A 72,089-nucleotide genomic window follows, 5' to 3' on the forward strand; every position below is an offset into this window, starting at 1 on the left:
CAGATAGGTAGAGAATCAAAGGGACTCAACTACTTAATCTGGGCCCTTGGCAGAAACAAGTGTAGATTTAGATAGGAAGACTTTCAAAAGAAAAATTGTAAATCTGGGTCTGCAAGTCTAGGTGCACCCAAATCAAAAGAAGAAAAAATGTTAGGTGAGTAGGCTGGGTAGGTAGCTGTGAGGTTGCAGAATGATGATTTATGATCAATTCTGTGTTACAAAGTGTTTTAGCTTTTCAGATCACAGTTATCAGGCAGTTTTCATTTGGAGGAGCTCAAGCTGGACATCACTAACTCCCCCTTCCTCTTATTCCCCAAGTCACTTACTAATTTCCCCAAAGAGGTCAAGATTTGCTTGATTCCTCTTAGTCTCATCATTTTCCATGTCATTTGTCTTGGTGAAGATCTGCTTCACTCAAGGATTCTTTGTTTCTCATCTATGAGTCACTTTTCCCCCAAAAATTAGCCTAAGATTTACATACTTAGCGCTTTCTGGTCATCTCCATATTAACTACTGACTGTATTATCTAAATCCCTAATCTGTATCCCCTTCCCTTACTAAAACTATGTATATAAATCCCAAAAAACTAGTAAATATTTCCCTCCCTGGCACTATAACCATATTTCTTCTAAAGTCCGGGGAAAAATAGTTCCTCTGGGGCTGTTTTTAGCCCATCTGTGTCCTAACAGGAATTAATCTGACACCTGGTCAGACTAATAACCTTTTTCCCCTAGTCTTAACCCTCAAAAACCCATATTTCGCCCTTATCCCTAAGTCCCAAGTGTAAATATATTAACCCGCTCGTTGTACATAAACCAAAACCCGTTTTCCTAAGTCTAAACCCCCATCAGCGCGCATTAAAATGGGAATATTCCCATGGATCCCCGCCCTTATACCTCTGCCGCTTCACATTCCCCACCAACCGTTAGATCTGGCCCACCCGAGATCTACGGTGGGCGGGCCTTCCCATCTCCCAAATAGCCCAAAGGTTAGCGTCCGGGAGATGGGCGGTATTGCCGCCGTACTCCCGCCACGCGTCACCTTCTGGGCTGTGGTGGAGCCCCCTCTGACAAAACCACCCATGCCTAAAGCCGGTGGGCCCAGAAACCACTTACCGCCCCCCTGTGACGTAAGCCCCACGACATCTGCCACGTCATCTGCCTGCGTGGCCTCCTACCACCGTACCGCTGAGTCACCCTACCACCTCACCGACACCGTGTCCTGCCACATCATCAGACCTGCCGTACTGCCACGTCACCTCCGTACATGCTGACGTCATCATGGTGAGGTCATCCGCCGTACGAGGTCCGTCATGCTGACGTCATCAGCAATTTTGGCACGAAGGGCGAAAATCGTGCTCCAGAGCCCCGGAATCAGTTTCTGAGGCAGTTTTTGATGCGCTGGATAAAATAGTCCAAAGTAGAAAGCCCCGCATCGCGCAGCACCCAGCAAGCCCGAAAGGCGCAGAACGACCCGTTTTTCTTCGCGAAGCATTCAGAAAGAAGAAAAAGACAGTCCTGAAGGAGACCAAGGGCCGAACAGCGGCCATTAAATTTGATTTAACACACAGCACATCAGAGCAGCAGCCCAGTTTATTGCCAAAGAGTATCAGAGGAAGAAAAAGACGTCAAAGAGTACCAGTCAAGATTTTTAGGGGCTCGAAGCAGCTAAACATTGATGAGCCCCCCAGCAAAGTCAAATCAATAAGTGTAAGCCCATCCCTGCCTTCAAATCACAGCTAAAACATTTAAGGCGGCCGAACAACAATGGAACAGACACCCATGCACAGTTATTGCAGAGGCAACTGCACCAAGCCACCAAGGACAAGCACATTCACTTCATTTTGATACGGCAACCCTCAGCACAGCCAAAGATATTTTCATGGATTTATTTCAGATAGGATTAGGTCAAATTAATCATTCTTTAGGACCTGTTTAGGTCAAGATGTAATAAAAACAGTTATAGAGATTTTTTCCCTATATATACTGCCCTCTATGTTGTTTCAAGGGTTGGTTGATTGACAATTTTCACTAGAGACTCGCACTATATACTTGAGTTTGTTTCTGTAATCAAAGATGGCTGAAAGTTCGGAGAAGAAACTGTCTGATGGGTTATTAATGGTTTCTGGAGACTAAATGATGGAATTCTTGTGCTGCGATATGAACCAATAAGTGCATCTTACCTCTGTTTTCATTTGTCACCATCTAAATAGCAGAAAGAAAGATTAGTTTAGAATTTGTTTGATTACACTCTAGGCTCAATTTCTGTTGTTTCTTTATGTTTTCATCTGAAAGAAATGGTAATGAATATGAATTCCTTCTGGCTCATATTTACCCCAATTCATCTGTGTTGACAGTCATCTAGGGATTCTTTACTGCCCCTAGGTAGAGTTCACTCACCTCCCTGTTAAGCTGAAAGAGAGATTCTTAACTGCCTCTCTTCCCTTAGCATTCTGTCCATCCTTTTTAACCTAAACATTTGCTTCATGCGCAACTATCTTGCTCTATTTTCCTCTCTAGTGACCAAGAAAACGCACTAGCAGTCTGATTACTCGACTCCATGCCCAATGGTTTGAAATTAACCAGACTATGTTTTGCCTCTCTATTTGAAGACATCAATCTTCCCACCAAAATCAAAACAAAAATCCCTTGAACCTAAATACCTAGCCTAAAACCATCTTCTAAACAATGCTAAATCAGAAAGAGAGAGCCCTCTCTGACTGCAGGTGGGCTAGAACCTGCAGTCCAAAGTTGGTTTATGGTTACCTCGACCGTATTCTTTTCCGGAGCTTAAGGACAACCTGAGTGATAACATAATGGCGACTCCACTGGGGACTTCCCTCAGATAATTTCACAAAGAAGGTAAGAAAGCTCCGCCGAGACCATAAATCAATCTTTCCAATTGCGGTTTATTTCTTAAAAATACAGATGAAGCCTGAATGTCAGCCAGGAAGCCTTTGAAACTGTTCTTTGCTTTGCATTAACAGGAGTAAATAAATGCCGCTTCAGTCAATCTTCATGCTAGTTTTAAGTTACAAATAGCTGTCCCCAAATTTTGATCAGTTCTTTGCTATTTCTAAAAACATTCCCAAAAAAAAAAAAATACCAAAAACAAATTCGGAAGCTGGCTCCCAAAAGAAAAACTCGACATACAAGGTCAAACCCAGATCCAGACCCTCCAGCTATTTTTGAAAACCCGAACTTAATCCCAAAGATCCTTAGGAAGCAAGAGAGACAGGAAATTTTTGCTGATTTGAGTCCTGAAACAGCTTACCCTAGCTCTGTTCCAACTCCTGTCAAGGTTTTATTCCGGTCTACCCCTGCTTCCCCTTGTTCATCATCCACATCTCTTAGCACTCCTTCCACACCTCCATTCACTACAAATACCACAACTACTGCTACTGCTGTTCCTGCTATCCCTGTTATCCCTGTTATCCCAGTTGTCCCCGTTGTTCCATTTATCCCTGCCAATATGGCTAATAGATATGCATCCCTGCAACTGCCTGCTAATCCTGGGGCTTTACCTCAAGATTACCAATCGAAAATCACATATTTTGATTCCACTGGTCCTTTCATAGCCATTCAGCATACCAAAAATATGCAAGATTATTTTGAAAACTACGAAATAGATGATGATAGCATGAGAATGAGAATTTTTGTTCAGAGTCTAACAGGTGATGTAAGAACTTGGTTCAGATCACTTGCTGCGAATTCCATAACCACTCCAGATGAGCTTTACCAATCCTTTACCAACAGATGGGAAAAAAAGAAAGACCCCTTGCACATACTGGCTGAATATGATACAATTAAAAGAGGTCCTCAAGAGACTGTTTTGGAGTACTGTGCAAGATTCAATAATGTATATAACACAATACCACAGAACCTAAGGCCTCCACCTGATCTTGCCTTGTACAAATTTCCTTATGGTTTTGACCCGAATATGGCATACCAGTTAAAAGAAAGAGCTCCTCAAACCCTTGCAGACGTGCAAAATGTTGCTGTGACCGTAGAAGAAAATTTAATTGCCAAAAGAAACAGAGCCAGAATGGAAAGAAGAACCACCTTTAAGGAAGAACCCTCAGCCTTCGACCAGAAGCTTGATGCTATCATCAATGGCCTGCAAAGAATGGGAGAAAGAGTAGAAAACGTTGAAAGAAAATCATCATGGGAAGGACAACAGTCCAATCCCATAAGGAACCCAAATTTTAGGAAAACACAGAACACAAATGCTACTAAGTTTAGCCCAGACCATGACATAAGACCCCCTTTTCAAGACAACTATGTTGAAGGATCCACTTCTAGTCAACCCATAGAGGACACTCACATGAATCTAATGGATCTAAAAGGTGAGCATCAAACCTTCCTAACTCAAGAAGACCAAAACGAACATGATTGCAGTCAATTTCAGACTAAGTCTGGTGAATCGTTTGATTTTAAACAAGGTTATGATACTGCTGTGTATGAAGTACACAAACAATATAAGCTGAGAACTAGGACCATTGACATTTCTGAACCTAGCAAAACAAAGGAAGGCAAACAGCCCAACAAGATTAAAAACAAAGCTGTTGTAACAGAACCAGCTGATACAACTGTCCCAAATCCGCATCAAGTGACTGTAGAAGACATAACAGAAACGCAGCCTCATGTCGAGCAGCCTCTGCCACCTTCTTCCTCAAAAGAAAATTCGAACAGCATTCCAAAAAGCCCTCCTGAAACTATACAACCGCAAGCAAAAAATTCCCATAACACTGAAAAACAAGAGCAAATCGCTGATAATTCAAATGAAAAAGAAAAAACCGCCATTATCAACAACAAGAATCAATTGGAAAAGCCATTTAATTTAGAGGCAGAGATTGGAAAATTGAAGATATCTGTCCCTCTATCAGAACTTGCCAAACACGATTTATATAGGCAACAAATTCAAAGGTCACTTCAAATTCCAGAAAACAAAGATGATGTAAATGTTTTGGATGATTCCCCTGAATTGTTGTTTGGTCCAGAAGTTAACGGAAAATCAACACATGGACCTGTTCCACCATTCTATGTCAGTTTGCATATACATGACCAGATTTTGCACAATGCTATGTTTGACTCAGGGGCCTCACACAATCTGATGCCCAAAGCAGTTATGGAAAAGCTCAACCTTGACGTTACAAGACCTTACAAAGATTTATACTCATTTGACTCAAGTCAAGTGAAATGCTTAGGCCTTATCAAAGACTTGTGTGTCTCCTTAGTCCAATATCCTAACAAGACCATCCTCATGGATGTGGTGGTGGCTGACATCCCACCAAAGTACGGTATGCTCCTATCAAGATCATGGGGAGCAAAGCTCCAAGGATCCCTTCAATTAGACCTCTCCTATGCCACCATCTCAGTCTTTGGGCAACCAAAGAGACTATACAGAGAAACACTGATGAAATATGTGGTGAGTAGTGAGAGCAAGCCTGAACATTTTCCCATTTATTCAATACATTTTGATATGGATTCCTTCATTTTGTTTAATGATGAAACAAATGTTCCAACTGATGATGAGCCTTTGGCTCTAGAAAAACAAGCACACATCAATGAAGAATCGGTTACACGCACCCATGAGACTGTCACAACAGTTAATTCAACCAGCATGCTAGAAAAACTTCCCCAAACAGAAATTTCAAATCTGCCCAATCCTAACTTAGCTGAAACTCTTAGCACTGTCCACAAGCAAGAAATCACATGGTATTTAGAATTTGATGGCTCTGTTAACAAGTTAGGAGCAGGGGCAGGTGTCTGGATTCACAATACACATAACAATCATGCGGAAGGACATGCCTACAGACTGAACTTTAAATGCACCAACAACATGGCAGAGTATGAGGCTCTGCTTTTAGGCCTCAAACTGCTCAAAGCTCTAGGAGCTATGAAAGTGTCTATCCTAGGTGACTTTGATTTAATCATACAACAGATGAAAGGTAATTTTGTTACCAATGACAATAGAATGAGGGCCTATAGGACTGCTACCACTAATGTACTCAACACATTCACTGAATCAAAGCTTGACAAGATTTCAAGAAATCATAATATTCATGCGCACAGCCTAGCCACTTTTGCTAGTACGTGCAAGCTTCCTTTTGACCCAAACCATCACTTCACAGCTGAAATAAAACATAGGCCGACTGTTCCTAATAACGTTAAAGATTGGCAAGTGTTCGAAAATGATGCCCAGATTAATAGTTTCCTCACTCTTGAGCATGAGTTTTCATGTATCAACATTGACATGGAAGCTGTGACAGATTCAGAACAGCAAACAAACGAAAATCAGCAAACTATAACAACTGTAACAGCAAAACAAATCCTAAACCCAACTGTTTTTGACAAAGAAAACATAGAACAACTGAAGCAAATACATTTGGATGAAATAGACAAAACAGAGGCCGAGATCATTGACTTGAAAGACAACTTTTTGCCTACTGGTCTAACCCCATTGGAAGATATGTTTGATGCTAATGATGTTCCCAAAAAACTGAAATTGCAACCTATAAACACTGATATAGAAGAGCACAACATTGGGATAGCAGAAAATGCAAAAATGATCAAACTGTCCAAAAATTTGCCACCTGATCAAAAGCCCAAATACATTGATTTATTCAAAGACTTCCAAGATGTATTTGCTTGGAGCTATGAGGATTTGAAATCCTATGACACCTCGGTGATCCAACACACCATTCCTTTAGAACCAAACCAGAAACCTTTTAAACAGAAATTGAGAAGAATAAATCCTATGCTTCTTCTATTGATTGAAAAAGAAGTGAAGAGGATGTATGAAGTAGGCATAATAGCACCCATTAGATTTTCTGAATGGGTGTCCAATCTTGTTCCTACGAGAAAAAAGACAGGTGAAATCAGACTTTGTGTCGATCTGAGGAATTTAAATCAAGTTTCACTAAAAGACCACTACCCATTGCCCAAAATGGACCACATCCTACAAAGAGTAGTGGGGTCATCTAGAATCTCCTTGCTAGATGGCTTTTCAGGTTTCAACCAAATACTTGGTCACCCGGACGACCAAGACAAAACAGCCTTTACCACACCGTGGGGAACATTTAAGTATGTAAAGATGCCATTTGGACTTAAAAACGCTGGTGCCACCTTTCAAAGAGCAATGGATATTGCATTCGCCAAAGAAATACATGATTTCCTAGTTGTTTACCTAGATGACTTAACCCCATTTTCCAAATCTGATGAAGAGCAGCTCAAGCATCGTAGGCAAATTTTCATGACATGTAGGAAATATGGCATTTCCTTGAATCCCAAGAAATCCCTATTTCGCCTTGAAGAAGGCAAATTACTTGGCCACATCATATCAAAGGATGGAATTAGAATTGATCCTGAAAGAATCCAAGCCATCCTCCAAATCCCATACCCAAGAAACATAAAAGAGCTGCAAGCATTCCTTGGGAAAATCAACTTTTTGAGGAGGTTTATCCCAAATCTGGCTGAATTAATAAGACTGTTAAGCAATATGCTAAAGAAGGATGCCAAGGTAAAATGGTCTCTTGAAACCAAGCAAGCATTTGAAAGTATCAAAACTGCATTAACCCAAACCCCTGTTCTAACCAGCCCACAGTTTGACAAAGATTTTATCATATTTTCATTTGCATCTGATCACACAATTTTTGCTGTCCTTTTGCAAAAGGATGAGCAGGGAGTTGAAAAGCCAATTGTGTTTTTCAGCCGAGCCTTAAGAGACGCCCCTTCGAAGTACCCAATCATGGAAAAGCAGGCCTATGCACTTGTTAAGGCCATCAAGGATTTTAGAGTGTATATACTATATTCACATGTGATTGCCTATGTTCCACACGCTGCTGTAAAAGACATATTGACCCAAGAAGGATTAGAAGGCAAAAGAGGCAAGTGGATTGCAAACATCCTTGAGTATGACATAGAAATAAAACCAACCAAGCTGATAAAGGGACAAGGTTTAGCTAAACTGATGTCTGAAACAAACTTTCAAGCCTTAGACATTAACCAGCTGGACAATGAACAAGAGCTGGCGACTCCACAGATCAGTGAAATATTTCTGCAATGCCCCTGGTACACTGATATTTGCTTTGTACTGATAAACCTATGTGCTCCCCCAGGATTGTCCAGAACCAAGAAAAGATTTTTAAAAATGAAGGCTTTGAAATTTTGTGTTATAGATGGTGCATTATTTTGGAGAAACCATGAAGGTATATTGCTGAATTGTTTAACCATGAATGAAACTAACAATGTCATGAAAGAATTCCATGCAGGTGATTGTGGAGGACATCTATATTGGAAGTCCACTGCTGATAAAATTCTAAGGGCTGGTTTCTATTGGCCCACTCTTTTTGCAGATGTAAAAAAGTTTTCCATGTCATGTCACAAGTGCCAAATCATTGAGGGCAAGAGAAAGCTGTTACCCCTGCCCCTGAAACCCATCTCGACCGAAAAACCTTTTCAACAATGGGGTCTTGACTTCATTGGGGAAATCCACCCCTCTTCCTCAGGCCAACACAAGTGGATACTAACAGCCACCGATTATTTCACTAAGTGGGTTGAAGCCATTCCCTGTAGGCAAGCCAATGACACCATCATTATCCAATTCCTTGAGTGCAATATCCTTTCTAGATTTGGCTGCCCCGAGAAAATCATCACTGACAACGCCGCTGCCTTTAAGTCCAAAAAGATGATCAGTTTCTGCCATAAGTTTCATATCACCCTGGGCCACTCTACAGCCTATTACCCTCAAGGTAATGGCTTGGCCGAATCGTCTAACAAAAGCCTCATCAACATCATAAAGAAGGTGCTAGAAGAGAACAAGAAGAACTGGCACAAAAAGCTGATAAACGCCCTATGGGCAGACAGACTTTCAAGCAAAAGATCCATTGGGATGAGCCCTTATGAGCTGGTATATGGCATGGAGGCCAGATTTCCTTCATCCTTGGGCATTTCTACTATCAAACTGTTACAGGAGATTCAGGCTGAACCAAATGACATTCAAAGAAGAATCAATCAGACAATTCATCTTCAGCAAACCAGAGAACAAGTTTATGACAGAGCTCAAATTTTGCAAGAAAAGCTCAAAAAGATGTTTGATAAGAGAGCTAAGGCTCAGGATTTCAGTATTGGTGACAAAGTTCTAAGGTGGAACTCAAGAAGAGAAGACAAGGGCAAACATGCCAAATTTGATTTTTTATGGAAAGGGCCATTGGTTATTTCTGCTGTTCAGGGAAATAACACTTGTTTTCTCAGATCTATAGAGGACATCACTGCTGAAGAAGGCCCTGTTAATGGTCGTATGCTAAAACATTACCATGACCCCTTTTAAGGGACACAATACAGCTTTGTATATATCTTTGTACAGTCTTATTTGTATATATCAGCACTCTGTTTTTATTTTTGTATAAGCAGGCCGATTGTTTAAGGAGCAACAGTAAATTTTGTGAAGACATAGCCGATGCAAGTAGTCCAGTTTTAAAAGCTCTGTCTCTACACCAACTTCAACAAAACAGCAAGAGGAGAACTGTCACATTACAAGCAATTCATGGTAGAAAAGAACTGTTTGCAGTCAAAGGTATCAAAACAGAGCAGTATTTTCAGTTCATATCAGCATACTTGCTCAAAGCAAAAATAAGGCAAACCCATCAGTTTTGATCCATGTTCTGAGACTGTTTTAAAAGGCATGTTCCAGCAGCATTGTACATAATTATCAAGCACACAGAAGAAAGCAGGTGATGCTATACAGTTCACAGTAGCTCAGTTGTTGAGAGAGCTATTCCAATTTCAAAGTTTTTGCATTTTCAGCAGCTAGTGCAAAGAAGTGCTTCCAGTCTACAGCAACCATAGAAGATCAAGGCAGTCTGACCTGCTGTTCTTGGCTTTTCACAAGGAAAAGCCATCCCCAAGTGGAGCCACTATTAGCCTCCTGTTGCATCAGGTGTTCATTTTTCATGATTGACATTTTTACATGCCAAATATGTCATACTTTGCAGGCTGCAGTGTTCCATATTTCCACAAGATGCCATGAAGTGTGCTAGTCCAAATGCAACTGCTGTATTCCATTTTGATGAGTTGTTCCAGTATTGAAGAGTTTTCATTCAAGGGAGGTCCAAACAGTCTAATCTTGGTCTCCCTAGGTTTCAATTTCCTATTCTAGAATATAGAGAATGATATCTGTCCAAAAAGTTTAATCTTGGCAGATTTGTAGATAGGTAGAGAATCAAAGGGACTCAACTGCTTAATCTGGGCCCTTGGCAGAAACAAGTGTAGATTTAGATAGGAAGACTTTCAAAAGAAAAATTGTAAATCTGGGTCTGCAAGTCTAGGTGCACCCAAATCAAAAGAAGAAAAAATGTTAGGTGAGTAGGCTGGGTAGGTAGCTGTGAGGTTGCAGAATGATGATTTATGATTAATTTTGTGTTACAAAGTGTTTTAGCTTTTCAGATCACAGTTATCAGGCAGTTTTCATTTGGAGGAGCTCAAGCTGAACATCACTAACTCCCCCTTCCTCTTATTCCCCAAGTCACTTACTAATTTCCCCAAAGAGGTCAAGATCTGCTTGATTCCTCTTAGTCTCATCATTTTCCATGTCATTTGTCTTGGTGAAGATCTGCTTCACTCAAGGATTCTTTGTTTCTCATCTATGAGTCACTTTTCCCCCAAAAATTAGCCTAAGATTTAAATACTTAACGCTTTCTGGTCATCTCCATATTAACTACTGACTGTATTATCTAAATACCTAATCTATATCCCCTTCCCTTACTAAAACTATGTATATAAATCCCAAAAAACTAGTAAATATTTCTCTCCCTGGCACTATAGCCATATTTCTTCTAAAGTCCGGGGAAAAATAGTTCCTCTGGGGCTGTTTTTAGCCCGTCCGTGTCCTAACAGGAATTAATCTGACACCTGGTCAGACTAATAACCTTTTTCCCCTAGTCTTAACCCTCAAAAAACCCATATTTCGCCCTTATCCCTAAGTCCCAAGTGTAAATATATTAACCCGCTCGTTGTACATAAACCAAAACCCGTTTTCCTAAGTCTAAACCCCCACCAGCGCGCATTAAAATGGGAATATTCCCATGGATCCCCGCCCTTATACCTCCGCCGCTTCACATTCCCCGCCAACTGTTAGATCTGGCCCGCCCGAGATCTACGGTGGGCGGGCCTTCCCATCTCCCAAATAGCCCGAAGGTTAGCGTCTGGGAGATGGGCAGTATTGCCACCGTACTCCCGCCACACGTCACCTTCTGGGCTGTGGCGGAGCCCCCTCTGACAAAACCACCCATGCCTAAAGGCGGTGCGCCCAGAAACCACTTACCGCCCCCCCTGTGACGTAAGCCCCACGACATCTGCCGCGTCATCTACCTGCGTGGCCTCCTGCCACCGTACTGTTGAGTCACCCTGCCACCTCACCGCCACCGTGTCCTGCCACATCATCAGACCTGTCGTACTACCACGTCACCTCCGTACATGCTGACATCATCCTGCCATGTCATCCGCCATACGAGGTTCGTCATGCTGACGTCATGCCAACGTCATCAGCAATTTTGGCGCGAAGGGCGAAAATCGTGCTCTGGAGCCCTGGAATCAGTTTCTGAGGCAGTTTTTGATGCGCTGGATAAAATAGTCCAAAGTGGAAAGCCCTGCATCGCGCAGCACCCAGCAAGCCCGAAAGGCGCAGAACGACCTGTTTTTCTTCGCGAAGCATTCAGAAAGAAGCAAAAGAGAGTCCTGAAGGAGACCGAGGGCCGAACAACGACCATTAAATTTGATTTAACACAGAGCACATCAGAGCAGCAGCCCAGTTTATTGCCAAAGAGTATCAGAGGAAGAAAAAGACGTCAAAGAGTACCAGTCAAGATTTTTAGGGGCTCGAAGCAGCTAAACATTGATGAGCCCCCCCAGCAAAGTCAAATCAATAAGTGTAAGCCCATCCCTGCCTTCAAATCACAGCTAAAACATTTAAGGCGACTGAACAACAATGGAACAGACACCCATGCACAGTTATTGCAGAGGCAACTGCACCAAGCCACCGAGGACAAGCACATTCACTTCATTTTGATACGGCAGCCCTCAGCGCAGCCAAAGATATTTTCATGCATTTATTTCAGATAGGATTAGGTCAAATTAATCATTTTTTAGGACCTGTTTAGGTCAAGATGTAATAAAAACAGTTATAGAGAGTTTTTCCCTATATATACCGCCCTCTATGTTGTTTCAAGGGTTGGTTGATTGACAATTTTCACTAGAGACTCGCACTGTATACTTGAGTTTGTTTCTGTAATCAAAGATTGCTGAAAGTTCGGAGAACAGACTGTCTGATGGGTTGTTAATGGTTTCTGGAGACTGAATGATGGAATTCTTGTGCTGCGATATGAACCAATAAGTGCATCTTACCTCTGTTTTCATTTGTCACCATCTAAATAGTAGAAAGAAAGATTAGTTTATAATTTGTTTGATTACACTCTAGGCTCAATTTCTGCTGTTTCTTTATGTTTTCATCTGAATGAAATGGTAATGAATATGAATTCCTTCTGGCTCATATTTACCCCAATTCATCTGTGTTGACAGTCATCTAGGGATTCTTTACTGCCCCTAGGTAGAGTTCACTCGCCTCCCTGTTAAGCTGAAAGAGAGATTCTTAACTGCCTCTCTTCCCTTAGCATTCTGTCCATCCTTTTTAACCTAAACATTTGCTTCATGCGCAGCTATCTTGCTCTATTTTCCTCTCTAGTGACCAAGAAAACGCACCAACAGTCTGATTACTCGACTCCATGCCCAATGGTTTGAAATTAACCAGACTCTGTTTTGCCTCTCTATTTGAAGACATCAATCTTCCCACCAAAATCAAAACAAAAAACCCCTTGAACCTAAATACCTAGCCTAAAACCATCTTCTAAACAACGCTAAATCAGAAAGAGAGAGCCCTCTCTGACTGCAGGTGGGCTAGAACCTGCAGTCCAAAGTTGGTCTGTGGTTACCTCGGCCGTATCCTTTTCCGGAGCTTAAGGACAACCTGAGTGATAACAATCATCACTTGTCCTTCAGGTTGTTTCTTATGCTTTAGATATCCTTGAAGTTGAGTTAATACTGAAGCATTCCACATGAATGTTGAAATTGAGTGGCAGATGGAAATGTTTCTTGCATATCTGCAAATTGATATCTATTTGCATATTATCATTATTGTCATAAATAAAACTCCATGTTTATTGGTAAACATGCAATGTCTTTTGACATGCTATAGTTTAAATAAATATTATTTCAATTTGTATGGAAGGTAGTTCTTACTTTTCTCCCATTGTCATATGCAGGTTGAGAGTGGAGATGAAGAACTCTGCAGTGTCTATGTTCCCATGAATCATCTATATATTGGTGACATTTTCCTTGTTAACTGTAAATATATTATTCAACCAAACTTATCTATTTGTGAAAGCATAGGTTGGTAGTCATGCATTTTTCTTTCATTACTGTTATCATTTATGTTGTATATGTTTCCATGATATATTTCATTCTTTTTTGTTGATTCAACGAGGTTCTGCATCACTAGGGTTTGGGCTCGTCTCTGTAATGGCGCTTACAGGATCATCTCTGGCTCCTCATTTCAATCGCCTTCCGCCCAGTAACAGCAATCGACTATCAGTCTCGGTTCTGCAATGACCCACCCCCAGGGGGGGGCTTCAATGCCTTCCCCCACCTCAGAAAGGAATTCTCCGACGGTGAATACGACCAGGCCTGTGGATCCAGAACAGGACGACACGGTCAAATGGGTCCCCATGGGGCAGGAAACGACAAAAGAAACCACAGTGCAGTCTGACAAAAACACTGAAGAACAAGAGGGAAAGTCCAAGCAACAGGAATCGCCAAAGGTAACCTCAGCGACATGCAAACCCATAGCAACTGAACGGCCAAAAATCAATCTTCCCAGCCATAGAATCAATGGTCAGATCCAACACATGAAGGACCATGCGCTCATTGGAAAGTTTATTGGATTTTGGCCAACTGAAAAAGCACTGCAAGGATGGATATCTGCCAAATGGAAACCCAAAGGACATGTTTCCTTGCAGCTAGGACCAAAAGGGTTCTTCACGGCGATTTTTTTCTGCATCGAAGATCAGAACAGGATCATGGATGAAGGTCCCTATTTCTTTAACTCTGCTGGTCTGTACTTAAGGGCATGGAGGGAAAGATTCAACCCTGACCAGGAGGATCTCAGTTGGGCGCCAGTATGGATCAGGATGTACTCGCTCCCAGCCGAATACTGGGATGAAGAATCACTCAGAGACATCGGGCAGGGGCTGGGAGAGTTCATCAAAATAGCTGAAGAAACGAAGTTGCGCAGATACACCTCCTACGCCCGCATTTGCGTCTTTATGCGCCTGGAAAAAGCCCTTCCAGATTTGGTAAGCCTCTTCCATGATGACTATGAATGGATTCAACCCTTAGATTTTGAACATGTTCCCTTTCGATGTCGTAAATGTCATGCCCTTGGGCATCTGTTCAGGGACTACCCTCTTAATACTAAACCTCAAGCCTCTGAACCCTCAGGCAAGATGGACCATGAGGGCTTTACAAAAGTTGCAAGCCGTAAAAGATCGCACAAAAAACCCACCTCTGGGAAAAAACCCCAGCAGGAAGCTGCCTCCTCCCCCTCCACGAGTAATAGCTTCGAGGTTCTTGCCAAAGCTGCGGAAGACCCACCCCAGAAATCCACGCCAACCCCACAGCTGATCATCCCCACCCCTCTGGCCCCTCTCTCTGCCTCCTCTCCCTCACCCCTGCCTCAAAAAGTCCTCATAGGAACTCCTAAGGTTTCTCTCATGAATTCTGATGGGAAACCCAATGAAATGGATGTTGATGCTCTCCCCAGCCAATCTTTACACTTAGCTCTCACCTCAGCGGAAAGCAGTCATTTGCAACTCATGGAGGTAGAGCCGGAAAGCATAGATCTGGGCGGATTAGACATTTTTGAACTGGAGCAAGTATGCAGAAAGAAGGAATATGACAAGATTCAAGTGCATCAGCTCAGCACCTTGGAAGTTATCATATCCAGGGCCTATCAGTAGCAACAACTGGGAATATAGCCGGGCAGTCATTGGGATGGCAGCTTCCTTCCCAAAGACTCCAAAAAGCACGGAAGAAAGACAGATCTCCAGAGAACCATTGCCATAGGGAAAATCCTGGTTGATTCAGGCAGATATGTGAAGTTGACCAAGTATTACAAGCCCACAGCTAATAGTGAATCATGAAGCTAACCTCATGGAATCTAAGAGGGCTCAATAGCCCCGGGAAACTCAGAATGATAAAAAATATGATAAAGCAAGAGCAACCTCAGATTTTCTTTCTACAGGAAACAAAATGTAATAGTAACACTTTGGGAATCATCCTCTCAAAAGCATGGCCCGGTTGTCAATCGGTTGCAGTAGATGCTTCGAGTGCATCCGGAGGCTTGGCAATTGCCTGGAATATGCAAGCTATAACTCTTTCAGACTTCCATGCCTCTCATCACATTATACAGGCCACGTTTCATATAGTAGGTACCAATATCCATGGGCATCTCACTAATGTTTACTTTCCACAGGAAGCAGCCAACAAAATCGCTCTTCTAGACACCATAGAAGCACTCAGCCTCAACAGGGTTCATCCTCTATGGATCATTGGAGGAGACTTCAATATGATTACCAAATTAGAGGAAAAGAGGGGAGGTCGAGCCAAGCTAGAACAGGAAAATGACCACTTCAAAGACTTTATCCAAAACAACTTGCTAATAGATATGCAATCGTCCAATGGAATCCACACTTGGAGCAATCGCAGGGCTGGGAGGCAACAAATTGCTTCAAAACTCGATAGATTCCTCATCACGGACAACGTAGTGCATCTCAGCGGTGACCTCTCTGCATCTATTCTCCCTTATTCGGGCTCAGACCATTAGCCAATTTCTCTCTAGTGGCAACGGCCAGGCAACTCAACCAGACGTCCTTTCCGATTTGAGGCTTTTTGGCTTTCCCATCCCGCCTTCAACGATCTCATCAGCACCTCCTGGAACAACTTCCATGCACCTGAAGGATCTAAAATGTTCCAGTTCCAACAGAAACTCAAATTCTTAAAAGCCCAAATCAAACGCTGGAATCAAGAGACTTTCGGCAACATTTTTAAGGCTCAACAAGATCTACAAAAAGAAATGAGAGATCTCCAGCAACAGATAATCAAGGAGGGACACAAGGATGGCACATTGGAACTGGAACGACACCTTCACAATCAACTGGAGGAGAGGAAAAAGCAAGAAGAAATTCTTTGGAAGCAGAAATCTAGGATCTGATGGCTGAAAGATGGCGAAAGGAACACTAAATTCTTCCACAGAACTACAATTCAAAGAAGAATGCACAATACCATCTCTTTCATACAAAAGCAAGGAGGAGAAAGAGTGGAAAACCATGATGAAATTGAACAGGAATTCATCAGTCACTTCCAGGAGGTCCTTCAGGAACCCCAAATTGACAGACGGCCTGCTATTGAAAAGATTACTCAAAATGTGCCTAAAATCATCACAGAAGAACACAACCGGCTCCTTCTGCGACCTGTAACGCCTCAGGAGGTGGATCTGACCATGAAATAGCTCAAGGAGGGCAAAGCCCCTGGTCCAGACGGCTTCACCACCACTTTCTTCCACTCCTTCTGGGATCTCATAAAGGAGGAAGTGTGGCAAGTGGTGGAGGAATCGTGCACTCTTCATTGGATGCTGCCCTCTCTCAATTCAACTTTTATCGCCCTCATCCCCAAAGAAGAGAGCACCATCACTCCGGACAAATTTCGCCCAATTGCTCTTTGCAACGTCATATACAAGGTTATATCTAAAGTCATTGCCAACAGACTGAAGCCGCTTCTGCCCTTGCTCATATCGCCCGAACAATCCAGATACGTTGAAGGACGACAGATCTTGGACGGCATTATCCTCTCTCATGAGATCATACACTCCCTCAAGAACACCAAATAGGCAGGTATGATTCTCAAGATTGACCTTTCCAAAGCTTTTGACAAGTTAAGTTGGACTTATATTCAAAAAATGCTAAATGCCTTTGGTTTTTCTCCAATGTGGGTTCGTTGGATTCAAAGCTTAATTTCTTCCACCTTCTTCTCAATCCTCATAAATGGCATTCCATCTCGACCTTTCAGTCCCTCCAGAGGCATCAGGCAAGGAGATCCCCTCTCCCCATTCCTTTTTGTTCTAATGGCGGAAGGTTTGGGTCGCCACATCAAGCAAGCCCTCCTCTCCCAGCATCTCAAAGGATTATCCATTCACAATTCCCTAGCCATCACTCATCAACAATTTGTTGATGACAACATGCTATTCGGGTATCCCTCTGTTCAGGAAGCCTCCATTTTTAAATCCATCTTGAATGACTTTTCTGAGGCATCAGGAACAAGCATAAATAAGGCAAAATCACAGATTTTCTTTTTTCATACCCCTCCTGTGACCCAACATGCCATTTCTCGCATTCTAGGCTTTCCCATAGCCTCCCTGCCCTCCAAATACCTGGGCGCCCCCCTTATAGACTCTGCAATCAAGCACGCCTCCTGGCGAATGCTCCTGGAGAAGCTGGAATCACGTCTCTCTTTATGGACGCACAGAACACTGAACATAGCTAGCAGATTAGTGTTAATCAAAGCTGTGCTCCAGGCAATGCCTCTTTATCTCTTCTCAATCCTGGCAGTGCCTAAATGGGTCCTTAAAAAAATCAGAACTCTTTAGCGGGATTTTCTCTGGGGTGCATCTGGCACAAATCGTAAATGGGCCCTAGTCAAATGGACTACAACATGCAAGCCAAAAGAAAAAGGAGGCATAGGTCTGCGGGATCCCAAACACAGTAATGAAATCATGGGTGCAAAAATATGGTGGCAATGGCTCTCGGCGCCCAACAAGCCTTGGGCAGCAATCTGGACGGCCAAATATGCCAATCACAGACCAGCGGAGGAGCTCATTCGATTTACTCCTATGGAAAAAGGATTGCTAATTTGGAATGCGGCTAGACAACACTTCCTGCTGATCCAACAACACAGTTTTTGGGAAATCAGAAATGGCAGCTCTGCCCGATTCTGGACGGATGCCTGGAATCAGCTCCCTAAGCTCAAGAACATCCTCAGCCCACCACTGAGTCAAGAATGGGAGGAACAGCAAAAGGAAACCGTTCAGCAACAGTGGATTCCGGAGACAGAACAAGGATACAGACAATGGAAGCAGGTCGACAGGCTGATCAGCAATGCTGATAACCAGACTAAGGAAGTCTTGGAGAGTGAGCTTCAAAAAAGGCGAATCAGATACTCCGAGGGCAGCGACATCCTAAGATGGGGATACACCCCTAAAGGCTCCTTCACTACCAAAGAGGCTTATAAGATCGTATGCAAAGAGTCGACGCCTTTGGATCCTATCTGGGGAAGAATATGGGCTACGAGTAATTGGCCCAAAGTTTCCTTATTTCTCTGGCTAGTTGGGCACCGAAAAATCCTTACCTAGGATAATTTAAGAAAGAGAAACTTTCATGGGCCCTCCATATGTCCTAATTGTCATTCTCAGGAGGAATCGCTTCAACATCTCCTGGACTCTTGTTCTCTGGCCAACCAACTGTGGGAAAAGGCCAGCTTCTGTTGCCAAAGAAAATGCCGAGTATCTGAGGATATAATCAACTCCATTTTCCTTTGGCACCAGAGCCCTTACAAAAGTGCAGTTCTCAACCAATTATGGAGCATAATACCCGGCCTGCTCCTATGGACAATATGGAAAGAGAGGAACAAGCGTATCTTCAAAGACCAAAGCACGCCAACAGAAATCATTTGGGGCAATTTCTGTCTCAATCTAAAAGAGACCTTGGCGCTGAAGTCTTGGCTACTGGATGACTTTCCCACACTGGCAAATGAGATAGCTATTTGGGAGAACTGGAACATTCAACTCCCTCAACCCCTCCCCGCAGGCAGACCTCCAGTAAGCATAAACTGCAGTAAGCACGCTTGGTCCCCCCCTCCAAGGCATAGTTTCAAGCTCAACTTTGATGGAGCTTCCAAGGGCAATCCAGGCAAAGCTGGCTTTGGCGGCATTTTCAGAGATCATAAGGGCTCGCCTCTCCTAATCTACTTTGGCAACATTGGATGGGATACGAATAACTCGGCTGAGTTGGAGGGTCTCTGGCAAGGAATTCTCCTTTCCCAGCAATATGGTTTCCATCCTCTGGAGATAGAAGGTGACTCCCTAATCCTTATCAACTTGGCCAACCAACTGCTCAATGGAGCTCATGCGCACAAAATTGCCAACAGTTGGAGACTTGAAGCCAGACTGGATGACATTGAAAAATCGCTCAGCACCAACCGAGCAATCATATTCAATCATGTCAAACGGGAAGGCAACAAGGTAGCTGATCTTCTGGCCAACCTGGGAGTGGAAACTGGACATTCTCTTCTCACTGGCGCTCTAGACATAATACAGAATCATGATCAAGAACAGGAATGCAAAACTCTGGTCCAAAAGGAGGCAGCTCCCCTGGATGCGGGTGTCCAAACAGAGGTTTAATGTGATGGGACAGAGGTGGGGTGAGAAGGGCCGCCACCTGCCCGCCCTGTACAACAACATTAATATCCAGTTGACGGATGATCATCGGCATGTGGGCATCGCTGCGTTTAAGGGATTTACTGCAAGCAATTTGGGAATGTCTTTCACCTCCGCACGCTCTGATATGCTCTGGATCTCGGCTCTCTTGAATGCCATAGTAATGGCGGGAGCAATTCGAGGCAGGGGAGAGGGTAATAAATCTAGCCTCCGCCATGGGATCGTTCTGGAGCCTCTTATGTTATGTTGGTCGGGTTATGGCCTGGTGAATGTTGGCTCAAGCGGCCTGATAGGTGCGACGAAGCTGGGTTCCTGCTCTGGTAGACCTGCGGAGCTGCCTCAGTCAGTTCCCTGGATTCTCTCTAAGGCTTTGGACTCCCGTCTGGTTGTTCGCTTGATCGGCCTGTGTTCTGTTTCTGTGGTTGCTCGGTCTTGTTCCCACCAAGTCGTTGCTGCTTTCATTATGCCCCGTCTTCGCCATCGGATGAGATGCCGCAGAGGCACCCCTCGGCGGGCGTCCTCTAGCCCGTCCTCCACTTCTCCCTCTAGCGACTTCATTTCTGGCCATTACCCTCGCACTCGCAGTGGGAGAGGGCGCTTGCTTCAGCCCAGCCATTACCTTGAGCCCAGTCCTCTAGACTCCTCGTCCTCTCCCTCTTTCGGCTCTGCGACTTTTACTTTCAATTGCACCCTGAATCGCCCCAGGATTACTGCTCATGTTTCGGTGCTCTTTCTTGAGGAAGCCCAGGAGGTGGGAGAGTCCAGCTCTCATCAGGAGGGCCCTGGCTCAGTCTCTGCGCCGAATCCATGCTCTCCGCGAGCTCCGGAGGTTCCTGCGAGCAATGCTATTGACATGGTGATGGAGCCAGCGGCCCCGGGTCCGTCTGTGGAGGATGTTGCTCGTGCTCAGGATCCGCCTGGGGAGGACGCTGCTCATGCTCAGGATCCGTCTGTGGAGGACGTTGCTCATGCTCAAGATCCGTCTGATGTTGGCTGGTGCAGAATCGTGGAGGAGCCTCCAGATGCTTAGCTCATTCTCAGCAGCTCTGTCTCAGGTTATGCGGCCCATTATAGAGGGCTTTTTGTTGTTACTGTTGTTCATTTTTGTTTATGCTGATAAGCCAGGGTTCAAAATGCAAGTTTTTTGGAATGTCTGTAAACTCAGTAAGGTCAAGAAGGTTAACACTGGTTCCCCTGCGTGGGATTACATAAAAGGGTCTCGTCCAAATTCTCAGTCTTGGACAATTTTCTGTTTCAATCTGCCTCTCCTTCTGGGCAGTTGCCTTAGACTTCGGTCATGATGTAATTGTACACCTTTAATGTGAATAGAGTAGTTTTATTTAGGAAAAAAAAAGATATATTTCGTTATTTTTGGGATTTTGTTTCATAGATCTAGGGATGATACTTTACCCTCTTCTTTTCACTTTCCAAAACATGTTCTTGCCATTCTATTTTACACTATAGCTTGCAATAAAATTAGCTATCCATCCTTACTTCCTTGGAGGCGTGTGTTGTGAATTTATATCCCAACTTCATTGGAGACCTACATTGTGACTTCATAACAATGTAAACTTTGAAACGGGAACTGATACTGTTACCCATTTGGTAGAAATAGCAAAAGAGTGACCCGATTTTGAAAAGGGGGATGCAGAACACACATATTTTTTTTAGAGCATAGTTTTTGGCACTTTAAATTTTTTATGTACATTACGTTTTAGAATGTTAGTAATATGCATGCTGATTTTAAAAAGTGGTGATTCTGCATCAGGCCCTTTTTTTAAAAGACCTATTTTTTGACTTTAAATTTTCTAATGTATGAAATGTAAATAATTATTTTCTAAATTTAACAAATTTTGACACTTCAAATTTTTTATGTCAAATTTTTTATAAAAAAAAAAAAAAAAAAAAAAAAAAAAAACAAATATAAAAATATATAAAAAAAAGACCAAAAAAAACATAAAATGTATGTATATATATATATATATATATATATCCGTGTGTGTGTGTGTAAACCATAGAAAAAAAAGTTGGAAAAAAAAAACAAAAAGAAAAAAAAAAAAAAAAAAAACTATAAAATTAAGTAACTAAAAATAGAAAAAAATTAAAAAAGCATTAACAAAAAACTACAAAAAAAAAAAAAAATTATAAACAAAAAAAAAACTAGATTAAAAAAAAAGTAAAAAAGCAATAAAAATCTAAAAAACTATTAAAATCAAGATTAAAAACATTAAGAAAAAACCTAAAAAAACAAAATATACTCAAAAAAAAAAAAAAAAAATATATATATATATATATATATATATATATATATATATATTAATATATATATATATATATATATATAAACCTAAAAACATTTTAAATTTTAAATATATATATATGATTAAAAAAAACCATTTAAAAAAAAAACATATATTTTCAATTTTTAAAAAATAAAAGACATTTAAAAGTTTAAAAAACATTGTTGAATTGAGGCTTCTGTGATCCATATCAAGTATAAGAGAGTTTCTTCGGTGTAAATCACAAGAAATTTCATTTGTCGACGCGTTTCGAACCAACAAGTGTGGTTCATCGTCAGGACAAGTTGAATGAGCAGATCAGGCTTAGTATGATTAAATAGATAGAGCAGAAACGCCGGTGGCGTTTGCGTTTCTGCTCTATCTATTTAATCATTCTAAGCCTGATCATTCTAAGCCTGATCTGCTCATACCAGCATTTCTGCTCTATCTATTTAATCATTCTAAGCGTGATCTGCTCATACCAGCGTTTCTGCTCTATCTATTTAATCATTCTAAGCCTGATCTGCTCATACCAGCGTTTCTGCTCTATCTATTTAATCATTCTAAGCCTGATCTGCTCATTCAACTTGTCCTGACGATGAACCACACTTGTTGGTTCGAAACGTGTCGACAAATGAAATTTATTGTGATTTACGTCGAATAAACTCTCTTATATTTAAAAAACATATATTTATGTTTAAAACTTTAAAAAATATATTTGCACGCAGCTCCGCCATCCAGGGCAACGCCCCCACGGGCGGCCGGGTGGTGGCTATCCGATTCTTGGAATCGGATAGCCACCCCCATAGGCGGTCAGGTGGTGGCTATCCGACCTCCGCCCGACTGTCCGTGGGGGTGGCTATCCGATTCGAGGAATCGGATAGCCACCGCCCAAACACCCCTACGGGCAGCCAAGCGATGGCCATCTAATTCTGAGAATCAGATAGCCACCACCCGGCCACCCCCACGGGTGGTTGAACGGTGGCTATCCGATTTCGAGAATCGGATAGCCACCCCTCTGGGCAACCGGGCAATGGCTATTTGATTCCGATAATTGGATAGCCACCCCCACGGGCATCCGAGCGATAGTTATTTGATTCCGAGAATCGGATAGCCACCCCCATGGGCGGTTGGGCGATGGCTATTCAATTCCGAGAATCGGATAACCACCCCCACCAACAGTCAGGTGGTGTCTATCCGATTCTCGGAATCGGATAACCACCTCCTGACCGCCCTTGAGGTGGATATCCGATACTTAAAATTGGATAGCGACTGCTCGGCCGCCCCCCATGGGTGGCCAAGCGGTGGCTATCCGATTTTGAGAATCAGATAACCGCCACCCGGCCACCCCCACAGGCGACTAAGTGGTGGCTGTCCGATTCCGAGAATCGGATAGCCACCGCCCAACCACCCGTGGGGGTGGCCAGGAAGTGGCTATTTGATTCTCGGAATCAAATAGCCACTGCCCGGTCGCTCGTGGGGGCGGTGGCCGATAAAATTATTTTTTTAAATAAAAAATAAATTTTGTTTTTTTTAAATACAATAAACATATTTAACAAAATTTATTTTTTATTTAAAAAAAAAAAACAATTTTATTGGCCACCGCCCCTACGAGCAGTTGGGCGGTGGCTATACGATTCTCAGAATTGGATAGCCACCACTCAGCCGCCTGTGGGGGTGGCCGGGTGGTGGTTATCTGATTCTCAGAATCGGATAGCCACCACTCGGCCACCCGTGGGTGGTGGCTATCCGATTCTGAGAATCAAATAACCACCACCCGGCCACCCCCACAGGCGGCTGAGTGGTGGCTATCCAATTCCGAGAATCGGATAGCCACCGCCCAACCGCCCGTGGGGGTGGCTGGGAAGTGGCTATTCGATTCTCGGAATCAAATAGCCACCGCCCGGCCGCTCGTGGGGGCAGTGGCCGATAAAATTGTTTTTTTTTAAATAAAAAATAAATTTTGTTTCTTTAAATACAATAAACATATTTAACAAAATTTATTTTTTATTTAAAAAAACAATTTTATCGGCCATCGCCCCCATGAGCGGTTGGGCGGTGGCTATTTGATTCCAAGAATCGAATAGCCACTTCCCGACCATCCCCACGAGCAGTTGGGTAGTGGCTATCCGACTCTCAGAATCGGATAGCCACCACTCAACCACCTGTGGGGGTGGCCGGGTGGTGGTTATCTGATTCTTAGAATCGGATAGCCACTGCTCGACCGCCTGTGGGTGGTGGCTATCCGATTCTGAGAATCAGATAACCACCACCCGGCCACCCCCACAAGCAGCTGAGTGGTGGCTATCCGATTCCGAGAATCGGATAGCCACCGCCCAACCACCCGTGGGGGTGGCCGGAAAGTGGCTATTCGATTCTCGGAATCAAATAGCCATCGCCCAGCTGCTCGTGGGGCCGATGACCGATAAAATCATTTTTTTAAATAAAAAATAAATTTTGTTTTTTTAAATACAATAAACATATTTAACAAAATTTATTTTTTATTTAAAAAAACGATTTTATCAGCTACCGCCCCCACGAGCGGCTGGGTGGTGGCTATTTGATTCTGAGAATTGAATAGCCACTTTCCGGCCACCCCCACAGGCAGCTGAGTGGTGAATCGGATAGCCACCGCCCAACCGCCAGGGGGTGGACGGGAAGTGGCTATTCGATTCTTGGAATCAAATAGCCACTGCTCGGCCGCTCGTGGGGGCAGTGGCCGATAAAATTGTTTTCTTTTAAATAAAAAATAAATTTTGTTTTCTTAAAATACAATAAACATATTTAACAAAATTTATTTTTTATTTTTAAAAAACAATTTTATCAGCCACCACCTCCACGAGTGACCGGGCATTGGCTATTTGATTCTCGGAATCAAATAGCCACTTCCCGGCCAACTTCACGGGTGTTTGGGCGGTGGCTATCCGATTCTCGGAATCGGATAGCCACCACTTAGCCGCCTGTGGGGGTGGCCGGGTGGTGATTATCTGATTCTCAGAATCGGATAGCCACCGGTCGGCCACCCATGGGTGATGGCTATCCGATTCTGAGAATCAGATAACCACCCCCACAAGCAACTGATTGGTGGCTATCCAATTCCGAGAATCGGATAGCCACCACCCAACCGCCCGTGGGGGTGGCCGGGAAGTGGCTATTCAATTCTTAGAATCAAATAGCCACTTCCCGACCGCTCGTAGGGGCGGTGCCCGATAAAATTGTTTTTCTTAAATAAAAAATAATTTTTTTTTTTAAAATATAATAAACATATTTAACAAAATTTATTTTTTATTTAAAAAAAAACAATTTTATCGGCCACCGCCCCCATGAGCGGTCGGGCGGTGGCTATTTGATTCCGAGAATCGAATAGCCACTTCCCGGCCACCCCCACGGGCGGTTGGGCGGTGGCTATCCAATTCTCGGAATCGGATAGCCACCACTTAGCCGCCTGTGGGGGTGGCCGGGTGGTGGTTATCTGATTCTCAGAATTGGATAGCCACTACTTGGTCGCCCGGTGGGGGTGGCCGAGAAGTGGCTATTCGATTTTCGGAATAAAATAGCTACCGCCCGACCACAAGAAATCGGATAGCCACCGCTCGGTCGCCCCATGGGGGTGGCCGGGAAGTGGTTATTCGATTCTCGGAATGAAATAGCTACCGCCCGACCGCTTGCGGGGCGGTGGCCGATAAAATTGTTTTTTTTTAAATAAAAAATAAATTTTGTTAAATATGTTTATTGTATATATATATATATATAAATTTTAAATGTTTTTTTTTTAATTTTATATATATTTTAAATATTTTAAATGTTATTTAAAAAAAATATCAAAAATATATTTAGCTTTTTTAATTTTAATGTTTTTTTTGTTTTTATTTATTTTTAAATCCAAATTTTAAATTTTAAATTTTTTAACATAAAATTTGAAATGTTTTTTTTTAAATCAATTTTTTTTTTTTTAAATCTTAAATGTTTTTTTATTTTATTTTTAATTTGAAAATATGTTTTTTTTTTTAATTTTAATTGTTTTTCGGTTTTTTTATTTTATTTTGAATTTCAGCATATTTTTGGTTTTTAGGGTTTTTTGAAAATGTTTTTAATCTTAATTTTTGTAGTTTCTTATTATTTATTTCTTTAAATTTTTTTAATTTTTTAATTCTTATATTTTATAGGTTAATTTTTTTATTTTTTTTTACATTTTTATGATTGATTCTTTTTTTTAATTTTATGTTTTGTTTTTAATAGATATTTACATTTACATTTTGTTTTTTTTTTTAACTTTTTTTTGTGTTTTCTTCATTGTTTTTATCTTTAATTTTATGTTTTCATTATTTTTTTCGAAATTTTAATGTTTTCAGAGTCATAACAAAATCTTTTACACCATTATTTCAAAATGTTGAAAATTTACCAAAAAAAAAATAAAATGTTATTCCAGTATCACACTTTTCGTTTTGAGGATGTTTTTTGAACAATTTTTGCACATAAAAATTCGGTTTTACTGGAATTTTTTTAAAATGTTGGAAATTGACCCTAAAAAAAAATTCCATCGTTCCATCATTAGCACTTTTCATTTTCAGGTTTTTTTTTGCACAATTTTTGCACAAAAAATTCATTCTCACTGCCATTTTTAAAACATGTTCAAAATTGACCCTAAGAAAAAAACCATCATTCTAGTATACACACTTTTTGTTTTTAGCACTGTTTGTCATGTTTTTTCGGGGTTTTTTGGGCAGAGTTCTCGTTTTGAGTTTATAGTTCCCGTTTCAAAGTTTACATTGTTTCATATATTGTACATCTATAGTAGTGGAAAGTAATCATAGGAAGAAGGAGAAGTTTATTAATGTGGAATGGACTCTCAACATAGGGATACTGCATTGTAGTAGTAAGACCTGCAATTCTTATGAGCATCACATAGGTAACAACCACAAACCAAAGAGGGCCCACAAGGCATGACACCAAAAGCACTTAGTGATGTTAATGGCAGAGTGAAGGAGGATGCTATAACATTGGGGACCTGCACTCCAAAGGAATGGAATTACATCTAAGCATCTTAACGAAAGATTGTGCAAATCTAGATGTATGATTTAGATCTCATGCACTGGTCCTACTTGCACTTGTGGCGGGGAGGAGGCTAATTTGATTTAGCAAAATCTTTGCAACGTCACAATTGCATTTTCCTTGAGAAAGGATTGTGCAAAGCTAGATGTAGGATCTAGATCTGATGCAATTGCCCTAGCTGCTTATGTGAAGGGAGATAGCTATTTCAATTTAGCAATAGATCTATAGCACCAAAATTCATTTTCGTTTAGAAAAGATTGTGGGGAACTAGATGTAGGATCTAGATCTAATGCACTTGCTCTACTTGTTTATTTGGTATTTGCAGGAGAGAAGGCTACTTGATTTTGCAACGGCTCTGCACGATCACAAGTGCATCAAATATCAGTTTTTGGAAAAAGAACATAAAAATTAAAGAGTTAAAATTATACACCCAATACACGGATGCAAGCGAGTCTGCTTCTAGCTAAAGCCCAAAATTGGGAAGCAAGTATGGGAGGAAAAAATCATAAACCCAATACAGAGAATGGAGAAACATATAACAAAAACACACCTCAACATGAAAAATACCAGTATTAGAGCTAATGACATAAACCCAATACAGAGAACAGAAAACCCAATACAGAAAATAGAAAACACTTATGCAGAAAGCATGCCTAAAGACCAGTATTGGAGAGCTAAAATCATAGACCCAAATGACAAAATATACCTAAAGGCTTGTAGTGAAGCTAAAACCATAAACCCAACACAGAATGGCAGAGAAATCACAACAAAAACACCAGGAAGGCATCTAGGAAGGCCAAGGGGAAGTCTTGGCAAGGAACCCAAGAAGGCTTAAATAGAAAAAGTTTATGCAAATTTCCACGGTATCATACAGGGGAGGGAGTTTCCTAGTCTAATCTCAAGTAGAAAAAACGTGTGGAATTGTCCAACTAATAGCTAGGAAGCAGCAGAGACTGTTAATAATAATCATAAAGTGGACCTTAAAACTATGAAAAGGAAAAGTAGGTAGAAAGTGGTGCACAAGGAGCCGGTGTAGTTTAGCCATTAAACTCTTTGCAAGCTTATTATTATGATTTTATTTGGGTTATATACCCATTATAAACTTTATTCACAGGATTAATCTGCTTATTTATAAACTTTCTTCATAGGATTAATCTGCTTATTTATTTATAGGAAGCTAGGCAAGAGGAAACTCGTGTGTTTTGTGTATATGGAATACCTGGCATTGGAAAGACGGCGTTGCTAAAACAGGTCTACAATTTCTGGAAGCCTTTCCAAAGTTGGATTGAAGATGTGATTTGGCTCACAGCCTCTCAAACCTATCAAATTTCAGACTTACACAGTCAGATTGCTGAGACAATCAATTTAGACCTCTCGGGTTTTTCTAGTCATAATACCCGGAAGATGATATTCTCTCAAACACTGAAGCATAGAAAATTTATTTTGATATTAGACGATGTGTGGACTCCACTAGATCTGCTGGAAGAGTTAGGTGTCGAGAAAGGTTGTCGTCGTAGCATAGTTTTATTCTCTACATGCAACAGAGATTTGGCATTAATGGAGGCGTACAGGACACTGGAATTGGAGCCCTTGTCTATGGAAGAAGGTCAGGAACTGTTTGAGAGAGTAGCTTTCAAAGGCAGCGATGTTCCGGAGGAGTTAAAGGAGTGTGCCCAAAATATTGCAGACAAGTGCGAAGGTTTTCCCTTAGCCATAACTGTATTGGCTAAATCAACGATTGGGAAAACAATTGTAGATGAGTGGAATAATTATGTATCTTTGATAAAAAGTGAGGATCCTTTTTTTCAAGATATTCATCCCCATGTTCATAAAGATCTGTATCTGCCACTAAAATGGAGAAATTGATGTGGATATCTTGATGAGAATGTGGATTGTTGAAGGGCTTGTCAAGAGCAGATAGGCTACCTATTCAATGGACATGGTCGCCGCGCGCAGCTACTCAAGGCATCTTATAGATCGTGGCTTGTTCGTTGATAAGAAGCTCATTGGAAATGTTAAAAAACTAGAGAATGTGTGGAAACCGAAGCACATAAGAGTGCCACATGTTATTCGTGATCTGGCATTGTATATTGGGGAGAATGAAATTTGTTTTTTATTTAGGGTAGGCCAACAAGTTAAAGAATTTACAGATGCACAAAGTCAGGATTGCAAGAGAATATTTCTACGTCGGAATCAAATTGAAGATTTGCCAAATGATTTCGCAGGCTCAAAAGTTGTAAGTTTAAACTTGTCCAAAAATCCATTATCTGGTCATGTTCCACAAAGCTTTTTCCACGGCCTCACATATCTGCAGGTTCTTGATCTCTCCAACACCGGTATGGTGTTAGTGCCAACATCTCTTAGTCAACTCACATGTCTGGAGTTTCTCTCATTGAGTCGTACTCACATTTGCAATTTCCCTCCAGCCATATGCAATCTTCCACAGCTTCAATTTTTAGATCTTTCCTTCTGCTATATAAGATCCCTGCTTCCTGCCATATGCAATCTTTCAAGGCTTCAAGATCTTAACCTACTGGGCTTAGAAAACTTGGTGATTCCACTGCAGATATCTCAGCTCACTTCACTGAAAAAGCTACAGTTGCATTCAGAAAGTTCAGAGCCTTTAAAGGATCTCACACGTCTAACAGAGCTCGCTCTAACTATAATGCCAAGGACCGAAGAGAATGAAATAGGTATGAATTTAGGAACCTTGTTGGAAATTAGGCACTTATCCTTGGAGTATAATGCACATCTTCCGCAAGAGCTGAGCATGCATCTTCCCCGCAGTATGCAAAATATGCAGAAACTGCAAACTCTTAGGTTGATCAGCTACAAGGGAGTAAACTTACCAAACTGGACTTGTGAGTTTCAGCGACTACAGAGAATATAATTGTTTGGGTGTGATCAAATGATAGAACTTCCTTTGTTGGAGACATTGCCAAAGTTAAAGTTTCTCAAACTAAAAGCGTGCACACAGGTGAGGGACCTCACAGAAAGGCCAAATGGATTTCCAATGCTAGAGAGGGTGGATTTGGTATCCATGTCCTACTTACAAAGTATGGTGGGGTCATTTACTACCCTTCATGTCCTTAAGATTAAGGATTGCCCAATGTTGAGGAGGTTAGGTATGGACATGCAGAGCTTAGGCAATTTGACGATATTAATGGGGGAACGTGATTGGTGGGAACAAACAATTTGGGACGATTATGGAATAACAAGAGCACACCTGGAACAAATATTTGGAGCTTTTTGAAACTCTAATATTGTGATGTTTTATTTGTCTTTAGAGTTTTGCTAATATTGTGATGTTTTATTTGTATTTACATCTTTGTGAACTGGTAATATTATTATTGTGTTTTATTTGTATTTAGACCTCTATCACCACTTAATATTATGGTGATGTTTTATTTGTATTTAGAGCTTTGTGAACTGGTAATATTATTGTAATGTTTTATTTGTATTTAGAACTTTGTGAATGGGTAGTATTACTATGATGTTTTATTTCTATCCAAATCTTTCTGAATTGGTAATATTTTTGAGATGATTTATTTGTATCTAAAGCTAAGTTATGAACTGATAATATTCTTGTGATGTTTTATTACTGGACTATGCAAATTTTGGCATTTGTCACTTTGGGGATGCCCAGCCATGCATACACTGAGAATCAAACCTGGGTTAGTTGGGGTAGACTCACATCAAGCTTCTGCTAGACCACAACCCAACCTACATAAACTGAAGCACACTTACTAGAGGTCATGCCCATTGTTACTGAAATTGATGTTGCATGAAGATGGAAGCTAAACTTATATGGGAAGTGGTGGACATATCCAGTTTAGCTGGAATTTTATTTAGAGATTATAGATCCAAATCAGCTCATGTCTTTCTTTGTTCTGAGCTTTTAGTTGAGTGAATTTTCCACGCAACCTCCTCCTGCCATAACATCATAATGCACTTGTTAGTTAGGCTTCATCCTTTTGCTTCATTTCTTTTGTATTGTGCTATCTTTCTACTTGTACAATGTATGAATTACATTAAAGAATAACCTCCCTTACAATGAACAAGGATTTTTTGGGGCTCCATTTTAGACATTAATAGAATTTATATGCTCTTGATTTTGTAGGTCAAACATGTTGTCGTTTCACTACTAGAGAGGTTTGGTGAGCCTGAATGCACTATAAGATGCTCTGAATTTTGCATTATGAATATAAATTAGAATAGTTATTTGTACATTTTATTTTTACATTTGAAGTTTATATAATCTCTCACAGAAAAACTAAGTTTACAAAGCATGCATTTATGGTTTTATATATTCTCTGATATCTGGCAGAATTGCTTTCTATTTTTCAAATATATATTAAAAGCTTTCTAACTTGTTTTCTTGTATGGCCATTAGTAGAAACCCTCCTATCTTGACATCAACTCTTGCAAGTACCCCTTTAATTACAAATGCTAGGCCTTGAAACTTTCCTGGGTGTTAAGAAGATTACCATCAAGCCTCAGACTGATAGGTGGGTGTTCCCTGACACCAACAATGGCATCATTGTTCTTGTAGAGGGATGTCTGATGAACTTGGGTTGTGCAACTGGCCACCCAAGTTTTGTCATGTCTTGCTCCTTTACAAACCAGGTAAATATTTCTAATGCCCTGCAACCATTGCTTGTACATACTAGATTGCTCAGGCATACCAATCCCTTGATTATATTGTTGTGTATGATCCATTGCTATTTTCCAGAAATCCCCATTCCCTGTACCTAGCCCCGTTACATTAAAACTCATGCAACATATGGTGGAGTGGGTCATGCATGTCATAGCAGTGTCCAATTTCACCAATTAATGTCATAGCCATGCTCTCTGTGCTTTTTCATAAACATTCTATTGTTTTTTAATAGATGTTTTTAGGTGGGCGTGGTGGGGATGTTGAGATCTCGTCTAGAGTTTTTGAAATGGGATCTTTCTTATATGTTGTGATTTGGATTTGGATTCTTGCCTCATTTATTTGTCGCTTGCTATTTTTTAATAGATGTTTTTAGGTAGATGCGTGATTTTTGAGATCTGGTCAGGGTGCTTTGAAGTAGGATCTTGTCTAGGTGTTGTGGTTTGGATTTGAAATTTGTTCTCATTTCTTTTGAACTCACACTTTTCTGGTGGGTTTGTTGTTGTTTAGATCTTGTCAGGGTGTTTGAGATGTGGAATCTTGATTAGTTGTTGTGTTTTTGGTTCTAGCAATGAGTTTTGTGGTTGTTTTAAAGCAGTTAGGATCTCATCATCAAACTGTTATACAAATTTATAGTATAATATGGTAAATTTCAGACCACTATTTATCAGTTTCGACAATATTATCTTATATATGTTTAGAGCATTAGGAAGTATCTTAATCTTAATGCTAATCTTAATCATGCGATACCAGCTTCTTGATGTTGGATCTGATATGGCCTTGGGGGCATTTTGGTCTCATTCATGATGTTATGAGTTGCACTGCTCTTGTTAGTTGCCTTGATTCTTCAATGTCATTGAGATCACATCATGATGCTTTTGGTATAGTTAGCTTGCATTGCATTACATTTTAGGATTCACTAGTTTCCACTACATTAAAAAAAAAATCAATTTTCAGGGTGCTGAATCAATGTGAGTTCATGGTGGGTGTAGAAGCATCTTCATATTTAAAATCAAGGACCTTTACATATATTCAATTATCTGGTTATGATGGGTTAATATTAGCTAAGGTTTTGAAAGCTGATTGGACTTGTATTGAAGTTTTGAATTATTGTGAATTATAGATCCAGGGCCAGATTTCTCAGATCTTTTTTTCTTCAAAAATTTTCTATTTGAGATGCAGTTTGTGTTGATTCTGATTCTCTTTCTTCTTTTGCAGTTTGAAAACTTGTATGGATTTAGGCACTCTCTCCCAGACGATCTTATGAGAGCCACATATGTCATGATTGCTGGTAAGGTTGTTGTTGTTTGTGGGTTTGGAGATGTTGGCAAGGGTTGTGTTGCAGCCTTGAAAGTCATTGGAGCTAGGGTCATTGTTACAGAGATTGATCCTATCTGTGCCCTACAAGCACTTATGGAAGGCCTTCCTGTTCTCACCCTTGAGGATGTAGTTAGCACTACTGATATCTTTGTGACAACCACTGGCAACAAGGACATCATCATGGTAGATCACATGAGGAAAATGAAGAACAATGCCATTGTTTGTAACATCGGTCACTTTGACAACGAGATTGATATGAAAGGCCTTGAAACTTTCCCTAGTGTTAAGAAGATTACCATCAAGCCTCAAACTGATAGGTGGGTGTTCCCTGACACCAATAGTGGCATCATTGTTCTTGCAGAGGGACATTTGATGAACTTGGGTTGTGCAACTGGCCACCCAAGTTTTGTCATGTCTTGCTCCTTTACAAACCAGGTAAATATTTCTAATGCCCTACAACCATTTCTTGTACATACTAGATTTCTCAGGCATACCAATCCCTTGATTATATTGTTGCGTATGATCCATTGCTACATAGGTGTATGTTCCATAAATGGTGCATAATCTCTACTTTTTGTTGTAGGTCATTGCTCAGTTAGAGCTCTGGAACGAGAAGAAATCAGGGAAGTATGAGAAGAAGGTCTATGTGCTGCCTAAGCATCTAGATGAGAAGGTGGCTGCTCTGCACTTGCCCAAGTTGGGTGCCAAGCTAACAAAGCTTTCTCCTAATCAAGTAGAGTATATCAATGTGCCTGTTGAGGGACCTTACAAGCCTGCTCACTACCGATACTGAAAAGATCTGACATTTGGGATGGCTTGTTGGACGAGTAGCAAATGTCCTCGTTGTTTGCAAATAAAAGAAATTGTAGCATTTATTTTTGGCAGCTCCATTGTTTTAAGGGACCTTACAAGCCCCTCCTGACTACATACTGAAGAGATGACATTTTGGGTGAGACCTGCTCGGTGAGTATCAAGTAGCAATGCTCCTTGACATTTAAAGATCTAACCTCTCTTTGTCGACATCTCCATTGTCTGGGTAGAATTATAATAAAATTTTGCTATCGCTTGTATGCGTGGCTGCTGAATTTCTTGCAGCATCACATCAAGCATCTGTTTTTAAGGAAGCATGGGCTTGCAACACCCAAAAACCAAAAACCCATGCACCTTTCTCGGGACCTACTTGTATGCTAAGTCTTATAGTTATGTTTTTAATAAATAATTTTACATACTCTTGTTGTTTTTTTGCGCAGTTATAATCGTACTCCTTGTCTTAGAAGTTACCCTGATATTGAGCTCATATTAGCCATGGATTTGCTTCTCCATGATTCATATCATACTATTGATTTCTCTATCATCTACCTTATGGTCATAATTTTGTGTATTAAATCAATTGCTATACATGTAGTTTTTAGTATTGCCATAACTCCTCATGTAATTCTTTAAAGTGTGCTAGTTTAATGGAAGAGCATCTGCCTTACAAGCAAGAGGTTTGTGGTTCGATTCCACCGTGCGATAAAATGAATTAATCAACAATTTTGTACTTTATTCTTAAGTAAATGTTTTTCATATCGATTTATTTCAATGGTGAGATATTTCTTGATTCATTGTTTTATATTGTCTCTAGAGAGACAAAAGTGATCTTTAAATAAAAATTTTGTTGTGTCTAGAGAGACAATAGCTAGTATTAAGACATGTTGTCTCTAATCCGAGTGTTGTCTCTAGAGAGACAAAAATGAAATTTTCTCAATAGAGAAAATAATGCTTGTGTTATATATTGTCTTTATAGAGACAATAATCTTTAAGACTCCCAGTTAAAGACAATACCCAAGTTTTTTTTTTTGTATCAAGTTAAGACAATATACCCAAAAAATGTCTCAAATATTGTCTTAAAACCCCCCATTATGTAGTAGTGGTTTATTAATCCCTTGGTTTTATAATATTGATCCTAGAGTTTCTAATATCAATCATAGGGTTTATATTCCTATGTTTTAATATTACACCTATGGTTTAATGTTTATCTTAGAGTTTAATGTTTATTTTATGGTTTATATCGCTTTTTTTTATAACATTAATTCCCTATGTTTAATATTATTCCTATGTCTTTATAATCCACTGGATTTATCAATCCCTTGCATTTACGATATCTATGCCTTAGGCTTATTAATTTAAGGGTTCATATTCCTACGGTATAGTATTATTCACAAGGTTTATAATATTAATTGTAGGGTTTAATTTAAATCTCTTGAATTTATAATGCATTGGGTTATATTATTCTGTCAATATGAAAATCAACCATGGTCAATGATGGTCAATCATGTTTATTTTAGGGCTTATAATATTTATCTTAGGGTTTATATACATTGTGTTTATAATATTATATCCTTGGGTTTAATATTATTCCCTTTGGGTTTATAATCCCTTGGGTTTTTAGTGTTAATCCATTGTGTTTATTAGTCCCTTTGGTTTATAATATCAATCCCTTGGGTTTATTAATCTAAGGGTTCATATTCCTATGGTGTAATATTATTCATAGGGTTTATAATATTAATCCTAAGATTTAATATAAATCCTTTTGGTTTATAATCATGGTCAACCATGATCAACGAGGGTCCAATGTCACATTGTGACACAGATTGTCTCAATATGAAAATCAACCATCTTCAACCATTGTCAACCATTTTCAACCATGGTCATTCATGGTCAACCATGGTCCAACATCACATTGTAACAAAGATTGTCTCAATATGAAAATCGACCATGCTCAACCATTTTCAATCATGGTCAACCATGGTTAAATGTAACACACGGCTTATATTCCTAGGGTTTATAATGTTTGTTTTAGAGTTTATAATATTTATCTCAGGGTTTATATACCTTGGGTTTACAATATTAATCCTTTGGGTTTTGAGTTTTAGTATTAATACCTTTTTTATTAGTGCCTTGGGTTTCTAATATTAATCCCTTGGATTTATTAATCTAAGGGTTCATATTCCTCGGGTATAATATTATTGATAGCGTTTATAATAGTAATCCTATGGTCTAATATAAATCCCTTTGGTTTATAATCCATTGGGCTTATAATATAAATTCCTTGGGTTTATAAAATAAATCATAGGGTTTATGTTCATAGCTTATAATATTAACCTTAGGGTTTACAATATTAAACCCTTGAGTTTATTAATTTTAGAGTTTATATTTTTATGGTTTAATATTCTTCTTAGGGTTTGATGTTATTCCCTTGGGTTTATAATCCCTTGGTTGTTAATATTAATCCCTTGGGTTTATTAATCTATTGATTTTGTAACATTAATTGTAAGGTTCATGATATGAATCTTCACGGTTAATGTTTATTTTAAGGTTTATAATATTTATCATAGTGTCTATATCCATTGGCCTTATAATATTAATCCCTTGGGTTTAATATTATTCCCTTGGGCTTTTAGTATTAACCCCTTGGTTTTATAATATTAATCATACAATTTATAAAAGGTTTATAATATTAATCATATGTTTTATATTCCTAGGGTCTAATGTTATTCCCTTGGGTTTATAATATTAATCCTAAGGTTTATATATTAATCATACAGTTTATATTCCTAGGGTCTAATGTTATTCCCTTAGGTTTATAATCCCTTTGGTTTTTAATATTAATCCAATGAGTTTATTGATCCCTTGGGTTTATGATATTAATCTTAGGGTTTAATATTCAACCTATGGTTTATAATATTAATCCCTTAAGTTTATAATCCTTTGGGTTTATAGTATTAATCATTTGGGTTTATTAATATTAGGGTTTATGTTCCTAGGATTTAATATTAATCCTAAGGTTTAATGTTTTCCCATGGGTTTAAAATCCCTTAGGTATTAATCTCTTGTGTTTATAATATTAATCCTAAAGTTTATAATATTAATCTTAGGGTTTATATTCCTAGGGTTTAATATTAATCCTAGGGTCTAATGTTATTCCCTTGAGTTTATAATCCATCAGGTTTTTAATATTAATCTAATGGGTTTATTAATCCCTTGGTTTTATAATATTGATCCTAGTGTTTCTAATATTAATCATAGGGTTTATATTCCTAGGTTTTAATCTTATGCCTATGGTTTAATGTTTATCTTAGGGTTTAATGTTTATTTTATGGTTTATTTTATTGTTTATATCGCTTTTGTTTATCATATTAATTCCTTGTATTTAATACTATTCCTATGGGTTTATAATCCCTTAGGTTTATGAGTCCCTTGCATTTATGATATCAATCCCTTAGGCTTATTAATTTAAGGGTTCATATTCCTAGGGTATAATATTATTCACAAAGGTTATAATATTAACCTAAGGTTTAATTTAAATCTCTTGGATTTATAATCTATTGGGTTTATACTATTCTGTAAATATGAAAATCAACCATGGTCAATGATGGTCAACCGTGTTTATTTTAGGGTTTATAATATTTATCTTAGGGTTTATATACATTGCGTTTATAATATTAGATCCTTGGGTTTAATATTATTCCCTTTGGGTTTATAATCCCTTGGGTTTTTAGTGTTAATTCATTGTGTTTATTAGTCCCTTTGGTTTATAATATCAATCCCTTGGGTTTATTAATCTAAGGGTTCATATTCCTATGGTGTAATATTATTCATAAGGTTCATAATATTAATCCTAGGATTTAATATAAATCCTTTCAGTTTGTAATCATGGTCAACCATGATCAACCAGGGTCCAATGTCACATTGTGACACAGATTGTCTCACTATGAAAATCAACCATGTTCAACCATTGTCAACCATCATCAACCATAGTCATTCATGGTCAACCATGGTCCAACATTACATTGTAACAAATATTGTCTCAATATGAAAATCAACCGTGGTCAACCATTTTCAATCATGGTCAACCATGGTCAAATGTCGCATTGTGACAAAGATTATATCAAAATGAAAACCAATCATGGTCCAACATCACATTGTGACAAGTTTTTCTCAATATGAAAATCAACCATTGTCAACCATGGTCAATCATTACCAACCATGGTCCAATGTCACATTGTGACAAAGATTGTCTCAATATGAAAATCAACCATGGTCAGTAATCATCAATAAGCATTGTCACATTATGACAAAGATTGTCTCATGGTCCAACACCAGATTGTCACAACCATGGTCATCCATGGTCAACCATGGTCCAACGTTGCATTGTGCCAAAGATTGTCAATATCAAAATCAACCATGGTCTACCAAGGTCAATCATGCTCAACCATGCTCAACCATGGTCCAACATCACATTGTGGCAAATATTCTCTCAATATGAAAATCAATCATGGTCAACCATGGTCCAACATCCCATTGTGACAAATATTGTCTCAATATGAAAATCAACCATGGTCAACCATCTTTGTTTTAGGGTTTATAATATTTATCTTAGGGTTTATATACCTTGGGTTTACAATATTAATCCTTTGGGTTTTTGAGTTTTTAGTATTAATACCTTGTTTTTAGTAGTGCCTTAGGTTTATAATATCAATCCCTTGGATTAATTAATCTAAGGGTTCATATTCCTAGGGTATAATATTATTGATAGGGTTTATACTATTAATCCTATGGTTTGATATAAATCTCTTTGGTTTATAATACATTGGGTTTATAATATAAATTCCTTGGGTTTATAATATAAATCATAGGGTTTATATTCCTAGGGTATAATATTAAGCCTATGGTTTACAATATTAATCCCTTGAGTTTATTAATTTTAGAGTTTATATTGCTATGGTTTAATATTCATCCTAGGGTTTGATGTTATTCCCTTGGGTTTATATTCCCTTGGTTTTTAATATTAATCCATTGAGTTTATAACATTAATCGTAAGGTTCATGATATGAATCTTCAGGTTTAATGTTTATTTTAAGGTTTATAATATTTATATTAGGGTCTATATCCATTGGGCTTATAATATTAATCCCTTGGGTTTAATATTATTCCCTTGAGTTTTTAGTATTAATCCCTTTGTTTTATAATATTAATCATATGGTTTATATTCCTAGGGTTTAATGTTAATCCTAGGGTCTAATGTTATTCCCTTGGGTTTATAATATTAAGCCTAAGGTTTATATATTAATCATACGGTTTATATTCCTAGGGTCTAATATTATTCCCCTTGGTTTATAATCCCTCTTGTTTTAATATTAATCAAATGAGTTTATTGATACCTTGGGTTTATGATATTAATCTTAGGGTTTAATATTAAGCCTATGGTTTATAATATTAATCCCTTAAGTTTACAATCCTTCGGGTTTATTAATCTTAGGGTTTATGTTCCTAGGATTTAATATTAATCTTGAGGTTTAATGTTTTCCCCATGGGTTTAAAATCCCTTAGGTTTCTTAATCGCATATGTTTATAATCTTAATCCTAAGGTTTATAATATTAATCTTAGAGTTTAATGTTTATTTTAGGGTTTATATACCTTTAGTTTATAATATTAATTCCTTGTGTTTAATATTATTCACATGGGTTTATATTCCTAGGGTATAATATTATTCACAAGGTTTATAATAGTAATTCTAGGCTCTAATTTAAATCTTTTGGGTTTATAATACATTGGGTTTATAATACAAATTCCTTGGGTTTATTAATCCATTGAATTAATTATCTTATAGTTTGAAATATAACTATTAATATAATATTATATAAAAACATATCATTATATTAATATATAGTATAGGAATAAAATCTTAAATCAAACTAAATAATCTGTTTTTTTAGGTCCCATAGACCAAAGTTTGGTCTCAGTGGAAATTAACCATCATCATCATCATCATAATATTAATATAGTAACCATATTATTCTTTATATCATTATTAACAACTACACATATTTAATTTTTAATAAAGAGTTTTACATTATACACCAAATAATTATTATGTGGTGGATATAAGCCTATTGGTGTATATCAACAACATTTACTAATGTGGTTGTAAGTGTACTTCATGTATAGCTATGGGTGTATATCAACCACATTAGTAAATGTGGTTGTGCTAGTTGTATGTAGTGGTCACACAATAGAGACCTAGGCAGAGGCCAACTTTGTTATGCCCGTGGGCCTGTGGTCCTCATCTATATGGAGAGGAGTAAGTAGAGAGGAGCTTGGTAATTGCGACATTTAGCAATTTATCTACTGACCCGAATCAAAATATTGAGCATGACCTAAGGAAAGTGTATCTGGGACCTTAGCTTTGTGAATTCAGCAGCAAGACGGAAACTGACTCAAATACTGGGCAGAGGTAAGCAATTTTGTGCTGCATGTAACCACACTACTACATGTAGGGAGGTTTTAAGACAATATTTAAGACAATATTTGAGTCAATTGTCTTTAACTTAAGACAAAAATAAACTTGTGTATTGTCTTAAATATTATCTCTAAGCGGGTGTCTCAAAATATAATGTCTCAAAAATTTGTCTCTACAAAGACAATATAGAACACATATTATTATTGTCTCTATAAAGACAAGAATTATTGTCTATTAAGAGACAATTTGATTTGTCTCTCTAGAGACAATTTCATTTGTCTCTCTAGAGACAACTTCATTTGTGTTTCTTTAGAGACAATTACATTTTTGTCTTTTTAGAGACAATACCTGAGATTAAAAACATATGGTCTCCATAATATGTCCATAATTCAAACTATTGTCTCTTTAGAGACAATATAAAAAATTATTTAAAAAAAATAAATAAAATCATAATTCAAACTATTGTCTCTCTAGAGACAATATAAAAAATTATTTTAAAAAAAATAGAGACAATATGTCCATAATTCAAACTATTGTCTCCCTAGAGAAAATATAAAAAATTATTTAAAAATAAATAAATAAAATCATAATTCAAACTATTGTCTCTTTAGAGACAATATAAAAAATTATTTTAAAAAACTAGAGACAATATGTCCATAATTCAAACTATTGCCTCTCTAGAGAGAATATAAAAAATTATTTTTAAAAAAATTAATAAAATCATAATTCAAACTATTGTCTCTCTAAGAGAATATAAAAAATTATTTTAAAAAAAATAAATAAAATCATTTTGAATGTTCTTTCAAAGTAGTTTCACATTCAAAGTTCACAAATAGTACTCGTGTATGATAGAAACCACCACAGATACACGAAACCACCACAGAAATTCCTGTCGCACATATGGGTTATTAATATTACCTTTGTTTAGCAAGAGGGGATTCAATTCATTACTAAATTTACGCCCAAGTTTTACTACTTCAAATGGGAGTCAGAAGTTTGGATTTAAGATGCTACCTTGGGTTACGATTAACTTGGAGGGCAACAGATTTGTGCAAATACTGGAGAGATATCAATCCGCATTGGGCAAGTGGTGTTCGCATTATATCACTGAAATATAATCACAAATTATCTAATTTGTATTTTTATACATTTCTATAAGCCATACATTTCTAATTTTGTCCCACTGCAATCCTGGAACAACGTGCACATAAGACATGCTAGAGTTTATATATCACAAGAGGATTTTCTCAAAATAAAAATTTTGTGCCCTTCAATGCCGGACTGTTCTCCGTATTTCTGGTGTTATTTCTATGCCTGACTCTGTTTTTGAGTTCCGTTTTTATATCCACATTAGTTCGTAGAATTCACTTCCTGCAAATAGTAATGGAGGCCAAGTAAGGCTGCAAATTTTTTGGTACCGCACAGGGTGCCGTGGTAAAACCATCTTGAAGACACGAAGGTAAAAATACTCAATAATGTTCAGATCTGTTAATACTCACTATGATTTCATATGAGTTCAAATCAGTTCTCTACAAATCAAAACCGCTAATAAAAACAGTACTAGTACCCTGTTATTCAGATCAGTTCAGACTCACTTTTAATTTAAGATCAGACGGCGAGTTCTGCAGGTGCTATATAATTCACTTTCTTGTCTCGTCGAAATGTCAAATACAGAATCGACACTGTATACAGAGCCATAAGTGGAAATACAACTATTCCTATAAATATAGAAGCTATCTTAGGCAGACTATTATGGACCAACCATGTCCCAAATCCTGAGCTTAGGTAGTAGATGTTGACAACTATGATACACCATCCAACAATCCAAGCAACAACCAGAAGCTGCCATACGATAACGAACAAACAACGATTACAAAAAATGAATTAACTTTTTTTCCTTATAATCCAAGCAAGCATTTCCAATTCAAATACACTTAGACTTTATTTTAATCGTAGAAATCCTCAAGCCGGTAGTAATAGCTTACTAGTTTTGAGTTTTTATGAGGACCCATCTTTATGTCACTGCTCGTAAACTTCAACAGTGGAATTAATGTATATGGCAATTGAAATGACAGTATGATCTGCAAGAAAGCAATGGAATAGCATTAGATTTTAGAAACATATAATGTTGGAGTAATCGTTACATTTATCTTATTTGAAATCTATCATTTAGATTAAGCAAAAAAGATATACCCGGTGGTTGGAGGGTTTAATGATAACTTTTTTACTGGGGCTCCAGTGGCATTATGACATGACTATGTTGTAATATGTTGAAAATGTAAACTTTTGTGAATTACGCTGGAAGCTGGTTTCTTGGAGTGTTTCAAAAAAATTGAACCTGTTCTGATTCTATCATTCAGATTAATCACCATACTGGGATCCTCTTAAGAACATGGGATTCATTGCTAGCTGAAAAGAATGGTAAGTTTTTGAAAGTTTACTAAACCTGCAGTTTTGGGTGTAATGGTGTAATGGAAAACCTCAACATGGTATGAGACTCTTGGCCATGTTTACAGATTTAAGAGTGCTATTAGAATAATTGTCACACTCATTTCATTGTGAATAGTAATTTTCACACTCATTTCATTGTAAATAGTAATTGTCACACACTCATTTCATTGTGAATAAAATTAAACTGAATAATTGCCAAATCCCCACCCTAAAAAATGGGATTAATTGTCCAATCAAAATAATGATAAAAGTTTGAAAATTTACTAAACCTAGATAAAACATTTCAAAGATTCAAATAATAGAATAATACAGATGGCCACATTGATTATCAAAAATTTCTATTGACCCTGCTTATACTTTAAAAACGTACCGATGAAATAATAATAAGCTTCCCAGCACCAGAAGAGCCATAGATAACCGAAACTATCAAACTTGGGATGATGGCAATAGATCTTGAGAGAAAATTACGCAGCCACACCTTCATTTTCATATTAAGAAATCCCTGCAACGAAAAAAAAGATACACCAAAATTTAATGTCATTCTGTTATAAGAATACTATGGAAATCATAGGTGCAACTATCAATATTCATTTTCCTTCAACTGTAAAAAAAACAATACGTGGTTGCAATGCAATATTGATGTACCTGCATGATATACTGTCCAGCATATGTTCCTGTGATCGACGCGCTCTGCCCAGCTGCTAGTAGTGCAACGGCATAAACGGTTGAGCTCGTTTTCCCTAGAACATTCTGAAGAACAACAGAAAAGGTTTCCAGTTTATGTGTTTCCACAGAACCCAACTGATCAACACTCTGAATAATTTCAATGCCAAATATATGAATATCTGTGTATACTAACAAAATTTCTGGGGTCTTTTTTTTAAAGAGACACAGTGAATCTGGAGAATTTCATTCTCAATCGGAGACCACAGAGAAATAACCACACCTGGCATATCAAAAGAGCATATGTATTTGCTGGGTAGTGGGAGGAAGCCTGAAATAACCTGGATAACCTTCGTGCATGCGTACTTGTACACCATTAACAAAGAAATGTAAGCAGGGTATTGAGGATGCATCAGGAAAATATATAAAGCGACTGTACAGCAGAGAAGACTGTGAACCTCACCTCTAATAAATAACCTGTGTGCAAAATGAAACCCTAAAAGAAAACATGTGTACAAAACCCCAAGTTGGTACTCATGTTCGGATTAAGAAAAATGCGGGAGGGTTGACTCCGTGCACAAGTAACAATTGGGGTTTTTCCTCAAATAACAGGGCACGGTGAATCTGGAGAATTTCCTTCTCAATCGAAGACCACATAGAAATAACCACACCTGGCATATCAAAAGAGCATATGTACTAGCAATTGTCCCAAAAGGTACAAAGAGAGGCCAATAGGATTATTAAATTGGAATTGTTGAATTTTTCTAGCAGAGATGTTGGTTCAAGCCTAAGACTATATCCAGGAATACTGAAACCATGATCGAAGACACAAAAGAATGATCAAACAAAACACATGCCAACTTATAAGACAAAACACATCATAGACTTTCTAGCTCATGATGATGATTGCACATGGAAACCAGTGCAGAAGGCCACCCCATATAGTCATGATCGAAGCCAAGAAGCAGAAAAACCCATTCATAGATACAACAATAACGTGCACGCCAGGAGCTATGACAGTCCAATGATCTGACAGGTTTAAAGCATGGGAAAATCAACCCTCAGGAAGCCACAAATAACTTCGCAATAAAATATAAAATATAAAAGCCTACATGCCGCCTTCTTCATTTAAGAGTCTTCAGCGCTAGAAACAAATCATTACCTATTTTCCAAATAATTCATAGTCAGATTAAAATTGGCTATACCATAGTATGAAGTCAGCCCTGCTGAGACAGATAAATGTACATTGAGAAATCTTACCTCCAAATCCTGGAATAATCCCAAGTTGAAGTTCTGGAAACCCAAGTTGCGCTTTTGGGGTTGAAATACGAGCATGACAAGATTGCGTAAATTAAATACATCCATGATAACTCAAAACATGTAAGTTCCCAAAATTCCCCTTCCAAAACATAAAATTACAAGAGATGGACAATCATTGCCACATACCATTGCTAATTCTAATCCACCACCAAGCACAAGCCCTTGAATAGCAGCTACGGAAGGTTTCTTAGCCTCTATAACAGCACCAAAAGGCCAAAAAGGTCAGAGCCAGAAAAAGGTTCCATCCTAAAAACACATAGAATCCTTTTCCAAACTTTCAGGGGTGCCTAAACATCCATTAGAATCTTAATTTTTTTATGTTAACAATATCAACATATCCAACTACGTATTACAATACAGGAAAACATGTAGAATCCTTCACCAATACATTGATGAGTTCCTAACTATGCTATAAGAATGCTACTTTTAACTGTACCATCAAATCCATCTATACTCTACAATAAGCCTAGGTATCCATATTTTGGCACATTCCTAGAAAAGCTCAAAATGTCAAGGGTATGATAATGTTTCGCTTTATAGTATTCAAATAACATATGAAAAATAATGATCCAGCAAAATGTCTTTTATAAGAATTGGTAATGTTTTTTGAAATGACAAGTCAAAGTAAAAGAAACATTCCTCTATCTTATACATTATTTGTGGATTTGATAATAGCTAACATTCCCAAGATACAGTAGCCCCACTTCAGCCATACATATCACCGACAACTTGCAACTTTAGTGAAAACAAAAAAAGCAACATATATAACGAACGCCTACCTTCAATAGTATTGATCATAAGATCAACAGAAACTCTACCCAAATGCGACAAGTTCCCTGCTAGATACACAGTTACAGAGAATTGAATATGAGCAAACATGGCAACCTTTGAAACAATCTGCAATAGAATTTGAATTTTGTATGAAAACTTAGTTTGGCATACCAGTCTGTTGTACTTCCTAGAGAACGTTGATGTCAAAACCACCTGAGAATTTGCCTCCATTACCTAGCAATGCCAAAACAGAGACATAGACATGAAATCATCTCGATTTTTGAACAGAAGCATTTACATCTCTCTCTATATATATGAATATATATAAAGATTTATAACACCATTGAACATTTAGTACATACTATAGTTTCCATCCCTTTTGCAAACTGCATTCATATTACTATCACTATTATAATCAAACAATCCTTCAAAATTAGATTACAACCGACAACTTCAAAACATGCATACCACTGACAACAATGGCCTTCACATCATTTCTCCTCATTGCTTTGTCATATTTTTCTTTCAAGCCCGCAAGAATTGTAAATAAAACTAATTGAATGGTTACTACCGATATTAAGTTAAATGATAACACATATGCTAATCCATTACTTACACCAAGATATCAACACACAAATGCGTATGTCATTAAACCTTCTCTTTCAATGAACATAAAATTATGACGTAGTCAACTACTTACTGGACAGTAATATGATGAATTTGCTAAGGTTGACCTATGATTTGGAATTGGTATGTGCAAGGTTCACCGAAAGTTTGTTCTTGAAATTTATTACAACGATTAATGGTTCTATGTTATGATGATCTTGATAATGCTGATCTACAATCTAGAATCTGCATTATGAGATTCCCTAATGGAAAGAGCTCTTTCTTGAAATTAATTATCACAATTAAGGGTTCAACCAATTAGTAATATGTATTTGTTCTAGATATCGCTCTAACTTTTACGCTATGCATTCCACATTATGTATTTCTCGTAATCAACTATGCTTTTATTGCAAGACTTGAATATCCTTTCTTTCCATGGGCTTATCAACATATTTCATTACTCATTTTCGCAACAAAGAATGTCCGAGATAGTTCTCATTTTTCTAACTATGCTCATAATCTTTAATCTCAAAATCACATCTCTGTATGCAAAGGTGTCATCAAGCTGACCTCCTTCTAAAGATTCTTTAAAAGCTGATAGTTTTCATTAACTTGCAGCTCAATCTCAGGATTAGATCAAGCAAGCATCCATAAAAATGAAGATGACTCTGACAAGAGTAGACTCCTCGATTACTTTAAGCTTTTCCCACTCTATCCAAAATTTGCCAAAAAAAGTGAGAATTCAGTACAACTTCTACAATGTAATGCCAGTTTGGCCAAAAAGCAGCTTCTTCAGAAAAACAAAGAAGCATGAGAAATTTAAAGAATGTCGCCAAACTATTCTAATTCGTCTGAGTCAAATTTCCAATTTCAACTCTATTCTTTGAGGAAACCAAATCTAACTTGACCCCGAGTCATATATTCAGACTCAAGGTCACAGGCGAGTCAAACTGATTCAATAAGTTCCGACTTTCAAGTGATGTTTCAGACTTTGCCATCTCTATCTAAAAGACAGAGAGAACCCAAAAAGACACTCGTTGTGTTTGTTTTTCTAACCTAATTCAACAGCAACCAACCAGCAAACCTGTGTCACCTATCGAGAATCCATAGCATTTCAAGTATGTGTGTGTATATAAAATCTAAAATGAGTTGTCTTTAATATTCCCGTTTTATAGTTGTCATAAATACTTGTATTAGTCAAAAACATATTTTCTCCCCCGAAGGTATTTTTTCATTTTTTGAGCTATGGTCTAGAGGTCGAGACAGGGGAGTGACCACAATAACAACCCAAGTTCAAACCGCAGCAGGAATAGAACCCCACTCGTGTATGAATCGGCGAAGATTGATAGCACCCGCATTAATAGAGGCTTTATGGGATGAAGTTGGGATTTATTGCTCCCAACAGACCATAAAAAAGTGTTTACCCCTGCCCAGAAAAAGTAAATTTAGTGTATCTTTTACTTTCCCAAATCAATTTACAAGTTTTTCCCGAGTTCGAATTAACTCTTGATATTGGGCCTTTACAATTCGTACTCGAAGTCGAGATTGATCACTTTGACAATTTAATTTCCAAACTGTTGGGCTTTGGCCAAGCCATTCTCAGAGTCAAGTCTGGTAACTTCAACAATATTGTGCCAAATTTCCACAATTGTCATTTTAAAATTTATGTAGAGTTGTAAAAACTTCTAAACAAAATTTAAATAAAATAAGTTAATTTTCTTTCCTTAAAATTATCACTCCCTGGATCGTGCTAGGATTTTCAAAATGAAGTTTTCAGAATCTGCAGACCTCTTTATACCAATCTGAATTCGACACCAAATAATTTATCTTTTCTATCAAAAAATCAACATTTTATCTCACAAACAGGTTTCGAGTAGATTTGACGATTAACCCTAGCTTTTACTAGAATGAAAACGAAAATAGCATAAAACATGTAATAATTAATACTAAAAAAACAGCAATTAAAACCCTTTTAAACCTAAAAACATCATGAAAACAAACATCTGATCCTTAAATCAAGCATCGTTAAAACCCTCAAATACATAAAAATTTCAGTTTCAGCTCAGATTCTATGATTTCTATTTTCAATTTTGTAAAAAATCATTTCGAGCCCTTACCTGTTACTGCCAGAGCATTGACCGGCGGATTGGTCATCTTGATTATGGCAACTCCATCGGCTCCAACCTCCATGGTCACTTCCACCTTCACCATGATTCCCGACACACACCTCGACTGTAAAACAGTTTAATTCCAGGAGCCCAATTAAGCCTTCCAAGCACATAAACGAAGAGAATACAGTCGACCCCTTCCTCGATCTCAGAAGATTCATTATATGTCCTGACTCATAGAAGGCAACCCAGACGAGTTGGAGTGGATGAAATCACCTCTATGGTTCCTATAGTGCAATAAATGGCACAGGAGTATAGAGATAATCCTCAGGGCCCAAATCGAAGCACTGATTCTTAGTGAGATTCCACACTCTCTTCGACCCAGACACAACAAGAAGATCATGCCCAAAGGTATGGTGATGGGCCGGCTCGATACTTCCGGCCTTGAATTTGACAATGGCAGCAGTAGGGCTTTCTCGCACGATGCTCATGGATCCCTCGGGCATGATATCCACATCCTGGAAGTTTCTCGTTTTGCTTAATGAACAGAGAGCGCAGGAGGATTCAGATTGAGGCTTGCTGTGTTCGGGTATTTTGGGCATTTCCTGCAAGGAATTTTCTAAAAAGCCAGCGATCTCAGGCGGCCATGGATTCCCTTTGCTGGCAGGGCACGGGGCCTTGAAAGGGGTGTCGAGCCAGGCATCGAGCATCGAGTATCTTCTTGCCCTCTTCAGGACTTGGATACCCTTTGATCGGAGGTGTTCGATAAGGGAATCTTTGAGCGCGCAGCCGAATTCATCAGCTCCTGCAATGATCTTGAGAGGCTTATTGGCATTAGTGCTTCCCATTTTCTTGGTCCGCCAATGAGGAGGGTTTGGGAGGTTGGAAAAGTAATGAAGGGAGCGAGGGTAGTGTCAAATGTAGGGGGAGGAGTTTGTGCAGACAGGTGCATGCACCTGGACTTGGGATTGTGCTGCACCTAAGTGGTGTCTTGGAAATCTGCCGTAAAATGCGTAACAACTGGCTGTAAAATCGGCAGCAGAAACCACACTTCAAATCTACGGTTGAAAGTGTCTCACCTGATCAAACGGAGCAGGGTAAATGGGTAGACGATTGTTGATTCATAGGAAGGCCTATCGACCTAATTAGCTGGGTAGTGGGAGGAAACTTGAAATAACCCTGATAACCTTCGTGCATCCGTACGTGTACACCATTAACAAAGAAATGTAAGCAGGGTATTGAGGACGGATCAGGAAAATATATAAAGCAACTGTTCGGCAGAGAGGACTGTGAACATCACCTATAACAAATAACCTGTGTGCAAAACGAAACACCGGATGGAAGAAAATTTGTGTACAAAACCCCAAGTCGATACTCATGCCTCGGAAGAATGAAAACCTGTGTAAAAAACCCCAAGTCGATACTCATGCTCACATTAAGAACAACGCTGGAGGGTTTACTCCAAGCAGGGTTAAGATGCCCACCGGTGTTGAGGCTCTAGGCACTAAACCTGCTCCAGCTTTTGAACTGAGCATAAACGAGAACCATTCCTGAGCATTCAATAGATCAGGTCAGATTAATTGAGGAAAATCTAGAGTAATCAGTTAAAAACCCAGAAGAGGATGTATAAAACAATGAACTTACCCGAGTAACCAAATTGTTGATGATATCTCAAAACCAGACTCTGAGAAAGCAAAGCCTTGCAGATCGTTGCAAGCAAACCCTTACAGATCGTCGCAAGCAAGAAAACTGAATCATGTAGTGAAGGAATGAGGCCGAATTGTGGGAGGGGTGAGTGAGTTAGTTTCCTTGTAACCCTCCTCCTCTGTAATCTACATCGTCCATCGGATAGGATCACGGAGAATCATCGATGTGTTGGTGAATCCTGGAGCGAGAGATGACAAGTGGATGGAGCAGATTTAGCATCGAGAAGGTTCAAAGGCCAAGTGGACAGCATGCATGATGTCCTCGGCATACATTAAATTCATTTCTTAATGCCTTAAGTTAATCATGCCAAGAATTAAAAACCTCGTACTGAATATTGCAGTTAACATTCCGCAAGGATATAATATAAGATTTAAATTTTATATGCAAGTTATGTGAGATTAAAGTGATTTAATGTGTATGCAATTAAAACAAAAATGACTATAGCCCTTGCCAATGAAATCATGAGCTCACTTTTATATTTTTTTTATGATGATTTTTCTTGTTTAAACTTTTAAAATTAATATATCAATAAGATTTTAATTCAATTTATGATGGAACAATTTAACTGGTCATTGAATACAATTAATGCATACTTTTGGTCTAGCAATGTCAAAGATGAACATATTCAAGGTCATGGTGAAAGTAATTGAAAAGTGACACATTGTGTTGATTTTTGTGGAAAAGAATATGCAATTATTAGATCTTTCGAGTAATGGTTAACTTTGATTGTTTATTTTTCGGTTGAGAAACGATGCCATTCAAATATATACACATAATGAACTTATAGTATATTAACTTCACATAAATTCATCTCTCGAAAATAGTTCACATAAATTAAAAAAAAAATTATGCTATTCAAATATATACACATAATGAACTTATAGTATATTAAGTTCACATAAATTCATCTCTCGAAAATAGTTCACATAAATTAAAAAAAAAAATGGCTGATGTTGCCGTTAATCTTTATATATTCTAAATTTATATTTTTCAATATAAATAGAAATACAATAACCTAAATAAACTCATCTCTCCAAAATAGCTCACATAAATTAAAAAAATTATGGTTGATGTTGCCTTTAATCTTTATATATTCTAAATTTATATTTTTCAATATAAATAGAAATACAATAACCTAAAATATATTTAATTAAAAAAAAATCCTCAATAAATAATTTTGAAATATATATATGTATATAAAGAAAATGAACAAAGACTCTCACTAGATATCAATGTATTTAGGGATCTTAGCTTATATATTAAGTAGTTAAAAAGGGATTGGTTAGAACAAGTATAGATCTATCTTAGCACAAATCTAACATGAGCTCTCTCATGGTGCCCTCCTATTTAGATTCTTTCAAAATAACGATTTTCCTTGTAATGAAGAATAATTTTCTTTAATGTTGGTTTATTGGATTGTATGAATAATGAATGCCTTCAACCAAGTAGAAGGTTTTTCACCATGTAAACTCTTGGAATGGCATGTTCCAATTGTCAATATAAAACGATGATATAACACAGATTAGAATTTTGGCCACCACGAGATTAGAATCGTCAAAGTTGCAGATTTTATACCAAAAGTTATGAATAATTGCGAGCTCATGTCTAGCTCATTTTCATCTAATACATGGTGATGTCTAAAATTTATGATTTTTTATGCAAATTTATATTTGGAAAGATAGGCATCATATTGTTAGCTATCATATTTTTCATGAATTAATATTATTTTATTTATCTTATCTAATGTCATCTACTAGTATTTTTTCAAATCTAGCAAATATTCGCTATTTGCAACTTGAAACACCATCTTTGAAGATTAAGAGGCAATCTATGTTGGAAAGGTAAGTTTTATTTAGCTTATCTAATGTCATCTACTAGTATTTTTTCAAAATCTAGCAAATATTTTCTATTTGCAACTTGAAACACCATCTTTGAAGATTAAGAGGCAAAGGTAAGTGATTTCTCTTTATCTTCTAGCTCTGAATGACATGTTGTTTACTAATTTTTATTATCAATGATGTTTTATATAGTAGGATTATTCTCGAATTTATGCCTTACGGTGTTTCCTTTGCAACATTTGGTGCAATTGCTAGTATTATTAGTGAATAAAAGAGAGAAATGATTTCCTAGTCATGAGGATATCATGTAACTTCTGAGGGAAGTTATGTTTTTAATAATAAAAAAATAGTTGCAAAACCCTAATTCACCCCCCCCCCCCCACAATCGTGGGATAGTTTCCAGGAAAAGGGGGAAAGGGGAAAACTGTGCTGGAGAGGACAGGCAGGAGGCAGTGGAGAAAAAGGGGGCTTACTATGTCTGGTGATGATCAGATGGTAAGAGCGCAGTGCGCATGCAACTTGTGAAAGACTGTTGGTCTTGTGAGCAAGCTAGGGGGGAGATTTGGTCCCGAAAGACAATCTCAAGGTCGGGAGGTGTGACTAGCTTCGACCAGAGGTGACCACTCCTTGTAGAGTACTTAAATAAAATCACTCAGGTATGTCGTACCTTCTGTGAAATGCTGATAAATTGAACTAAATTGGAAGGGTCTTCTAAGTAGACAGTTTTCTTTAAGTATTTGCCACTGCTAGATAATTAGAGAAAGAGTCTCATTTATAGGGTTTGATATTTCTTAAAGGTAAAGAGGAAAATATAGCTTTGGTAATATAGTTGTCAAATTGAGATTATCTCACTGTGGGTTTGGGTTTATGATATTTAACTATTCTATATGCCTTCGACACCCTCCCCTGTAAATACGTTCATATATCATTTGTGGAAAATTTAGTATTGACCAACTGTGGAACTGGAAGGACAACAGTAGTATCTGTAAGGAAAAATTATACAGTTCGGTAGAATGCAGGAATAGAAAAGGAGCTATTATTATTGTTCTGTTGAGTGCGGAAATAAATAGGAAAACACACAACTACGGTTCTTTTACAAAAACAAAGAAATGAAAATAGACACAGACGGAACCACATTAGAGCTACGCGGTACAAGTGTTTTTCTTGAAAATTTAGACATATAAAAAAAGGAAATATAGGAAGTTAACCAAAACATTGCTCAGTGTTCAAATCACCTCTGCAAGTTAAGAGACTTCGCGTCAGATAATATAAGAGTTGTTGGTAAATAACTGTTGCATGAATAACCTATTAAATGGGGTAGACTCAAACCCCGGAGTCACTCAGGGTTTTCAGGGTTTTTCAGGGTTTTGAACCCTGAATGGACGCAAGAAACTTCCAAGGACGAGAACCTCAATATAACTTCCCACCTGTTTTGAAATAACTTACCGAGGGGTAAAAACCCTCTAGCGAATTTCCTGGAAACGACAATGGGAAGCGAAACTCATAGCGGGATTGAAACCTGGAGAAATGAAAAGACCCTAAGCTCTGTTTGGGGTATGACTCCAACAATTCGTATACAAAAGCCAAACGCGATTTTACAAGAAATTCTTTTAACAGACACTCAAAACTATTTATTGAACTATTTTACAAGCTAGTTCGAGGCCATATTCTGAGTCTAGAAACTTTGAATTTTCATTACAGAAAACAAAATTGAATAGTACCAGAACAGATAAACATACGAGAATATAGGAGGATCCACATAAGAACTTTAAATATGTAATGGATGAAAGAAGTTCCAATATATACACAGTTCTGGTTTTGTACCACAAATAACTGTAATACAACCGAGAGATAATCTTATAAACTGTAGCCGAAAATCCTTTACATATTCCAAGCAAGAATAGCAAAATTTAGATAGAACTGTGTATCTGAAGCTCAGGAGCCTTGTGGGAACTAAGCCCACTTCAAACCGTAGGAACTCTAAAGAAACAGAGTAGAACTTGTAATGCCCCAGGAAAATGTAAATATTTGACTTTACTGTGGTTAAAAAAATTGAATATGACATTATTAGTTGTTTTGGAATTTAATAATATTTTTATTATTTCTTTAATAAGATAAGAAATGTTTTCTTGGAAAATGCTGGCAACTTCTGAGGGGGAAGTTGGGAAAAATGGTTGCAGTGATTGCAACCCTAACTACCTCTCCTGACTGGAAAGGTTTCCAGAGGAAAAGGAGAAAAATGTTAGTCTGTGCTGTAGAGGATAGGCAGAGGAAAAAGAAGAAAATGGATGGCTAAGTCTGGTGATGACCAGATAGCCAAGCACATGGTGCAAGTATCTTGTTGTGCTGAGGACAGTGGTCCTGCAAGAGAGCAAGGGGGGAGATTCTGGTCCCGAAGGATGAATCTCAAGGTTGGGTGGCAAATTAGAAGTGGGAGATAAGGAAAGGCTCAGCTTCTGGAGTGTTTCGCAAGACAAAGCCGTTCAGGAAACCAAGGTGAATAGTTCTGTTGGAATAGCGAATTGACATCAAACAATACAGGTACTGAAATTCCTAACTGTTGTGCATGATTAAGTTTTGTTTCATTCGTAGAAAAAAAAGAGAACTGTAGCTGAAAACTCTATACAGAATTGACTCTTTAAATAATAATAAAAAAAATACAGATTGATATTTGAAACTTGGCTTTCAGTTAAAAAAAAAAAAAAAAAGGAGAAGGGGCAAGTATATCAAAACCCTCTTAAGTTCTGGAAAGGCATGAGAGTGGATGTTAACCGTAGTGAAACTATAGGGTTCGTAAAGATTCTGGACCGCTCACCACCCTGGCATGGGAGAAGAGAGACCCTAGGTGATGCAGGAGCATCCAGCTCACCATGACCAGGTGAAGTCTCTGCCAGGTTGGAAAGTTGTTTGAGTATTTGGATTGTTTTTTTATGTTTAGTTTATCAGGACATGGGATAGGATTTTATTTTGTTTCACTTTTAATTACTGTGTTAGTCAAAGTTAATAGTCGGTTAGGGTTGTTATTTATCCAACAGAAACAAACAACAGTTTAATAATTGTTCTGTCAACTTAAGGGGAAAAAGACAAAATTGTCTAAATGAAGATCTTGTCATGTCAACCGAACTGTAGTTACACAACCATATTATTTCTGTTCAACTGAAAGCAATTACAGTTTCAATTAACTGTAAACAAATGATGTATAAATATTGCAATGTAAAACAGGGAAAAGGTTCAGCAATTTCATAATAAAGAAATAAAACAGAGACAGATCATATTTCAAAATTGTCCATCTGTATCATTGCCTATTTACTATACTATTGTATTTTCGTTTATCGAATTGTTAAGAACAGTGCTAGCAGACAAAGAACGACCACTATAAGGTCGTGTTTCATTGTGTTCCCAACATCAAACAACATCGAATTCATGCATACGTCTGAAATCAGAGCGAAGAACAAACGAATTGAGCCACAGCCAGAATAGTGAAGCACAACAAGACGACTGAGAGGATAAAGAACCGAAAACAGAGTGTCGAAGGAAACAAGCTATAACAGAGGTACTTTCGAAAAATTCTTCATATTTTTCATAGGTAAACAGATATAACAAAATTATGTTCTCATTGTTGTTGACCCGAGTATAGATGTATTACATTTGTTTATAAATAAAAACAAGTGTTGCATCCACAGAGTGGACAAACCCTAGCCTAGGGTTTGGTAACAGTGAACCCTCTTAACTCAAACGAACAGCCAACCAAAACAAAAACTACAGCCAGATTGAAGCTTTATTTTTCAAAAGGGATTTAGACTACACACGAAGGCAAAACGTCGAGCTATGAACCCAACAGGAAATTAAAAACCCTAACAGGACATTGACGGGCTTTAAGAGCCAGAGCCTACCGGTAGAGAGTTGCCACATTTGGGAGACCAAACTCATAAGGAACCCACGTACCCAGGTCGAGCCATTGACCTGCACATACAAACAGGGCTCAGTCAATACATCTGTATAGTGAGACCTGAAAATCGAAGCAAAATAGAAACAGAAGGGTTATATAAATTACCTGAGTGCGACCGGACCAAGGAGTTCGTGGAACAGAGCCACTGACGAATCGAAAGAGCCTGAGACAGAAGGAGCAGGCCTGGTCAGAGTCTACGCCAGAAGAAGGTCGAATTGAATCAAGGAGAGGACCATTTACCTATTTGTAGCCGTGGAAGTCCATCACCTTGTTACCTGAGTTCAAGGGCACCAGCAATTAAACCATTTTACATATCGAGCAGAGACCAGAAGCAATAAGAACAACAGCAAGGGGCAATTATCAGACAAGAGACCAAATTCCAAAACTAAACCACAAAAGAATGGCAGAACAAGACCAGGGAACTTACTGTTTGAAAAGAGTTCGCGCAAGGGCACCTCCAGAGCCAAGACAGACTCGTGCCACAGGAGAAACCCACAGGCAACCACATAATCAAGCTTGGAAGGCTGGCATTCATTCAAAACCACACCCAAAGGAAAACCAGAGATTACCATATTCACCGAAACAAGAACCATACAGTGTAACCAACAAACCCTCGCAGAGCCGCACATCAGAACCGAACAATCGCGAATGACCGGGAAGCCAAGGTGTTTTGGGCAAAGATCAACCGGAGGGAACCAGGCCCGAGGATTGTAGGTGAACATTGAATGAAGCATTAACTCACTCACAGTTGCCTAACCAAAACATCTACTAACCATATTGCATGCAACCGCCGAAAATAATAACCGGAAATTCCACGTCATAAGGCCCATAACAGGTGTAAAGGCAAGGCTAAGTGGAAGCGTGGGCTGGGTCACATCACTAGGGATGGTAGATATATAACATAGCAAAACAATACCAATTTTCCGACCAAACCCTAGTCGAGTAAATATAAATCGAGACTGCAATCAAAGATTTCACGCTTGGAAAACAAATAATAAATATGGAATTGAATTTTACCTGTTAATAGTAACCAGAACAATGAGGGTAAAATCCAAAGTGATGCAGGTCCATAAATTTTGTTGGGCATTATACAGATGTATAGTCTAGAGAAATAACGCTGGTTATATATAAATGTATACATCTCATTTACAATTAACATGCTGGAAACACAGATAAATTGTAAACATATATGGCATACAAAACGTAGAAAATTTTCTACCTCAGCTTGTAACCGAGGATGGACCACATAAAATTGTGGAGAGAGAAAACTTTGTATCATGCAAACGAGCCTGTCAAGGGTTACCTTGCACACAGACTTCCAGAACCTTACGGGTGGGGTTTCACAATAAATCATTAACTAAGAAATCTTGCGTATAAGACTTAACTACCAGAAATAAACATGGAAGCAGTGAGAACCAGTAAAGAACCTAATCTTATAGTATAGAGGAATGAACTAGCGTCAGGCAGTGCTAAACATTCATCTAAATTTTAGTTCAATTATTAGGACGAATGGTAATCTAGATGGAGACTGTTATCATTCACAAATTTAAACAACTGAACAAAAAATAAGGTGTGGAAACAATACCATTATACCATACAGTTGTATATAGCTTGAGAACAACATCTATTTAGCAGTTGGTTATAAAACTGTAACAAAGGTTATGCGAATACATATGCACATTCGGAGAAGAGAATAAGTTTAACCAAGGCGCTTCCAGCAGCTTCACCCAGGATTTTCCTGAGAGTTGCTTCATAGCACATTGCAAGCTCACATAGTACAACCAGATAAGCCACGGGATAAACCATGGCAGGTAAAAAAAAATATACATAGCTACATCAAAATAACCACTGTTCAACTCGATGCTAGAGAGCTAAAACAAAACCCTCTACCCGAGCAAAAGGGTACAGGTCTCAACCCCTACAGCTCTCGGTTGTACAAGAAAATTACCCTGCTAACTCAACAAGCCTTCAAAACTTTCGGAACTTGAAAAGGCTGTGCAACAGAACCAGTATAGTCAACCATCTCAGATTCGAATCATCTGAAGAGCCAAACTCAGTCAAAGAACAACTATCTGGAAGCAATTCCTTACCTGGGCTTCTTGAGCAAGGAAGACAGGTGAGATGCCAACCCCGCAACCTCGCCTGAGAGTCTCGGATTCTTGAGGCGAGCTCTACAACCAGAACGCACCATTACAACCTTAGTTAGCAGAGAGTTGTGGGAGTGTTCAACAGAAAATAAAATTCCAGAGACGAAAATGTCAAATAGAAAAAAAAAAAAAAAAAAAAAAAACATACCCGGATTCTTCCATGTGATAGGGTCACCATATTCCCACATCTGGTGGCCTTCCAACTTGTTTCAAGGCCTGGCGACAGAAAAATAAGACCCGTGGAAAACTAAGGGGAGAAACAGAGCCAGAGCCAAGTGGTGGAAGTGATAATGCAACCGGATAACCGAGAGATGAATGAACCAAACCATGAAAGAGCTGAACCATCGGATCATAACCCAGCCCATCCTCTGTTGATGTGGCGAAAGGCTCGAGGTAAATGACTGCGGATAGAAGGGCCTGCTCATGCCACGTAGAGGGCAGAGCAGGGAGAATTAACACCGATAGCCAGAGCATTAACCCAAACAGTACAATATAACCAGAGCATATTCAATGAAATTGCCAAGTGTAACATATATCCGCCAAGTTTATCGATCGCAAGGAGGCGGGAGATTTCCAAGGTACGTATAGAGTTAATGAACCTTAGTCCTATAGTACCAAGCCGATAACATCACCATGAACCAACAATCCGGTTGCCAGAAAACTTCACCAACGACCGGAGTAGTAAGGACGGTAGGAGGGTTGCCGACTTAATAGTTTCCATAGTGGTATTTAAAAAAAAAAAATTACTATGGTAGAGTGTGGGAGACATGACAGAACTCTTCAACTAACAAAGGAAAAACTTCCTTAAGAGACCCTAACCCTTCGGCGCTAGCATGCTTTTAACAGAAAAGCCAAAAAAATTGTGATGAGCCGAGGCCAGATGGCAGGCAGGGGCCATAATTTCCCAACCAGAATGATTCTTACCCAGTCGCTGTCGAAACCTGACACTGGAGGAGCGCCTTCCCCATTGGTATAGGTGCGAGCCTCAGAACAGTAACCAGACACCCTGCAAGGTTATAATCCCACATAAAAGGAGTAAGGAAACTGGCGAACAATAACGCAAATAACAGGGTTACCTGAAAACAGTCTTGACCACCTCTGGACCATGAGCTCAAACTGCAAAGACATCAATTCCACCGTGCCGAGTGTGTCTAGTTGCATAGGGGGCTAAGGTAAGGGCCACAACAGAGCAGGCTTCGCAAGGAAGCTACCAGAAGAATGAGGTCAATACCATTGCTTTCCGGAGAAGAGTAGAACCTCGGGGTAGTGCCACCGTAGGATCGCGAGGAGTGTGCTACACCGTTGATGAGGCAGAGATTCCAAGAGAAGCGAACGGGACCAGACAGTCTGCTCAAGCCACGTACAGGGCGGGAGCAGAGGAGTTAATGGCAATCGCTACGAGCATGGAAGGCCATGTGATGGAAACAACGTGAAACACCCTGGGGTGTTGTGCATCAAGCTGCATGGAATGCCAACATTAAAAAAAACATAAACCATTGCAATTAATTTGTTTAATAAGTGTGACGAGATGGTAGAAACAAAAACCATTAAAGTTGTAGCAGCGTCATACGTCGAAATAGGTGCCGATAATCAAGTTATGCATTGTACAGTAAATTTTTTTTTATGTGACGGTGAAAATAGTAAATTAATATAGTAGAGACATGACACTAATGGTCTCACCACCCTTTATCAGAGATTCAAGTAAAATATGAGCCCCTTCATCACAAACTCAAGTAAAGCATGAGCCCCTTTACTTGAGTGCATGTACTTGAGTGCATGATGAGTGATGAGACCACTACTCGAAACCTAGAACATCAAGAACATTAGTAAACTTGGGCACAACATATATCCAAAAAATAGTCTCAAATTTAAGCTTCAGGAAAACTCACCGTGAGTTGTTGGCGCAATGTTGAAATAAGATAGTTTATGAAATCATCGGGAGCGTATTGCCAGGAATCAGCCTCCACAGGGAGCAAATAATTGTTGATGTAGTCGTTGCTTCCGATGGACATTAAATAGATGGATTCACTAAAGAATTTCTCCACTTTGGCATGCCCGATTTTATTGGAAATGGACATCTTGGTCCCTTGAAACAACTCTATTTGGCTCCACAAACAGAGTCGTTGAATCTACGTGAGCATACAGTCAATAGGTGAGAAAATGAAATTAACCAAAAAAAAAAAAACCAGAGGAGCGAGTAATGTTGAGTAGTTATTACAAAAAGATATCCTGTTTCGTTTAGAATGCCTCCGCCACCCGAAGCATAGTTGACACCTTGTATCAACACGATGTTGTCATCAGTGGATGGATCCAGGATCGGCGCCGGGATTGGAAAACCTGTTTTCTCAGCTGCAATATTAGCAACACCCAATCAAATCAATACCTCCAAAATGCCCAATATACAAATAAATATTCACAAGGTGAAACAAGTTGAATTGTGGAAGCTGGGGGATGTAAGAAATACCAACTATATCACAAATGGTTCGGCCATTGGTGTATCTGCCGGTAGGCATTCCGTTACCATAATCAATGCCATACCATGGATAATTGGACTTGGCTAGACTCCGTGGCAGGTGATTGTTGTTTCCAGCATCTGACAAAGAGTCCCCGAATATAAAGGATACAGGCTTTATCTCTCTTTCTGCTTCACCTGTGACAACGTTTAACGCCACCACCATCGTGATTGCCATGAAACATGTACTCACTGCCTCAATCACAAGCCTCTCCATTACTCCCCTCATATACTCAAAATGCTCTGTTGCAATTGTTGTTGTGTTCGAATTACACGTCGCGATCCTCTGGTATTTATAATAAAAGGTGGTGATTTTAGTATTGTTGTCCGATACATAGAGTCAAGTATGAATATGACAAGCAATAGATGAAAAGTGGAGGAGGAAGTATTAGAATGAATAATCGTTAAGGTGTACTATTCAGAACAGCTTCCACATAACCACGGACTTGCATGCAGAGGGTGGCGGAGTAGTCTTCATGAACTGCTGATATTTTTTACATCGCGGGAAATCATCCCCGCCACCTTCCTTATTCTGTGTCATATGGACAGGAGGTATAATTGTGTTTGCCACCTTAGATTGCCAATCTTTATGTAATGATCCACTACCAAAGGCTTTCTCTGCCTCTATAACAGCCCGCACCAAGGCTGACGAAGCAGACACATCAGATGGGATTTCCATATGTACTACAGAGAGGGACAAAGAAAGTACTGGAGATAGCTCGTCCTAAAAAAGAATGACACACGTAGCTCAGAAAGTTAGGAGGATAATAAAAGCTACAGGAAATATAGAGGGATCAGATATACAGATAGATATGGAAATGGTAGTGAGAAAATCCTATCAGATTCGGTTAAGTGGAAATTTTTGAAAGTTGAATATTTTCAGGGAAGTACGTACAACCTTACGCACTGATGAGATATATATATGTGCGAGGGTATAAAAACCGATAGAGCTAATTAAAAATTTAAAATTAGTTGATGAAAGAGATCACGTCATAGCCAAAATGACGGTTAAGAAAGTCATCCGGAACGTGCCAACCCATGTGTCATGAGTACCAAAACATGAAAACTCGAGTCCATACCATTCCAGAGAATTCCAGAGCAAGGAGTCGGAAAACCAAAACCTTACCGGAAATTAACCCCAGAAAAACCAGGAGACCTGCAAACCTAAGGACCCATCTAGAACCCTGAACCTAAGAGCTGTCCAAGTGAAACGAAAATGGAAAAGCCTTAGACTGTAGCAGGAAATATGCTGAAAAAAAATACCATAGTATCATGGAAATCAGGAACAATCAGGACAGCAACATATACAGCTATAGCATATACACCAGGAATTCCCTATTCTACAGTGAGCATCAGTGCATGGCCGGGAAATAATGAAATGGTTTGTAAATATTGTGCATGGGAATTTCGAAACAAAGACTTCCTTAAATATCAGGTAAGAACTCTGCAATAGTAATTCTAACCAAGCAAAAAGCATTTCAGCTTTACCATATCAATTGCAAGGAGTAAGGAACCACTCAGACTGAAACTAAAAAACCACAGAGAGGATATGGAAAAAACTGAAATATAGTAGCATAACTCATCAGATACAGGAAGGAGAACTGATACCATACCTCTGTGCTCCGCGCGAGGCCTTCATTGCAAAAAAGAGAAGCCTGAACCATCAATACCGCCTGCAAATCCAGACCCAACGAAGAATGCTCCTCTTCAACAGGAAATCTCAGAACCGAAATAAGACTGATACTCACTTAAACAAGGAAATAAGGTTATCAAATACCCATCCGAAGCAGAATTAAGATGACCAGAACCATACTTTCTCCTGATATACTCCAAAGAGTAAGACAGAAAGAAAAGGTTCAGTCCATGCTAAACATGGACGAGAAAAGAAACCCGCTCAGGATGATGAGAAGAGGATTAAAACCGACAGGCATCTATAATCATGGAGACTCAAATCTATGGTCATGGATGCGAGTAAGGAAAAAGGTGAAAGTTCAATGAATGAAATGAAAATGCGAGAAAGTCCTGCAATTGTCAGGCCATAACTAGTATGCGAGGCGCCAAAAAAGATCTAACCAATTTAGAATCATACCACGCGCCAGGAAAAACAGAAAGGGAAAGGCCATACGCCAGACTAAAGATGGCCACGCGCAGCTACAAGGATAAAAACTGAGATCCACTCGTCTAGACAGGAAACATTAATGGTAGACTAACTAGACCAAAATGATGTTATGAATCATGAAGACATCTTACCTGAAAAACAAAAGACACGCGTAGGGTAGCTGGATATAGGGAATGCCACGCGCAGAGACATGGGTCGTAGCCATAAATCAAATGCAGAGAGATATTCCGCATTCAAAGCCACGCGCCGAGAGATGGTTCAAGGCATAAGGCCTCGCACAGAGCAGCAGAGTTCTCATGTTGTGCTTCAACTTCCATTTTCACTCAAACAACTTTATCCATCGCTGCGAGCCACTGAAATCCTACAATTGAAGTCATAGAATTAGACAATGCGAATCTTTATTACAATATCTCCCACTTCCAAAACTCACTCTGGTTAGTATTGGAGCTTTGTGAAAATTTCTTTAAATAGTCACAAATTAGCGCTCAGAAATAGAAAACTAGGTTTCCTTAGAGAAATCTTGGAATAGGGCTCAATATTAATATAAAAATATCCTTGGACTACCAATGAAATTACCTCAAAAAATAGTGAATATTCCTTGATTATGCCAGTGAGTTCAGCCACAATAGAATATGAAATTATTCCATAGAGGTGATTCAAATTAGGCCTCAAAATAGGTAAAAAAACTCCACAAAAAACCTCAAGTATACTCCTCAGAAAATCCACAATAGCCTTAGATCAATCTTAATAGCTCACAATGAAATTCATCCTCATCCATAGGTGAATGCGACTATTCCTCACCTACTAGAATAGAGATAATTCTAGGATTGGATAAAATTTCAATGCACTCCAAGGAGATGTCAAGCTCAAATATAAAGTGGAGAAAGCTTCTAGAGGGGTGAACATCATCCTAACACATGGCACCGACATAGACAAAATGAAACTTGAATTTTTAAATTTTGGAGCCAAAAAAATCATCCTTAAAAGCTAACATGGGATTCAAAGTATTTAATCAATAATCCCTTTACAAAGTCTTTCTTTGTAAGTTAAAATTAACTAGGATGATCCTTAATAATCCCAATATTAATGTTAATCAACCATTTGAGAATAAGTTCCATTAATTCACCACAACATCAAGTTGCCTTCATCAACTCATTTTGGGGATATTTACCATACTTTTGAGGCACTAAATTTGATCAAGCATATCTCGTCAAACATGAGGAGTTATGTGGCATTCCACCTACCATTGGAATTGACACAATGAGGAGAATCAAATGAAGATGGTCTTGGACCCAAAAACATTGATTCTTGCATCCAAATTCCTAAATGCAGAGTATCATGGCTACACTACAACGGCTTGCTTTCTTCTCTTCCTTTTAGGGTTTCGTGACCATTGGGTATTCCTATCAATGCAATCCATAGACGGATATTAAGAGTGTTTCAAAGATTGAGGTTGGGATAAATGACAACAACATTCAATAATTGATTGCGTCAATTATTTGATTAAGCCATCTACATATGCTATAGTTCTAACTATATCCGTCCATTTATGTTTAGACTGAGATAAGACAATAATATAATTGTGATCTCTATTTTGTAGAACATTTATATAACTTTTTTTTGTAGGCTAGAAGTGATGGGGGATTTTAACTGTTGGCCTAATGCAAGGGGTGCCTTAACAGTGGACCCATTAACCATCAATCCAAAGCTGAGTGAGAAAAACGTTTCTATAACTTAATGTTGATACATATTATTAATTTGTATAACCATATTTATTCTTAAATGTGCCTATAGATAACTTTTAAGGAAACCCATTAGATACCTTTAATGTTAATCAACCATTTGAGAATAAGTTCCATTAATTCACCACAACATCAAGTTTCCTTCATCAACTCATTTTGGGGATATTTACCATACTTTTGAGGCACTAAATTTGATCAAGCATATCTCGTCAAACATGAGGAGTTATGTGGCATTCCACCTACCATTGGAATCGACACAATGAGGAGAATCAAATGAAGATGGTCTTGGACCCAAAAACATTGATTCTTGCATCCAAATCTATCTCGATGGATAAAGCTCGTTTGCCCGGCTTTTATCTTTTGGCCCTAGGATAGAGATACATTTTGATTGAATTAATAGAGATATTTTTTAACCCTCTTTGGTAGGGGATATCTAAGCCCTAATTCCCACAAGTCAAAGCCCTCTGTCAGACACTATTCTGAGGCCTAGAGAAGCCTTTGCTAAGGATCTTTCACAAGAAATTAGGTGGCTATGTTTTGAGTCTCATTCAACCCTCTGTGGAATTTAATATAAAACTACTTCATTCCTTATAAATTTGTTCAGTGGCATCTTAATGAGTGTAGGAATGTGGTTTCATTTCAGACCTCCTAAGGCAGCTTGAGCCTATGTTTCAAATATTTTTGGGAGGGTCTTGTACTTCACTAAATATTCCTCTTCTCACTAAAGTGGGGCATCCATGTGTTCTCTTATGTTGGATTGGATATTGGAGTGATGTCACTTGAAAGGGTTGTTCAAAGTTCTTTCTGAGGTTGGATCGAGGCCTAATCAGAGGTGGGTCTAATGATCATTTATTATAAAGGTCTTCCAAAGGGTTTCCTTAAAAGTTATCTATAGACTTTGTCAGTTGATGGAATTTTAATGAGTTGTCATTTAAAACTCCACAAATCTCCGGTTAGTATTGGAGCTTTTCACCTTATTACAATATGGCTCTCTAGAATTAGAATATGGGTCGATATTGAAGTCAAAATCCTCCCTTAACCCTTTAGCCAAAAAGATGTCTCCTCAAGTATATCCAGTAATATCATATGAAGAGTCATAATATTTAACTTGGAATTATGGCCCACCATGATCATCTAATAATTAATTGAAATAGCAGTAGACCCCAATTTAGGGATTGGGTGGATCATATGGTGGGACTATGTTAGTGGTAAGCCTAAATAAATGACTTGAAATCCCCTTGATTTTCTACCTTGATGGCATTCATCTCCAGAATTTCTTGTTGGATACACAAGTCCTGAAAACATGACAGTGAAGATGAGAGGAAGTTGACAAGGACATTAGGTTCTCGTAGAACATCATAAAGTGCATCCACATGGATGAACATGGAATGGGAATTAAGGTCATAAAGTCATAAAGGTCACAAAGGTGCATCACAATATTTTTGGAGTGTCCCAAAGGTAAATATACAATTCTTGTCTCGTATAAAATAAAATATACATTTATTGTGGTGATAGTATCCACAAGATTCTTAGAACTAGTGGTATAGTGTTTGGCAATGAATGAATAAGCAAGAAAAGGGGGAAAGTATCTAACACCTGTACACTCAAGGCTAGTCTACAATTAATGTTACATTGCCTTGGAATCTCCACCATATTTGGGTAACTCGAATTCTCCATGCACTAGATATTTTGGGTTGATTGATCAATTAACTGGATGATCACTGAGTTTGACCAAAGTCCCACTGCACAATTGGCCTTCCACTAGTATGGGCTCTGAAATGTTCCATGATAAGTGCTTATTCTTGGGGCTTGGTTTTCAAGGCAAAGTCCAACGTTCACTCTAGACTAACTATGATCATCAATAACCACTTGGTGAATGGTAGTAGTCAACCAATAAACCAACCACACAAGAATTTGAAACCGAATAGGTCAAAATGAAAATTAAGTATGTTAACGCAAGAGTTCAATAAGAACCTGAATTTAGTTACTCATGCCTACTAGGGAGATATTTCCATTAAAGGAAATCATAACACAAGAAGCAACACAACAAAGTATAAGTGATCTAAATGATGATGTTACCAAATATGTAAGTGAAGGACTCAGAAATTTATAGTGATCATGGGAATGATAGATATCGAAAAGAGCATGATGATGTTGTTGGGGAGGGATATATCATTGTGGAGGATGGATTTAGTTTCTAAAAGGGTCTCAACTCAATCTACTCAGTTGGATGGATTGTTTATCTCAGATACATTGAGATTGGTTAAATTCAGCTTATCGAGTTCATGAGGGTAGGAGAGGGAGGCAAAATAGAGATGGGAATCTTAATAGTCATCCAGAAGGAAAATATATGCCTGCATTTAAAGGTAAAGGGAATTCTAGGGGGGTAATTTGATTCAAACAAAGGGTGAATTATGCTTCCCTGAATGGACATCATGAGACTGTGTTTAAGATTCACCATTCTGAAGCTGCGAGAAGACTAGAGTGTAAGCACAAGAGAGAAGCTAAACATATTGTGGGTTGTGAAGAGGGCCAAGAAGGCCCTTTCTGGTTCTTCCTCTTTTATATTGGAGACACAAGATTTAAGAGTGTTTATAAGGTAGCAGTAAAGATGAGATGGATTGTCAAGCATATGCTGGCAGGGGTGTTGTTGGACTGTCACAGTGGAAGAAATGATCTAATGGATAAAATGAATGTCTACTGAAAAATAAAATTTCAATGTTGAGGTGCAACTTGGGAGGGGTAGCTGATGGTTCCCTATGCTAGGTCAAGTGCTTGCAATGGATTAAAGATCAACTTCTGCTGCAAAGTCTCACGAGGAATATGATTATGCAATAACTGCACCTGAAGAATTGGAAGTCAAAGTCTAGGACTCATTATAAAGAAGTGGTTCAAACAATAACCACTAAGTTTTGAATGGGATCTAAAATTTGACTTTCTCAAAATTGAATGAAGTTGGAACCACTCTGAAACAACTCGAAACAATTAATGTTAATATTAAAAATTTAAGTAAAAGCTGACATTATCCTTATCTTTCCTTTTCAAAAAGGAAAGATAAGGAGAATGTCAACTTTTACTTTAACTTTAAAAATTAAATATTACCATTAATTACTAGGGTTATGTTTTGTAGGGCCCTCGAGTTAATAATTTTTTTTTTTCCTTTTCAGTATTTTTTATTAAAAAATTATTATTTGGTGGTCATTAGCTATGTTGCACTACATTCTTTAGAATTGATCAGTTTATTAGAGAACTAGTGAATTTGGTGTTTTAAGGTCAGTTCAATACAAGACCAACCTTAGCCAATCTGAACCACCAAACTAGACTAGTACAACTCTAAAACCATTGGGACCAACCAATTCCACTAGTTCTAGGCTAGTTCCAATAAGAGTTTTCCCTTCTCATCTTCCTCTAAAGTCGTTTTGTTGGATCCTTTCAGGAATGGTGATTTTGAAAGTGCCATAAACTGTCGAATTGCTGTGAGCACCTAATATCATAAGTAGTTAAGCCTTGGCAAACAGAAATTTACAAGGACCTAGTACAGACATCCCAAAAGATATTTAGTGAGGATGTGCATGCAAGGAACTATTACAGACCTCCCAAGATACTTAGTGAGGATGTGCATGACCAAAAAGCATAAAAAAAAAATATCCACCCTTAAAAACCATGCCCAAAACATTGAAGTGTGGTGCAAAACAAATTGCTGGTAGGCTATTAACAATCATTCACTCTCTAATTTCACAAGAAGCTCCTAATCAGGCTACCTCCTCCACTATGGTTATAGCAAGTTCTTGCAACTGTGTGAGCTACAAGAAATTAAAACTACCTTCGAATCTCCACCAATTTTAGGGGACTCAACTTCTCTTCATGCCCCAACTATTTGGGGTTGATTGATCAGTTAAGTAGATGATCATTGAGTTTGACTGAAGTCCCACTGCTTAAATGACCTTCCACTAGTTCCTCCAAAAGTTAGAACTAGTTTAATTGACAACAACCTGAGATAATTGACCTTTATAGCCACAAGCTAGCAATCGCATATGCAGAACTAAACTCTAACTCCTCCAACTTGAATTTATTGAGTAAACTAGGTGACAAAAGCCATGTCACACAATTTAACATCATCCAAGTTGTCTTTTGATGTGGAAATTTGAATTTTTTCAATTTAATCAAGGAAAAATTAAATTGAGAATTTCTTGCTGCATTTTTCAACACCTAATTCATTGGAATGTATTACTTTCACTATGAACTTGGCATAGTTCACATGTTAAGTTCATAAGGTTTTGGGCTAATGTGGTTCTATGTGTTGTGTATATAAATAATAGGTGTCCAACTCTTGCTATTAGAAACAACACTCCCTATGAAATGTGATATGGCCACATTCCTTCGGTGAGGCATCTCATGGTTTTTGGTTCCTCATATTATGCCTTCATATCTAAGGAACAGATAAGAAAACTCAGTGCAAGGAATCACAAATGTATCTTCTTTGGGTACTCATACCTCCAAAGCATACCATCTCTATGATGAAGTGAATAAGAAGTTTATAATATCTAGAGATGTGATCTTTCTTGAGTCTTCCATGATTGACAATGCTGTTGAGTGGTAGCTTAATTGTTTGGATATATTCGAACATGCAAAGTATTTTCAAGAGTTTGATAGTGAGATTCCACATCTCCTTCTCTTAGCTCTATAATTTCTATGAAGAGCCTTGAAGAAATCAGGTTGAAGGAAATTCCTTCACCTACTTTGTCAGGAAAGAGATAAGGGACTATTGGCAGCAGGTAGCCAAATATGATAAGCGGTGAGGGTACATGCAAGATACAAAGCAAGGATTAATGCAAAGGAGTAATGCAGAGGAGTGTACTGACTACATACATATCATCAAACATCTTTCATCCGTCTTTGAAGATATTTCTTCCATCCCACTGACTACCAGTTTGGACGCCTAATGATCTTTGCTTCTGTGCTCTTGAGAGAATTACTTCTAAGTTCTCTACCTGTCACTCAGGAATTTTGTCATATTCCTTTTTCTTACAAGCCTGTTCAAGTCCCAGTATATCTAGATCTCCGATGTCGAAGCTCTCCGGTTCCTCTTCCATGTGTTGTACTGTTTCCTACTCTGCCTTTGTATCATCTACAATCGTGAGCTGCATCTGAGTGCTATCTACCTCCATACCTTGAGCAGTCCTTTTCTGCATGTTACTAGGAGAGGGTGTTTTGGTGTTTGCGGGTTGCTTAGAAGTGAGGGCTTTCTTTGATCTTGATGGAGTAGAATGGGTGGAAGTCTTAGGAATGGCTTCAAGTTGTTTCTGATTATCTAAAATATGAACCTCCGGCTGGAGCAGGATTTCAAAGTTGTTGCTTGTTGAAGGCAAGGAGGTGCTGGTGACAGGTTTTTTTACTGAGGTAGAGGGCTTTTTATGGGTCTTTTTGTGATTGGGAACTTTTGTGAACCCATCCGAGTCGGATTTTTCCATTGAAGGGGTGGTCGTGGATTTCATATTGGAGGGACAGTCTCGGAATAAATGGCCCAGGGCGTGGCATTTTCGACAACGGAATGGTACATGCTCGTAATCTATTGTTTGTAACCATTCATAATCATCATGGTAGAGGCTTACCGCGTCCGGGAGAGCTTTGCTGAGGTGCATGTATACACAGATCTGCGCATAGGAGGTGTATCGCTTCAGCTTTGTCTCCTCTGCCACTTTGATGAATTCGCCTAAACCATTCCCAATGTCTCGCAAAGAGTCTTCATCCCAATACTCCAGAGGGAGAGAATAAAGGCGCAACCACACCGGGGCCCAGCTCAGATCTTCTTTGTTTGGGTTAAAGCGCTTGATCCATCCTCTTAGGTATAGCCTTGCTATGTTGAAGAAATATGGTCCTCCATCCAATACCTTGTTTCGGTCCTCCAGACAATTGAAAATGGAAATAAAGAAGCCCTTAGGCCCTAACTATAGTGTTATGTGCCCTTTTGGCTTCCATTTGGCTGTGATCCAGCTGTGCAAAGCTTTCTCCATTGGCCAAAGGCCTATGAACTTTCCTATCAAAGCATGATCCCTCATAAACTGGATCTGAGTGTTGATGCGCTGACTTGGGAGCTCGATTTTGGGTCTGTCAACTGCTACCGGCTTGCAGGTGTTTGACGTCACTCGTGGTTCTTCATTTGTGTTGTTATTCGTTGGCGTATTTTCATTCTCTGTTGTTGTATCTTCTGGATGGTCCATCCTGACATTTTCAGTCTGTCGCAGGCTGTTTTCCGTATCAGCGGGGGGAGGCATCATGTCCTCCCCCTGAGGGGGTTCCATTGCACGATAGCTGTTCCTTATTGTGCTGTAGCTGCCTTATGGCTGAAGGTTAATGGCAGAACGACGCAGTCTATGAAGGTCTACCAGTTGCAGAGCAGCGTCAAACCCTAAGCGCTCTGCTCTCCATTTTCTTTTTTTTTGACATAAACGGTTAGTTTTTATTTAAAATTCGGCAAATCAGCTGCCGAGGACTTTAACACTGAAACCCTGTATTTCCTTGTTACAGTCAGCGGGGAAAGAAGATTTTGCTTTTGAATAGTCCGTTGAATGAGTTACACTGTGAATGCAGATAGAGGCTTGAAAAAGAACTTGATTTGGTTTCAGAATGGTGCCTTGAAATTCCGCTGCTTTTGCTTTCCGTGACGTAGCTCTGCTTCCTAGCTTGCAGAGAGGAGATCCAACGTGCTGGAGTGCCGAATCATCCCAAGAATCACTGCGTTTTCTTTTTGAAATGTCTGGCGGAGTGTTATATAGTGTTCAAGAATGCTAAGAGCAGTAAATTGGCCTTGAAGAGGCCCTCGTGAACTACCCAGCACCTACCCAGACACAGCAGTGAGTTCCAACGACGAACATAGATTGAAAATTCCACAGTTGCGTTCTAAATTTTCCCTTATGGATGAGTCTGCGTTTCCTAACAACAGCCAGCTCAAAATGGTTCAGTCCCGAAGTCTGGAGAATCTGAATCAGCGAAATGCTCAAAGGAACAGAGGCCCAGACAACTCCAAAATTAAGGAATGCTGCAGTCCGATTCAACATCATTTACTAACAGAGATCTCCTACTCCTGAGAGAGCCTAGGTTGGCTGCCAAGTCCGCCTATGAGTTTAACTTCCTCAGAACATGATAGAAGGAGATTTTGTGGAACTTGGGCAACAGTAGTCTGATTTTTTTGAGGATGGGGGCTAACTGCACCTGAGAAGGGATCTTTTGAGAGTTCATAGCCTGTATAATTAGTCTGGAGTCTCCAAAGACTGAGATGGAGAGGAGATTCCTCTTGATAGCCAGATTTAGACCTTGCCACAAAGCAAGAGCCTTTGCTCTGTTGTTTGTTTCATGCCCCAGACCCCAAGCAAAGCGCAGCTTAGTTGAGCCACCTGGGCTTAAGATAACTCCCCCGCCACCCACCTTTCCTGGGTTACCTTTAGAGGCCCCATCGAAGAATAGGCAGTGATCATCCAAAGCAGATCTCCATTTGATGAATTCCTGTTCTTCCAGATGAATTTCCCAATGAGAAGGGGCTTTAGCAGGAGGAATGGATCTATTCTAATGATTTGGAACAAGCTCTTTTAACCATTGATCTTCCTCGCTATCCAGAATCATGCCATTTCTTATGGTGGGTTTGGTTTCTAAGGCCTCCCCCAACAGATATTTGATCTTAGTGATAATTCTGACCGGGTTACAACTCTCCCCCCTAAAGATTCTTTTGTTCCTCTCCAACCACAGTTTCCAGCATGTGAATTTGGGGATCCACATCCAGCCAGTCTTGAGAAGGATTTTTTTGGAGAGACAGAACGGGGATAACTTGGCCCAGTTTCTTAGCAGGTCCTGAATATTTCCTGGAAGCTCTATTTTGTCAGGTCCTAACATCAGGACACCCTTCCAAACTTCTTGAGCAAAGGGGCACAATAAGAACAGGTGGTTAGCTATTTCTTCATCCGATGCACAAAGACGG

The 72,089-nt window shown here is 38.7% G+C and overlaps 4 protein-coding genes, 1 long non-coding RNA gene and 1 pseudogene across 5 annotated transcripts; 2 read left to right on the top strand and 4 right to left on the bottom strand.

The window, feature by feature from the left end:
- Positions 1-17,877: 17,877 nt before the first annotated feature.
- LOC149197249 (uncharacterized) lies at positions 17,878-19,560 on the top strand. Its single transcript, XM_089408617.1, has 2 exons — positions 17,878-18,396; positions 18,574-19,560. The coding sequence occupies exons 1-2, from the start codon at positions 17,878-17,880 to the stop codon at positions 19,558-19,560; spliced, it is 1,506 nt and encodes a 501-aa protein (XP_089264743.1).
- An 8,924-nt stretch (positions 19,561-28,484) lies between these two features.
- On the top strand, positions 28,485-33,809 carry LOC149197250 (adenosylhomocysteinase-like). The gene is made up of 3 exons (XM_089408618.1): positions 28,485-28,700; positions 32,800-33,336; positions 33,485-33,809. The coding sequence occupies exons 1-3, from the start codon at positions 28,485-28,487 to the stop codon at positions 33,692-33,694; spliced, it is 963 nt and encodes a 320-aa protein (XP_089264744.1). The 3' UTR covers positions 33,695-33,809.
- Positions 33,810-41,469: 7,660 nt separating this feature from the next.
- LOC149197251 (metal transporter Nramp6.2-like) lies at positions 41,470-44,634 on the bottom strand. The gene is made up of 5 exons (XM_089403883.1): positions 44,559-44,634; positions 43,281-43,385; positions 43,006-43,137; positions 42,170-42,265; positions 41,470-42,026 (listed from the first exon to the last, which is right to left on the bottom strand). Exons 1-5 carry the CDS (start codon positions 44,631-44,633, stop codon positions 41,793-41,795), a joined length of 642 nt encoding a protein of 213 aa, XP_089260009.1. The 5' UTR covers position 44,634; the 3' UTR covers positions 41,470-41,792.
- A 92-nt stretch (positions 44,635-44,726) lies between these two features.
- LOC149197252 (uncharacterized) lies at positions 44,727-45,933 on the bottom strand. The gene is made up of 4 exons (XR_016254175.1): positions 45,858-45,933; positions 45,561-45,623; positions 45,398-45,454; positions 44,727-44,812 (listed from the first exon to the last, which is right to left on the bottom strand). It is a non-coding gene; the product is annotated as an uncharacterized LOC149197252 (long non-coding RNA).
- Positions 45,934-48,390: 2,457 nt separating this feature from the next.
- LOC149197253 (DNA damage-repair/toleration protein DRT102 pseudogene) lies at positions 48,391-48,951 on the bottom strand (annotated as a pseudogene).
- An 8,603-nt stretch (positions 48,952-57,554) lies between these two features.
- On the bottom strand, positions 57,555-60,473 carry LOC149197254 (GDSL esterase/lipase At1g74460-like). Its single transcript, XM_089408619.1, has 7 exons — positions 60,209-60,473; positions 59,963-60,093; positions 59,634-59,873; positions 59,109-59,203; positions 58,669-58,750; positions 57,688-57,768; positions 57,555-57,590 (listed from the first exon to the last, which is right to left on the bottom strand). The coding sequence occupies exons 1-7, from the start codon at positions 60,471-60,473 to the stop codon at positions 57,555-57,557; spliced, it is 930 nt and encodes a 309-aa protein (XP_089264745.1).
- Positions 60,474-72,089: the final 11,616 nt, after the last annotated feature.

This window comes from Pinus tabuliformis, chromosome 2_2, assembly GCF_031772625.1.
Source record: "Pinus tabuliformis cultivar Carrire ecotype Pingquan chromosome 2_2, CPIR1, whole genome shotgun sequence".
Classification (NCBI taxonomy): domain Eukaryota; kingdom Viridiplantae; phylum Streptophyta; class Pinopsida; order Pinales; family Pinaceae; genus Pinus; species Pinus tabuliformis.

Bases quoted from the DNA above. Each gene is read 5' to 3' on its own strand.
- LOC149197250 (XM_089408618.1), top strand. From the start codon at position 28,485: ATGGAGGCGTACAGGACACTGGAATTGGAGCCCTTGTCTATGGAAGAA. The intron at 28,701-32,799 runs GTATCTTTGATA...CTTCTTTTGCAG, and splicing joins TAGATGAGTGGAATAATTAT to TTTGAAAACTTGTATGGATT. The intron at 33,337-33,484 runs GTAAATATTTCT...TTTTTGTTGTAG, and splicing joins CTTGCTCCTTTACAAACCAG to GTCATTGCTCAGTTAGAGCT.
- LOC149197254 (XM_089408619.1), bottom strand. From the start codon at position 60,473: ATGGAGAGGCTTGTGATTGAGGCAGTGAGTACATGTTTCATGGCAATC. The intron at 60,094-60,208 runs GTATTTCTTACA...CTAATATTGCAG, and splicing joins AACCATTTGTGATATAGTTG to CTGAGAAAACAGGTTTTCCA. The intron at 57,591-57,687 runs GTAAGGAATTGC...TCTGTTGCACAG, and splicing joins TCCTTGCTCAAGAAGCCCAG to CCTTTTCAAGTTCCGAAAGT.
- LOC149197249 (XM_089408617.1), top strand. From the start codon at position 17,878: ATGGGTGCAAAAATATGGTGGCAATGGCTCTCGGCGCCCAACAAGCCT. The intron at 18,397-18,573 runs GTATGCAAAGAG...TGTCATTCTCAG, and splicing joins CCAAAGAGGCTTATAAGATC to GAGGAATCGCTTCAACATCT.
- LOC149197251 (XM_089403883.1), bottom strand. From the start codon at position 44,633: ATGCTCGTATTTCAACCCCAAAAGCGCAACTTGGGTTTCCAGAACTTC. The intron at 43,386-44,558 runs GTAAGATTTCTC...GTTGTTCTTCAG, and splicing joins GATTATTCCAGGATTTGGAG to AATGTTCTAGGGAAAACGAG. The intron at 43,138-43,280 runs GTACATCAATAT...TTTTCGTTGCAG, and splicing joins CTGGACAGTATATCATGCAG to GGATTTCTTAATATGAAAAT.